At 36.8% G+C, this 72,089-nt stretch overlaps 4 protein-coding genes, 2 long non-coding RNA genes and 1 pseudogene across 19 annotated transcripts; all 7 read left to right on the top strand.

Annotated features, from left to right (window-relative positions):
* Window positions 1-2,998: 2,998 nt before the first annotated feature.
* LOC125421832 (uncharacterized) lies at window positions 2,999-9,572 on the top strand. 8 transcript variants are annotated; one of them, XR_009639760.1, is made up of 6 exons: window positions 2,999-3,304; window positions 3,466-5,336; window positions 5,432-5,545; window positions 7,212-7,478; window positions 7,616-8,857; window positions 9,004-9,572. It is a non-coding gene; the product is annotated as an uncharacterized LOC125421832 (long non-coding RNA). The 8 variants fall into 8 exon arrangements; XR_009639758.1 differs by having other exon boundaries at window positions 3,001-3,304; window positions 3,466-3,725; window positions 3,890-5,545; XR_009639761.1 differs by having other exon boundaries at window positions 3,007-3,304; window positions 3,466-3,937; window positions 4,572-5,545.
* A 15,747-nt stretch (window positions 9,573-25,319) lies between these two features.
* LOC107434778 (probable disease resistance protein At4g27220) lies at window positions 25,320-30,145 on the top strand. Of its 4 annotated transcripts, none has more exons than XM_025067623.3 (3): window positions 25,320-25,887; window positions 26,481-26,650; window positions 27,144-30,145. In XM_025067623.3, the coding sequence occupies exon 3, from the start codon at window positions 27,144-27,146 to the stop codon at window positions 30,075-30,077; it is 2,934 nt and encodes a 977-aa protein (XP_024923391.1). In that variant the 5' UTR covers window positions 25,320-25,887; window positions 26,481-26,650; the 3' UTR covers window positions 30,078-30,145. The 4 variants fall into 4 exon arrangements, with proteins under 4 accessions (XP_024923391.1, XP_024923390.1, XP_024923389.1 ...); XM_025067622.3 differs by having other exon boundaries at window positions 26,421-26,650; XM_025067621.3 differs by having other exon boundaries at window positions 26,374-26,650.
* A 192-nt stretch (window positions 30,146-30,337) lies between these two features.
* Window positions 30,338-34,265, top strand: LOC107434770 (monodehydroascorbate reductase, seedling isozyme). 2 transcript variants are annotated; one of them, XM_048471156.2, is made up of 3 exons: window positions 30,338-31,202; window positions 31,341-31,452; window positions 32,405-34,265. In XM_048471156.2, the coding sequence occupies exons 2-3, from the start codon at window positions 31,442-31,444 to the stop codon at window positions 34,125-34,127; spliced, it is 1,734 nt and encodes a 577-aa protein (XP_048327113.1). In that variant the 5' UTR covers window positions 30,338-31,202; window positions 31,341-31,441; the 3' UTR covers window positions 34,128-34,265. The 2 variants fall into 2 exon arrangements, with proteins under 2 accessions (XP_048327113.1, XP_048327108.1); XM_048471151.2 differs by having other exon boundaries at window positions 31,334-31,452.
* A 1,059-nt stretch (window positions 34,266-35,324) lies between these two features.
* Window positions 35,325-39,282, top strand: LOC125421739 (monodehydroascorbate reductase, seedling isozyme). Of its 2 annotated transcripts, none has more exons than XM_060816892.1 (3): window positions 35,325-35,458; window positions 35,798-35,912; window positions 37,446-39,282. In XM_060816892.1, exons 2-3 carry the CDS (start codon window positions 35,902-35,904, stop codon window positions 39,142-39,144), a joined length of 1,710 nt encoding a protein of 569 aa, XP_060672875.1. In that variant the 5' UTR covers window positions 35,325-35,458; window positions 35,798-35,901; the 3' UTR covers window positions 39,145-39,282. The 2 variants fall into 2 exon arrangements, with proteins under 2 accessions (XP_060672875.1, XP_060672874.1); XM_060816891.1 differs by lacking the exon at window positions 35,325-35,458 and adding an exon at window positions 35,495-35,631.
* Window positions 39,283-40,063: 781 nt separating this feature from the next.
* LOC132799157 (monodehydroascorbate reductase, seedling isozyme-like) lies at window positions 40,064-44,290 on the top strand. Of its 2 annotated transcripts, none has more exons than XM_048471163.2 (3): window positions 40,064-40,474; window positions 40,814-40,928; window positions 42,456-44,290. In XM_048471163.2, exons 2-3 carry the CDS (start codon window positions 40,918-40,920, stop codon window positions 44,152-44,154), a joined length of 1,710 nt encoding a protein of 569 aa, XP_048327120.2. In that variant the 5' UTR covers window positions 40,064-40,474; window positions 40,814-40,917; the 3' UTR covers window positions 44,155-44,290. The 2 variants fall into 2 exon arrangements, with proteins under 2 accessions (XP_048327120.2, XP_048327119.2); XM_048471162.2 differs by lacking the exon at window positions 40,064-40,474 and adding an exon at window positions 40,566-40,647.
* Window positions 44,291-45,063: 773 nt separating this feature from the next.
* LOC125421836 (uncharacterized) lies at window positions 45,064-45,577 on the top strand. Its single transcript, XR_007240199.2, has 2 exons — window positions 45,064-45,296; window positions 45,463-45,577. It is a non-coding gene; the product is annotated as an uncharacterized LOC125421836 (long non-coding RNA).
* Window positions 45,578-46,383: 806 nt separating this feature from the next.
* On the top strand, window positions 46,384-47,730 carry LOC125421813 (monodehydroascorbate reductase, seedling isozyme-like; annotated as a pseudogene).
* The last annotated feature ends 24,359 nt before the right edge of the window (window positions 47,731-72,089 follow it).

Below are 72,089 nucleotides of genomic sequence, written 5' to 3'. Positions count from 1 at the left end.
TATTTTACATTCTAAAATGAGTATAAAAAATATACAAATAATTATATTTTAATTATAATAATTATTTTATATATTTTAATTAATAAAGAATTTTATTAAATATGTAGTTTTTTAATAATATTATATTTTAACTATTAACGCTTATTATAAATAGATTGATTAAGAGAAATATAATATCCATTCAATATTTTTTGCAATTTTAATAGTCAATTTGATAACTAATTATTTAAATAATCTAATATTAAAGTTCATTACAAAAAAACTAATCCTAAAATTTCAATAAAAATTTTCAATTTTTAAAATAAATTTTCATCAATTTTTATTATTTTTTTATAAATTTTTATTAATATTCAATAATTTTTTATACTTTTACATATATTTTCATATTTGGAACCTTTGAAATTCTCATTAATACCGAAATTTTGAACCTTAATTACAAAAAAAAAAAATATTACAATGTATATAATACTATTAGGTCGAATTTAGTGGGTAGAATTAAGATTGGAATTGGGATAAAATAATCTAAGGAGGATGTATTCAATTTAAAGTTTAATAGATTTAAAATGAGTTATAAACTTTAAATGATTTAATGGATTGTTACGGAACTCCGTACATCCCGTAACAAATTTATAAGAATCCAATAAAATCTTTAAGATTAAGATTGGATTTTATATTAATAATTTTCTTTCCAATTTTATTTTTTAAATCCTTTTAAATCCATTAAAATCTATCATTTTTTAAAATCTTTTAAATCAATAATTTTTTAATTATCTATAGATTTTAAAAGAATTTTACAAAGTGTTTTTTGAATACAACTAAATTTTAATAAAATTTGGTATGAAGCATAAGTTTTTTGTAAACATTCTATCACATCTTGTAGGAGTTTTTCCTAGGTAATTCCAAACAAAAATGTCATGGATAAGAGAATTACTATACATATATAAATATATTTATATATATTCGTATTAACTCTAAAAGTCTTTAATTAGATATACCTTTAAATTTTTTTGGGTACTTTTTTATATATGTATTTCCAATTACAACTTCAAGCATAACCTAACATATATATTATAAGTTTAATTTCTTTTTCTTGACATTGCATACATAGTTGGTGTACATTAAGCATTTAGGAATAATGATTATTTAAAACATTTAAACATTGAAGATTTTAAATATGTACTACTATGAATATATATATATATATATATATATATATAGTCAGACTCAAATTAGATCCTTAATATAATGACTAATATTTGGATTTTCTTTTTTAACCAATGGATGATATCAAAAGTTAAAATTTAAAATTATATTAATTAATTATTTTGTTTCAACAGGTTCAATTTTTTTTTTAAATAAACTTTTAGTATGTCATTGAACCAATATTTAATTACTTTTTAAATTTGAAATGCTAGGCTTTATTGTGATTTAAGGACTAATAAAAAAACACTTGATATTAAAACTATCATGTCATTCTAGAGCATGGGGGGAGTATGGGAACTCATTATTTTGCAGGGAGCAGAAGTAGAAGTAGAAGAAACCCATGTTCAAAACACATTGGATGGGACCAAACATAGGACGCGATCTAACAATAATGGAGATCCAACTAGTGATGTTTGTATTGTGAAAAATGTATTTGATAACAACTCCCTCAACTAGTAGTCCAACTTCACTGAACAAGCTTGCACTTAGGTTCTTTGAAGGCCTGAGACTTGGTAGGGACAAAATGTCGATCAAAAAGCTCAACAGTAAAAGATGAGTATCAACATCTACTAGATTTGTTCCATTCTAGCTTTCTTCTAAGCTAAGAAAATCACTCAAAAGTTTCAAAGGAAAAGAAATGGAAATATGACAAAAGACTTCCTGGGAAGGGTTGGATTAGTGGTGCCGCAAAGTTTAATTTTGTAGGCATTGAATTGGAATGCAAATCATCTTATAAGCACCTTCACCTTCTTGATATGGAGTTTCAAGAGAAAGTTTTGAAGAGCCCCGCTATTTACCTTGATGGTAGCACTGGACCTTTGTTAAAAAATTGGATAGCTTTTGAACATATATATCAATCAATATGTTTTACCTTATTTACATGTCTTGCAGTTTTTTGGGACAGTATCGTAGTTACACCAAACGATTTTAGCATTCTTCCCAATGTAGGGATTGTCAAACAGATAAAGGGGGCAACAATGAAATGCTTGCCTTTTTGAAAAGTCTTAGCAAGTTTGAGTTTGCCATGGAAGAGTTTTGCATGGTGTTGCTGCAAATTGATAAAATAAACTACAAACTGCGATCCCCCAGATGCTGTTGAAGAAGCCAAGTTGGTCATGTGCCTCTCACTTAGCTTTTTGTCTTATATTTTAACATACATTCCTATGTCCTATCGATTAATTAGAATACTAAATTTGTGCATTGTGAATGCAATGGGAGAACATTTTTTATTTTTTATTTTTGTTTTTGTTTTTTTGTTTAATTTTTATTTTTTGTGAGCTACATTTTGTCATAGCTGACCTTTTGTTATGTTATTTAATTTATAGGATGATTTGTTTTACCACATACATACCTTTGTTATTTTATTTTATTTTTTTTGTTGTAAATACCTTTGTTTGATTTGCAAGAGGTATAATATGGTTACTAATATGCATGAATTTACAATCTTATCCTATGTTAAGGACATATATAGAGGTATATCAAATAGTATTCTTAGTGGTCAAGTTATGATGCCTAATATGATTAATTGGGCAAAGAGAAATTTCATAAATTCCTAGAAGTACTAGGATACAACGTAAACACAAATTCATTGGAATGGGAAGAGACAATTTAGAAACAAAGGGCAAAATCTTACAACCTGTGCAAAAAGTACCTTAATTTTTTTTTTTTTTTTTTTTATTCTAGTTAAAGATGTTACATGCAACTGTAAAGAAAATCCAAATACTACTATTTTTTTTTTTTCCATTTCATGTATTATACAATTTAACAAAGTTGAATTACAACTTCTTTTAAAAACTTAAATATATTAAGATCTTTCCTTTTTTGGGCTCACTTGGGGGGTATTTGTTTCTTCGAACGAGCAAGATCAGGACTGGCAATAGTCCCGATCTAGTGTTTGGAAGCCGAAATCATGAACGGGACAACTTATCCCGGATACTCACCTTATCCCACTCGAAAGGGACTCAATTGACCCATCTCAACCCTTGGGCCACACCTGTCCCAACACTTTCTCTTTCTCTTAAAGGCAACTCTCTTCCTCTCACTGGAACGTGGTCTCTCACCGGACCGTCATCCTCCGCAGCTTTCCGATTTGAAAACCTCGGTGAGTAATGTTCTTCTTCTTCAATTGGTTTGTTTTCCTTCTTTGGTCTGCCTTCTTCTTTGATCTACCTTCTCTTTTGATTTGCCTTCTTCTTCTTTGATCTTTCTTCTTCTTCTTCTTCTTTTTCGCTTTTCATGTGATTTTTTTATCTGTAAAATTAGGATTTTCATTTGCAAATTAGGGCTTTGATTTGAGGATGAAGAAGGCTTACTGCGAGTTTGGAAAATTAGGAGAAAAGAGTGGAAGAATTTTTCGACTCCATTAGAGAGACTAAGAGAGAGAGAGAGAGAAAGAGAAAAGTGAAAATGTACATAGTAGGGTATAGAGTCCATAGAGTGCTGACATTGGGCGTGACCTTATTGGCCCTAGTATGTGCCATGGTTTCTCTTCCTGACAATCTCAACCTCCCATCAATGTCCAGGTCTCTCTTTATCCTTCTCTGTAAATTTCTCTGTTTTATTTTTTTTTTTCACTTGTACGTGGAGGGTGTAAATGGGTTTGCAATCTCTTATTTGTTTCTTTTAACTGGCTTTAGAATTTAAAGCGTTGGTCATGAAAAATGTTAAGAGTTTTCTAGTTCTGTAGGTTTTAAATGTCAATTGGTTTCAGAAGTAGCCTACTGGAAATGACGAGGTATTCTTTTTTCCTAATTTTGTGTATGTGTGTGTATTTATGTGTTTGTCTTGGAAGAAAAAGTTTGTTGAATTGTGTAAACAAAATGATGGTTCTCTGGGAAAGATGTAAAAGTCTGTATGCATTTTTTGATATACTTGAGAATTTAGAGCGTGGAATTACCAGATGATAATGGGTTTTATTTTGAGATTTTTGGTGTGGTTGTTCTTCATTGTGCTTGACCATGTAACCTCTCTTTTTTTTTATTCCTTTGGGTGGGCTATAGAGTGTGGCTCAAATCCAGACATTGCTTATTGTTGACAAACTTGTTTCACCTATCCGTGAATCCATGTCCTTAAGGATAGAAATACTCCAATCTGATATGGCTAGATTTCTTTATATAGCGAAGTGGGTCTCGTGGAATTGCTCTTGTTATTTGCTACCAAATTTAAATATAGTAGTGGCTAAACTTGCAAATGTATTGCTAGTGATTATAGTTTTTTTTTTTTTTTTTTTTTTTTTTATTTTTTTTTTATTTTTAATTGATTTCTGTGTTAATAATGTCTTCCACCTGTTTGTCTATATGTCCATGAAGGGTTATGATCTATTTTCTTAAGGACTTTCTGGATTACCTTTTAGCTTCTTCTTCATACAGATCAGCTTGCTATTGAATATTTCAGCTGACTTCCAGTCAATGTTAACATAAAATATAAAGGAGGTTTGTCAGTTAACTATCTATATGCTTCATTTCCATGGTCATGTTTGTCCTCGGGTATTCATGTGTCAGTGTATTGTGTCCTCATGTTGTAGGGCTAATTAACTAACTAGTTAATAGTGTTTGCTATCAAATCATCATAAAAATACTTGGTTTCAATCAACAGATAAATTTGAGTTTTACTTGCTCTACGATACAAAATGAGCTTGGATTGTCATATAATATGGTCTGAGGAGTTAAAAAAGTAGCAGTTTCTCACGTTAGGGTTTTGCATGTGATTGTCAATTATTTCCACCCTTATAATCTCCAGATTTACTGCTATTATATATTTCCTCACATGGTTTCTTTTAGTTGGTTGTATACTTTTTTGACCCACTTTATGTTTGAAAATTGATTCTGGTTGGATACTCTTACATAAACTTTTCCTTTAGTTCGAGGGAATACTATAATTTATGTGCTCGATGTATAATATACCTAATTAGTTATTAATTCTTAGAACTAATTACATGTGTCAATCTTCTATGATTTTACATTTTAATAAGAAAAATCAAGTTATTTAAGTTTTCTTTTTTATTTTATGTCATCAAAGTTTCATAGGAGTCAAACATTATATTCTGTTTCCTTATAATATACTATCTTCGACTATCTGCTTGTTCCATCTCCACCAGGAAAGAATTATAGCTATGATGTCAGTACTGTTTAGAGGTTCGTGAAAGCGTTTCTTTTTGAAGGCGATTTTCATTTATTCCTCTCGATTCGATTGAATAAGGCATCTGAGTTGATGGGCTTGTACCTTGCAGAAGTTGCCCCAGATTCTTATCTCTTCAATGTTTTTAGCATTAGTCATGCTTCTCCTGGATCGCGCAAGACAAACTCTTGATAGGCTCTACGAAACCATTGATATGTATTTGGAGGTACACAACTTTGGAAATTAACTAATCAACTATAGAATATTTAATACACATGCACATATTATTAAAGTTTACTAATTTTTGATATCATAATGATAATTAGTTTGCAATGACTTGGTTTTCCATAAGTCAGTGTGAAGAAGAAAAAGTTATTTCAGTTATCAAAGCTCTGAATATGAAAGACAAAAGTTTTCTTCATTGGGCTGTAGAAAGTTTCTTTCATAATATCCTTTTGCTTGCTCTAAACTTTATTTCTGTGTTTTTTGTTTGGGCCCCTAGGTTAGAGAATCGTTTGGCCCATTAAATTAGTCAGTTGGGGGGGGGGGGGGGGGGGGGGGGGGGGGGGGGCGGGGGGGGGCAACTCACTTGATTAGTGGCCCTATACTAGTAGAATCGTTGTCCTCCTCAATTTTGGACTGTATGATTCAGGAAAGTGCACCTTTGGAAGCTTCCTGAATTGAGACTTTGTTTTTCTTAGTCTCTCATTTTGGTTTGAATGAATCCAAGTTTTAGCCAAAAAACAGAAGAAGAAAAAGTTAGTGCCTGTAGTGCATCGGACCATGAGAAGCTCTCAGCAGAAGCATTGAAGCATCTTGCATGAAACTCGATGTTTCGTGTAAGAGAGTGGGGAAAATTGCCTATACTGACTAATTAATTTTTTTTTTTTTTCCTTCTTTGAGCAAGCCACGGTAATGATTGTTCTAGTTATAATTTGTAAAGGTATTCCTTTACGGAAGTGCAAATTTTGGGAGCTAATTTGGATGCAAATGAAGGAATAATACTCTTTGGCACCTAGCATTTTTCCAAATAAAAATGTAAATTGTCTTCCCAAAATATAATTGGATGCTATTCTTCTTTATATCAATCACAGTTGGGAGATACTAAAGTAATTTGGATGACTATTACTAAAAAAAAAGAAAAGTATATTAACATATATTAATATCAAAACAATATATTAACATAATTTGTGGATGCAAAAGAATATTAAAATTTGTTTGTAAATATAAATGTATATTTATAATTTTAGTTTTATATGGTGTTAAGTTTTTTGTTTTAGTTAACTGTTATTTATGATTTACAATTTGATAATCTAACTTTAATTTATTTTTTAAACAATGTATTAATATAATTTATGTGTGAAAAAAAATTAAAATATGTATGTAAATGTAATTAATATAAATTTTTAATTTTTAATTAAATATAATATTTTTTAAAATAGAAATATATAATTTAATTTTTTTATTTTTAAGAATAATTATTTTAAATAATTATAAAATACTCCATTTTAATCCATCTTAATCTGATCATCTATAAATAATTTGTATCCCATTCACAACAACTTTTTTCCTGTCCAATCCAATCGGTCCACTCCAGACCCGCTATGACCAATCATACCAAACGCCTCTTGAATTTAATTATCATTTTTCCTTAAAAGTTAAATTGATAATAAATGGAACCTCATAATTTTATTTTATTTGATTTATTTATTTTTATATATACTTGTCTTTGGCACTGGTCTCTGAACCCAATCATCTGTTGGGCTCATATTAAATTCTTAGATGTGATTTTTTTTTTGTTTGACCAAAGTAAATTGTTTTGGGTTTAAAGGGAAAAATATTCAGCTGAGAGAGTGAAGTTGCTACTTTCCCGTTTGCTTTTGTTTTCGTAGTTTAGTTGTAGAAGATCTAAAGAAGCGGAACGATTGTTCAAGAGAAAATGGGGATTTGGGATTACATTTGGAGCTCAGCGGATTCGCTTAAACGAAACGCGCCGGATCTAACCAACATCGGAAACGCGGCTTATAGAGTGGTCAACCCCGCCAACCTTCAAGGCCTGGAGCAGTATTGGCCGGACCACGAATCACGGCGGAAGATCGTCCAATTCACCACCTGCCTCTCTAAAAACGTTGCTTTTGAAACCATCAAACTCATTCCAGGTTAATTTTAATCAACTAATTATATTGCTCATTTCAAAATACAATATATAATTAATGTTAACGATTCTAGGATAATTTTTCCATGTGGTTGGGTTTTAATTTTAATGGCTATTAATTAAAAATAAATTAATTTGCAGGTGGAGATATAGCTCGTAAGGTTGTTACTAAATCATACAAGGAGGTATACAAGTCTGATGGTCAAGTGAATAAAGAAGATAACAAAAAAGCAATGGATTGTGAGGATTTCATGCACCAAATCCAAACAGCACCCAACTTTGATTTAGCTGGGCACGAGGACCCGGCAGATGTGAGAAGAATCTTTATGATGAAGGGATTCATGGGCAGGCAATTCTTAGATAGTTTAATTGTTCCGGGGGATGCAAATATCTATAATAATAATAAGAAGAAGAAGAAGTAGGCACATTTTTTTTTTTTTCCTTTTTTGGGTCAATTAAGTATAATATGTACGTGGAAATGGTGGCTGATTTGTGTAGTATTTTTATTTGTTTTGGGTGTGTTTTGTATTTACGTTGTGTTCTAATTTTGTTGCAATGTTTAGTGTTAGGATTAATGCTTATGTGGATCCTCATAATATTAACTGTTCGGTAGAACTTTTCCTCTTCTATGGTTTAGATTCTTGAGAAAACATTTATTCAAAAGCTTTCAAAGTTGTTGATTAATAGCAAAGCATCTTCACAATTAATTCAACTAAGAGTATGTGAATCTGATTCCATTCGACATCTTCGTCTTACATTCAGTGCCACAAAAATTGAGAGATGCGATGCCCATTATCAATGAGTCCCCACCCATTGGCCCTTTTAATCTTTGATATATATATATATATATATACACACACTATGTTACGAATAAAGAATATATATATATATATATATATAATCTTGTTCATTGGCATGGAAAGAAAGCATTTAGGAACTGTTGGAAATTTTGCAAACTGTGCAAAAATACTTTATTTGTTTTAGGCTGGTTAACAATATTATATGCAAACGAAAAGAAAATCGATTTTTTTTTTTCTTTTTTCCATTTTATATTCTACAAAATTTGACCAAAGCAAATTGTTTTCGGTAAAAAAGAGCAAGGGTTGAGCTGAGAGAGTAAAAGTTGCTCGCTGCTTTCCCATTTGCTTTTGTTTTCGTAGTTTAGTCGTCGTAGAAGACCTAAAGAAGCAGATTGATTGGGGGAGAGAAAGATGGGGATATGGGATTACATTTGCAGCTGGACCGATTCGCTCAAACGAAACACACCGTACCCTCAAGTCCTGCAGCAGAAGCTGCCGGACGACAAAGCGCGACAGATGATCGCCCAATTCACCACCTGTCTCGCGAAAAACGCCGCTATCGAAGCCATCAAATCCTTTCCAGGTTTATTTTAATTACTCTACTCATTTCAAATTACAATTATATAGAATGTTGTTTAAATATTGAAATTCTATACGCTAGTTATTTCTCCATGTGGTTGGGCTTTTAATATTAATTGATTTTTAATTAATAATAAATTAATTTTGCAGGTGGAGATTCAGTTCGTAAGGTTGTTACTAAATCATACGAGGAGGTGTACAGGTGTGATGGTCAAAGAAAATAAAAAAAGAAAGCACCCAACTTTGCTTCAGCTGGGCATGAAGACCCGGCAGATGTCATAAGAAGCTTCATGATGAAGGGATTCATGGACAGGCAACTCTTAAGATAAATTTGATTGTTTCGAGGGTTGCACATACTTATAATAACAAGAAGAATAAGTAGGAATATTATATTTTATGTTTTTGGTGGTCAAGTATAAGTAGTAACCAGTAAGTGGAGATGAGGTGGCTGATTTGTGAAGTATTTTTATTTTTATTATTATTATATTATGTTTTTGGGTGTGTTTTTACATTATGTTCTAGTTTTGTTGCGATGTTTTTTACAACATATTGCAGGATATTTGTTAGTGTTAAGATCGATGCTTATGTGGATGCTTCTATTGTTGTGTATGAGTTGTGTAGAATCTGGGTACCAGCATGTGATTTTGATATTTTTAAAGGTCTTTTTCAATTTTCAGTTTCACATGTAATTGTAAATAATTTCTTTGCTTTGTTCACAATTTCACATCTGACCTTTAATCTTTCTTATCAGTTTTCTCTCATAAGTAGGACTAATACTCTTTCTTAATTCTGGTCGATATCTTGAATTTATTAAAATGTGGATACACGTATATGGATATGTAGTTAGGCATGTATCCTTATTTAATAAAGCCTTGATATTCCGATGTGAAGAAAATGAGTGTATTCTTCTTTATTATAATTTTTTTTTCCCGCTAAAATTAGTTGATCTTTAGATTTGTGTTCATCTTCTAAGTTACACTGGGCCAATGGATATGACATTGCAAAAATTTATTTATTTGTTTGACATAGTATGAAATTGAAGATGAATGGCCTTTGGTAGGATTTGGGTTTCCATTTGGAGCGAGACCTTTTGATAAGCGCATGCTTTCAAGCATTTACTCCCGTATTGGATGTGTACATGATTAAAATACCATTATTTATATCAAATTCTTGATTTCAGTCCTCGCAACATGTATTGAAGAGCATTCGGCGAAAAAACCCTAAAAAAACCAAGCATGCATTGAAGATCAGCAAGCAGGCTGTGATTATGTCAGGCTGTTCTTTCGTTTCTTTCAAATCAGTTACTGAAAATTTTCTTCTAATATATAACTGATACTTTTTCTTCGAAAAGAAAATCTATAGAAGATCTTTCCTATTAGCTGTAGGAGTATAGAGCAGGACGCATCCGCCTGATTTTTTTGGGTGGCGCGCCACTTACCACTGGTTGTCATCCACCTGATGTACAACCTCTCTTTTCCGAGTACTTCCCCTTTTTTGAGGATGGAAAGTATCTAAGATTTATTATTATTATTGCTAAAGTAACGAGGATTTGTTATTATTAATTACAATGTTGTTTATTGCAATATATATATAGTACTATTAGGTCGGATTTGTTCGGTAGAATTAGGATTGGGATTGGAATAATTTAAAATAAAAAAAAAAAACAAAAGATTGGGATTGGCGTAAAATAATTTATATTTTATGTTTGATATGAGCAGTGTGATGATTAAAAAATTTTGAATTAATCAAATAATTTTTTAAAAATAGAATAATTAATTCCATATAAAGAGCCGGGATAATTTTAACCCATTTAAATTTTATTTTTTGTGATTTCGTTATTTATTTTTTATTTTTTAAAATTTTTGTTTCTTCATTTGTTCTTTTCCAGATTTTTTTATTTTTTAAATTTTTGTTTCTTTTCTTTTTTTCCCAACTATATTATTTTTTTTTCTTTTCTTTTTTCATGATCTTCCCTTTTTTCTTTATTTTTTTTCCTCCTTTTTTGTTTTGTTTTTTTTTTGTTTTTTTTTTTTTGATATTATCTTTCTTTTCCTTTGTTTCTTTCTTACTTTTATTCATCATTTTTCTTAAATCATTATTCTTTTCTTCTTTTTTAATCTTTTTTTTTTCATTTTTATTGCATAAGTTTTAGTATTAATTTTTCTCTTTTTATTTTTCCATTTATTTCTTTTTTATTTTTTATTTTCTTTTTATTTTTGTTTCTCCAGCTTTTTCCCCATTTTTATAGATGTCTAAATTAATAAATATAATTTTATTAGTTGATACTAATGATTTATATATTATATAGATAAACTTTTTAAAAAATAATTAAATAAAAGATTTTTATTTTTTTATATTGAACTTTATTTAATTTAAATCATTTTCTTTTATTAAAAAATCAATTTAATGATAACTATAGATAAAAAAAAAAAAAAAATCATATCCAATTGACACAAATCACAAAACTGGATTATTATTCCCATCAATAGCAATCCTAATCATAATCCTAAACCCAATCCACTCCAATTCTTCATATCATACAGGCCTTTAGAAAATTAAGATCTTTATCTTAATTCCGTTTTTAATTGTTACATGATTATTTACTTCCTTATTATTTGATAAAGGTGGTACATCATCATTCATAATAGGTATTTTAAGATTTTAACATATTTTTATACATTGTGTTGGATGGTTTAAAAAACAAATTCAAAATTATAAATATCAAAATTCATTTAATATATTAAATATAAAGTAATTATTTAAGAAAATTATATTATAATTTTAAATATTATGACAATTATTTTTAATTAATTATAATATAAACTTTAATATTATTAATTTATTATTATTATTTTGTAATGTTTAAACTTTTTGTTCAATTCTTTTAATATTATATAACTTTTGATAGTGTAATTATAATCATGAATAATAATAACAATCAATTTTTTTTTATAAAAATTTACACTAGAATGTTGTACCAAACAATGTACAATATAAGATTAATACAGTATAGTATAATATAATACAACATATAGACTCATATAATTTTATATATATATAGATATATATATATATATATTTAAATTTCAATATTTGATATAACACAAATGCTAAGGACAGAGATCCTCATAGTTTTCTGTCAAAATAGTTTTGATATTAAAATTTATATATATATATATACACACAACTTTCTATTACTTAAGGACCTGTTATATATGAATAAATCCCACCAGTTTGGTGTGATGCATAAATTTTCTATAAAAATCCGATCAAATCTTGTAGGAGTTTTTCCTAAGTAATTCCAAACAAAAATATCATGGATAAAAGAACTACAATATTTATATATATATATATATATAATAAAGACATTAATATGAGAATTAATTTGAAATCTTCCTTTTTTAGCTTTTGAATCATAATAAAGATTGGAATTTAAAATTATATTTGTGATATTTCTCAACTAGAAAAATAAAATTAAAAATGAGGAAATTAACAAAATAAAATAAAAGAAAATGTAGCCACCAACAGCATGATGTAAAGCTTCCAAAATAATCCCAAAAAGGTAGCTGGCTTCAATGGTGTAATCAAAGGATGGCCACAAGCATCAACAATACACACAATATACCAAATTTGATCCTAAATATCCCAACAGAAACATGAGCCATCAACTGACACCTAAAAAACAAAACAGGAAGTTAAATAGAAATCCAACAATTAGTAAATATACCAATCAGAACACTAATTTCCCAAGCACAATCCTAAACAATTAAAGTAAAGAAAAGAAACAAACAAACATATTCTCAAAATTACATCTTCCATAATGCTAGCTTCCAAAGAATCCCAAATAGTTGACATAAAAAAATATAAACATAGGATGGTCATATTCCTTAAGTACAATCCCATACATGAAATAAGTGGAAAGAAAAACAAACAAACACACCTTCCGCATTAACATCCTTCTTTGTAGATTTTGGAGTTAACTTGAAAAAATACATGTATTAAAAAAATTATTTCCAAAACTTAAGATATTTGCATATAGATGCAATTAAGTTTTACCTATAGATGTAAAACTATCATCAGAGAAAGATTGGCAATTTCTTTATTGTTAAAAAAGTTCCTATATGTAAAGAAAATAGTATATGTCTTAAATATTTAACAATAAATTATACATAAATGATTAAACATATGAATAATCATACCCATTGTTGAGCATCAGACAATTTCTTTTATCATGTGATTGTCCAATCTTTCCACATCCATTACAGAGTTTTTCTTTATTTATAACTTTCTCTTTTCCTTCCTTTAATCTTTTTCCACACCCTTTGCCTCCAACTTGGTTCATTATACCTTTGATCACTATGATTACTACTCTTTCGAGAAACTTTTTGCTCAAAAGTTCTTTCACCTTTACTACTTTCAACCATTGGTTTGACATTCAAAAGAACATTCTCCAAACTCTCGGTTAGGATAACACATGCCTCCTCACTTGTTACAATCTTAAATCACATCAGAAGCAAGTTGAAGCACTTTAGTTTGCCTAAAAAATAGCAGGTCATCCTTGAAATTATTTATCTCCATTCCCCCTCCATCTAGGATTGTCTTGGAATTTACTTCTTTAGTCCATCGAGTCAAAATGTATTGATTTGGCTAATAAACAATATTTTTCATCTTTACCAAATATGACAAAATGTATATGCTTCCTTCACTCTCAAATTTCTTGCAACTAAAAGAAACAAAATCTAAACTTTTATCATACATAATTTCTTTTACCTTGCAGCCCTTTTCATTTTTGTTCTCAACTTTATACACAAATTTATTCGCATCTTCTCTTTTAAATTCCACTACATGCAATAAACTACTTCACATTTCTTATTGAAATTTATAGAAAATTTTACAAGTATAAATTTTAGATATTTGCTATTCCATTTCCAATTAGGCTTTTCATTCATATCCTTATGATAGTAAGCGAGTGATCTATTAAATATTGTACAAAATCTACCAATGAATTTTCTTTGCAAATATATTTCTTAAAGAATGCATGAGAACTTTCAACACGTTGACTACTAGACATTCTAGTTGAAAATACATGGTTAACATACGTCGGCACCCATTTCAAACGCAATTCAAACATCATTGGCAACAATGTCTTATCATGTAACTTTTCTTTTTCAATAATCTCCATCTATTTGATATTAAGGTTTACATAGGTTTTTGATTTTTAAAGGCACTCTTGAAATTCTTTATAGTAATCTGTATGTTTAACTACACCTAACCTCTTAGAAAATTTGTTTATTATGTGCCCAATGCAATATATATGAAACATTTATGGAAAAGAATAAGAAATAGCTTTTGACATAGATAGATCTTGATCAATAACAATCATTTTTAAATGATTTCCAATATAACTTTTTTAAAATGCTAAAACAACTAAACAAAGCAATCAGTAGTCTCATCATTCAATAATGCATAAGCAAAAATAATAGTCTGACCATGATTATTAACTTCTAAAGTAGGTGCAAATATCATTTTATATAGATTTTGTTATATGTGTTATCAAATATAATAACATCACCATAAGATACACAAGTACACCTAGAAGTAACATCAACTCAAAAACAATGAATTAAATTATTCTTATCATCTATCACCATTTGAAAAGAAAATGCAGGATTTTTTTCTTGTTCGAATTGAAAATGCTCATTAAGCATCTCTGCATCATGTCCCTCAAATTCATTATGCACATTTCTCTTATGGTTATAAATATCTTTTTTTGTGCATCTAATATTTTCTAGGCTTCTTGCTTGTAGTCCAAGTAAACTAACTTATTGATGCACTGGTATGTTTACTACAGATAGCTTTTAAGTGAGAATTTTTTACTTCTAAAATATTTCAATGTGATTTTAACAAATGTACTCTTCTAGGGTTGCCAACGGATGGTTGTAACCCTTAACAAACTGTATAGCTGACAATTTAATTCCCAACTTTGATTTTACAATTGAAAGTTTTTCTTTATAACCTTCTTATGTTACCCATACTGGCCTTTCTTCTCACTACTTTTATCTTTACGCATTCTTTCTTTAAAGACATATATTCATTTCTTACGATCTCATTAATATCCTTACATTTTTCACTAGAATTAATTCAAATGTTGAATCCCCCTTCTTTTGCATGCTTACTGTAGAATTCTAGCACATCAATAAGTGACTCAAATTTTTGTTTTATCCTTAGCTTGCAATCCTCTGCTACTTGTGGGATGTATACATTGTCATGGTCATGTCCTTTGCATCCATAACAAATATTAATGAGTGAACACAAAAAAGCGTAAAAAATTAATAAGAAAAACCAAACAATCATTACCAAATTCACAAAGAAAAAAAAAAAAAAACTATTTGGAGGTGCTCATTTAAACCAATGAAACCATTATAATGCATTTAAACTATCATAAATATATTAAGGACTTATTCTGCTATTAGACATAGGCCAGAAAAACAAAGAATAAAAAAACCAAAAAGAAAAAAAAAACTAAAAAAAAATACAAACAGAAAAAACCTCCACTTTTGGTTCTTCATTATTTTAGAATTTATAGAATTGATATGCTACACACGTATACTGGGAGAAAAAAATTATATTTGATTATTCAATAATCTAAATAAACTTGCTTTGATGCACACATACAGTAGGAAAAGGAAAAAAATGTCCTATCAAGCATATAGATTAAAGCATTATTGTTTGCAATAGGTGTTTTTTGCTTTTCTTGATTATTTCTAGCATATTGATTAAGTAGGCAAAGATGAAGCTATTTTCTAAAGCATATTCACCCAATACCATACCAAAATAGGAAATATTGGGTGAATATCCATATTAACCATATAGATTAAGTATTATTACTTGTTGTAGTAACTTGCTCAGTTACACAATACACTGGGACCAAAAAACTCATAATCTTTAATTATTAAATATTCCAAATGACCTTGCTCGATCATACACATACACCAGGAATTTCTAAATATATGGACTTGTTCAATCCAAATAGCAACTAGACTTGGATAAGAAAGGTGAATATTTTATCAATTAAATCTTTGCAGAGATTATAATTATAACTAGATTTAATATAAACTAAACCTTTAAACATAAACACTTAGCCAAATTTAAAATCCTAATTGTCTGACCTAGTTCTCCAAGAGATTGAATGCCTTCTTTCAATTTTCCATCTGCACATTTATTTAGAGAAAGAGGTAAATTAATTGAAACATAAAGCAAAGCAAATCACAAAAAATAATTAAAAAAAAATAAACTGAAATAACAATATTCAACAGTAAAAAAATAAAACTTGGTTAAGTGAATGATTAATAAATAAAAAATAGAAAAGAAAACACAGATATCTTCGACTGTGAAAGCCAAAGCCAAATTGCAAAACTCCAATTTCTTGTTGTGATCCTTTGATCACCAAAAACACACAAAACTAATACAGAAAAATAAAGAGAGATAAAAGGCATGAAAATTGAGAAGAAAAAGATGTATTATAACAAACAAATTTATACAACAAAAAACTTCTCTCGGCCTCTCTAAAAAAACCTGTATTTTCTATACTGTGTGTTCTGTGTTACAAGACTGAAAATGAGCATCTATTTATAATGCTCTCTCTAGGGTTTCTAGGGTTGAAATCCTAATAAGCTTGGGCTTTAGGAGATAAAAAGCTGGACCCCCACAATTCTCCCCCTCCAGCCACATTTCAAAAACTTGATGGTCACCTACCATCTAAACCAGCAATGTCTATACACAGCTTCAACTTCTTTGGTGTGACAACCTTTGTAAACATATCTGCTGAATTTTTCTTTGTGTGAATCTTCACCAACCTAAACAATTTATGCTTAGTCACATTGTGTATCCAATGATAGCGGATATCAATATGCTTTTTTCCGATAATGATACATTGAGTTCTTGCTTAAATCCATAGCACTCTAGCTGTCATAATGTATCTTGTAGTCATTCTGCTTGATGCCCAGTTCATGGAGTAAACGCTTTAACTACATCATCTCCTTATTGGCTTCCGTTGTGGTAATGTACTCTGCTTCTATCGTGGGTAAAACTATACACTTTTACAATCTTGACTAGCATGACATAGCTCCTCCAGCAAAAGTGTAAATATAACCCGCAGTAGATTTCCTACTATCAAGATCTCCGGCCATATCTACATCTGTATAGCCATATAGAACTAGATCACTTTTCCCGGAACATAAGCATACTTGATACATGAGAATCCATTTGACTGCTTCCCAGTGTTCTTTTCCAGGATTTGAAAGAAATCTGCTCACAGTACCAACTGCATGAGCAATGTCCGGTCTAGTACACACTATTGTATACATTAAACTTCCCACCACTGAAGAATAAGGCTCTGAAGCCATTTCCTCAATCTCAACTTTGGATAAAGGGCACGATTTCTTGCTCAACTTGAAATGGTTGGCCAATGGAATGCTGACTGGTTTGGCCTTCTCCATGCCAAATCTCTTTATCACTCTTTCGACATACTTCTCTTGAGATAGGCACAACTTGTGATTCTTCCTATCTCGGGCTATTTGCATTCCTGAAATCTGTTGAGCTGGTCCCAAGTCCTTCATATCAAATGACTTGGAAAGTTCCTCCTTCAGCTGACTAATTTTCATTGTATCTTGGCCGATGATCAATATGTCGTCGACATACAGCAAAAGTGCAATGAAATTTCCATCTGGAAATCTTTGAATATAAACACACTGGTCTGTGTCTATCTTCTTGTATCCTTGACTCATCATAAAAGAGTTAAACTTCTTATACCATTGTCTAGGTGCTTGCTTGAGGTCATAAGAGCTCTTCGTTAGCTTGCAAATGAGGTTCTCCTTCCCTGAAACCTCAAAACCTTCTGACTACTCCATATAAATCTCTTCATGTAGATCACCATGAAGGAATATTGTTTTCACATCCATTTGTTCAAGCACTAGGTCTAGATAGGCTACTAGACCAAGAATAACATGTATCGAAGTCATCTTCACTACTAGTGAGAAAATCTCATCAAAGTCAATTCCTTTCTTCTAAAGGAAACCTTTGATGACCAATCGGGCTTTATGCTTCACCACCTGTCCATTGCCATCTTTCTTGAGCTTGAATACTCATTTGTTCTTCAGTACCTTATTTTCCTTTGGAAGCTGAACCAACTCATAAGTATGGTTCTTCTGCAAAGACTCCATCTCATCTTGCATTGCATGCAGCTATTTTTTCTTATCTTGATGAGAATTAACTTCTTGAAAATTCTTTGGCTAATCGTCTTTGGTAAGCAGAATATATTGAGATTCTGGATATCTCTTTAATGGAATACGACCTCGTTCAGATCTTCGAAGAGGTGTACCATCATTTGACTGTTGTGATGGTCTTGTAGCTTCTGGTGTTTGAGCATCTCCCTGCTCAATATCCTCTTCTCTCTCTTGTTCTGCTTCTGATAATTCTCTATGCACCTCGTCATCATTTGTGGCAGGTTATGTTGGTGTTGGATCAGGAACAAAATCATGGGCACTGGTACTAGAAGACTTCATTAGCTTCTCAATGTCTTTTATAGTCTGGTTTTCATGGAATACTACATCCCTACTTTTGACAACCTTCTTTGCTTTTGGATCCCATAATCTGTATCTGAATTCTTCATCTCCATATCCAATAAAGATGCATGGAGTAGTTCTTGCATCGAGTTTCTGTCTAAGCTCCTTGGATACATGTGCAAAGGCGAAATATCCAAATACTCTTAAATGAGAGTATGAGGGATTCTGACTAGACCGTAATTTTTTTGGAATTTCAAAATTCAGTGGTACTGATGGTGATCTGTTAATTAGAAAGCAGGTGGTATGAACAGCTTCTCCCCAAATTGACTTTGTCAGCTTAGTCATATTGATCATACTTCTGACCTTCTGCATAATTATCCGATTCATTCTCTCGACTACGCTATTATGTTGTGGGGTGTGAGGGATCATTTTCTCATGCCGAATGCCCTATTCTTTGCAATAGGCATTAAACTCTTGGGAAGTATACTCACTCCCATGTTTGAGCGAAAACATTTCAACTTCTTTCCGATCTCACGCTCTACTATGGCATGAAACTCTTTGAAGTGACTTAAAACTTGATCCTTCGTCTTCAGGAAATAAACCCACACCTTCCAAGAAGCATCATCTATAAAAGGTCAGGAAATATTTACTACCACCTAAAGATTCATCTTCCAAAGGTCCACAAACATCAAAATGCACCAGACTAAACAATTTTGATCTTCTCGTTGAAGAGGTCTTAAATGAGATTCTATGTTGATTATTATATAAATAATGATTACAAGGATCTAGCACGGCATCCTTGGAAATAGTGATAAGCTTCTTATATGTCAAGGTAGACAATCCTTTCTCACTCATGTGAGCAAGTCTCTGGTGCCACATATTTTGAGATACCTCTCCTTTTGTAATATTGAGGTTATCTGCATAAATCTTCACATGAGTTTTATAAAGTATTCCACAAATATACCCTCGAGCAACAACCATAGCACCTTTTGTTATTTTCCATTTACTATTGTAAAAATGGTTGCTGAAGCCTTCCTTGTCAAAGGCTATTCTTGAAAACAGAATGACCCGAAGGTCTGGAACATGTCGGATATCCTTCAAAGTAATTATATGTCCGACATTGGTTTTTATCTGAATATCACCAATTCCAGGGATCTTAGCGAAGCTATTATTTTCCATCTTCACTATGCCAAAGTCTCCTGGTTTATTTGTTTGAAAAACTCTATATGCAGAGTAACATGGTAGGATGCTGCAGTATCTACTATCCATTCAACTTATTGACTTAAAGTGTGAAGGTATGATTCTTCATGTGTGGAACAATATGCCACTTTTCCTCTGACAGTGACTAAAGTTTCACCATCATTCTTCAGCTGATTGCTTTTTTGCCCTTGGTCTCGCAACATCTTCCTATAGTAATTCTTCAAGTGTTATTCTTGGCCACAATAATTACACTTGTATGTTGGCTTCCTTCCATCTGTGGATCTGCCTCTACTTTGGCTCCTGCCTCTCCCCCTGTCATGAGTACCTTCTTGCTGTCTTCCCCGTTTTTCTGTGACAAGGGCATGTGTTTGATCATTGCCAATGTCCTTCCTCCTGGCATCCTCGTTAAATAGGGCATCAGTTACCATAGTCATGGTAAGTTTGCCGTTAGGAGTCGAATTACTGAGAGAGACTACTAGTGTCTCCCAGCTGTTTAGAAGAGAGCTAAGAAGTAAAAGTGGCTGTTCTTTATCCCCTAGTTGTAACTCCACTGTAGACAATTGGTTGACCAAGTTCTGAAATATACTAGTGTGCTCGGCTACAGAAGTTGCATTCTTCAACTTTAAATTGACCAAACACCTCATCAACAATGCTTTATTCCGAGCAGTCTTGGCTTGGTACATGTCATCCAGCTTCTTCCAGAGGGTGTATGCATCTGTCTCTTGTACAATATGATGGAAGACACTATGGTTGATCCATTGGCAGATTTGACCGATCATTTTCCTGTTCATCTTCTTCCACTCTGCTTCTTTGGTGGGATCGAGATTCTTTCTTTTGGCATCTAAGGGGTCAAACAAGTCCTTACAGTTTAGAAGATCTTCCATTCGAGGTCTCCAAAGTGCATAGTTGGTGACAATAAGCTTGATCATCGCTCCTGAATATAACTCGTCCATTGACACTAATGCGTCCGGAACGGTAAAAAATATTAGTTTTGACTCTTCTCGAGTCAAAATCTGAATCTCCAAAATTTTGAGGTCAAAGTGCAATTTCCAAAAAATTCTGAGCCAATCTGCAAATATCAAAACTTCTGGAAAAACCTGCAAATACAAAAAAAATAAGGATATTTTTACAATTTCAGAAAAGTCTTAACCGGTGTTGACATGGCTGATGACATGGCTGATCGGATGATGTGGCAGAGAGTTGGCAGATGATGTGGCAGGGTGACATCGCACGGCTCGGCTTCGAACTCAGCTCAATGGCTCGTTTCTTGGCTCAGCTCAGCTGGCGGCTCGGCTTGGTTCGCGGCTTAAGGCTCGGTGCGTCTCGCAGCTTGGCTTGGCTAGGGCGCGTGGATGGCACGTGTTGGTTGACCGACGCGTGAAAACCTGCACAGAAAATTTGACTGGCTCGTAGGGGCGCTTTTAGCTTTGGATGGAGGTCCGGTTAGGCTCGTTCTCTTTTTCTAGATGAGATCTACCTTCTGGTATGCTCAAATACTTTGTTTGATCATTTTGACGGTGAACCCTATACCTAAACCTGGCTCTGATACTACTTGTTGTGATCCTTTGATCACAAAAAACAAACAAAACTAATACATAAAAGTAAAGAGAGACAAAAGACACGAAAATTGAAAAGAAAAAGATGTATTATAACTAAAAAATTTATACAACAAAAAACTTCTCTTAGCCTTTCTCAAAAAACCTGTATTTTCTATACTGTGTGTTCTATGATACAAGACTAAAAATGAGCATCTATTTATAATGCTCTCTTTAGGGTTTTTAGGGTTGGAACCCTAATGGACTTGGGCTTTAGAAGATAAAAGGCTGGGCCCCCACATTTCTTTAACAAAAAAACAAATGGAAGCAAAATCAACTTCTTCTTAGGCTTTGGGCGTTTTACTTCCACTTCCCATCAACTTTCAGGTTTACCTTCTTTAAATCATATATCATTTCAGATAAAAAAAAGAAAATTATAATAGTGATGTGTTTAAGAAAAAGTGCTTACTAAATTTTGTTTCAGGCCAAGTTGATCCTTCAGATCTTACATGGTTTTCTTCTGCCATTAAGGAAAAAAAAAAGAATTTATGTTTGTGCAAAATAGGGAAGACTGAGAATTTGTTTTTGGATTTCATTTACAATCCAAATCTATGGAGCTTTTGATTCCATATACAATTCATATCTATGAAGTTTTAACTAAAGGAGATAGCCATCGGATACTTTCATGCGGGCATCGGGAGAAGAAGACAAATCTTAAGTGAGAGGAAGAAAAAACAAATCTTGCTTGATATTTTAAAACCCTGTTGATCAAAATCAACGGCTAATATTGTAATTTATATATAAATATTAGTACAAATAAATTAAAAGTAATAAAATAGATTGATTAAAATATTAAATATGCAAAATAATGGTTAAACATTTAAACAAATAAATATAAATACAATTAATATAATTTCTTTAAATGCATTTGACAAATAAACAAAAATAAGTAGTTATTAAATCAGTTTTTAAAATTAAAATTATGTATTATGTTTAAAAATTATAACAGTGTTATAACTATACGATTTTATTGACATGTTTTTATTAACATTAATATAATTACACTATTTTATAAGATATATTTATGCTATACTTAATTAATATTATTATGCTTCATTAACATTAACTTGTCATTTATGCTATATTTAATCGATATTATTATTTCAATTGATGCATGATTGCTTTGTGTTACCATTCTGAATTTTTTATATGTAAAATTATATGTTTTTGATGAAAAAAGTGTAGTTTCAGTTTCTTTTTCTTTTTTTTTATTTCTTTTTTATTTTTTAATTGACATCGATATCATTATTTTCATAAAGTTACTCCTTTACCATTTTGATCAATATCAACATTTTCATTCTTTGAGTATGCGACGTTATTTTTGTAAATATTTTTTAAAACAAGTTGATATTTGTAGGTCGTTATATATAAATAAAATATAATAAAAAAGTAATACCGATCCAGATTAGTCAAGAGGGAAGATATGTGGAAAAGTACTATCATTAATCTTCCTTTTCTAAAAGTAGATTTGTTTCATTTTTTTCCTGGATAAGACTCATCCACTTGACCACAGGACTAGAACCTGTAACATGGTGGACACACTCATCCACTTGACCACAGAACTAGAAGGTTGGGCGGCTAATGAATCGTCATGAACCATAAAAAGGGCCAAAAAAAAAAAAAAAAAAAGAAAAAAAATAAAACTTTATACACATCAAGAAGAAGAGAAAAAACCACTAACTGCCACCTGCCGGCGACCTAAATTGCTCAATTCGGAACTCTTTTCTTTGGTTTAAAAAAATCTCTTCTGGTGTCAAAAAACCATCAGTCTGCCATCCCATGGTTGACACTTTTAACGTTTGCTTGCTTATTGAATATTCTTTTGCTCTTAAATTACTACGCATGGAATTGATTGGCCACATTCATTGTTGGGTTTGCTTTACTTTTTATATTCAAAGTCCTCTTTTGTTTGCCTTACGTTTTTCGTTTTTTAAAATTGTTTGACTTAGACGAAGGGAAGCTTAAATGTCTATAATAAAAAATAAATGAGTTTTAAATAGTTTATAAAATAGGTAATTTATTAAAAAAATTATTTGTCTTAAATTCTGAAATGCAGCTTTTTAGTAATTTTATGGAAGTGTTTGGACACAGTTGGTTTTTTTTTTTTAATTTTTATTTTTAAAAATAGCTTTTAAATTTCCCAAAGATAAACACTTATAGCTTTTAAAAAAAAATTTATTTATAAAAGAAGTTATAAATAACAATATTATTAGAGTGATTAAATTGTTTATAAAATTTATTTGCCAAATCATTTTTTGAAATCTAAAAAAAATTACTTGATAAATCATTTTGTGAAATCTTAAAAAATGAAATATATGTGGCATTGTTCAATTAATTTATTTTTTAATTTATTTATATATAATTTATTCATTTATATTTAAATTATATAAATATTTCAACTAATAAAATATGAATATATTAATATAATAAGATATTTTGTAGGTGATTTTTTTATGAAGAGTTTAGTACATATAATATTATTATATAGAAACTCGAATAGAATTTTAATAATAATATTATGGTTATTAAAATAATTTATCACACAATATAATAAATCATATATAATATTTTATTAATTTATTAAATTTTATAAATACTAAATCATATAAACATGTCAATTAATATTATTTGGTACATTTATTTTGGGCGGTCAGCGTTTTGAAAAATAAACCAGATAAAACGGAAGGCAAGATTAGGGGTGGGCATGGATTGGGTTGGTTCGGTTTTGGACCGAAATACAATCCAATCCATACATATCGGTTTTTCTAATTTACAATCCAAACCAAACCATTAAAGTATTAAATCCAAACCAAACCAAACCATTTATGATCGGTTTGGTTTGGATTGGTTGATCGGTTTAAAATTTACTAATTTATAAATATATAATACAAATAAAAAAATTTTCAAATTTAAAATATAAATAATAAATTATAATTATCCAAACATATAATACAATTAAAATAATACAACATAGTCTACAATGGAAAATAAAAAAGAAAATGTAGCAAATGATACACATCATGTACTTTTTAAATAGCAAACATTAATGTCACCATCTCACTCCTATAAAATCAAATTAAAATTGTTAAAACAAATAATGTAAAATAATACATTCGTCAAAATTCATTCACTCAAGAATCAATGCATAATTCCTTTTTTTTTTTTAACCTTAAAATTTTGGTAAATCATAAGTCAATCAACGTTGACAGATTCACTAATTTTAGTTGATTCTGTAAGCTCTACAAAGATCAAAATAATAAAATTAGTAATAAATTATATTTAAACATTTATATATGTATATATAAGTAACAATTGGATACAATATATGTAGATATATATATATATATATATGATGGGAATGTAAATATATATATATATATATATATATATATATATTATGGTGATAGTGATGGACTGGTGGCAGGCGGTAACAAAGGTAAATGTCTAGTTTAAGATTATAATTTACAATTTGATTTGGGATTTGGGATATGGGGATGTAAAAGAAAAAAATATATATATATATATATTAAAAATCAATATATAAAAATGGAAAAAATTTAAAAATTAATATATAAAAATGAAAAAAATAAAAAAATATATAATTTTTTAGTTATATAATATATTATTTGGATTGGATTGGATTGGATTGGATTTATATTTCCAATCCATAACCAATCCAATCCATACAATTTATAATATTTTGAACCCAATCCAATCCAATTGATGTAAAAATCTAATCCAAACCATTAAAAATGGATTGGATTGGGCGGATTGAACGAATTGGAGTGGATTTTGCCCATCCCTAGGCAAGATGTGGAAAAGGACAATCGGTGATCGAATCTTGCCCTTTCCCAAAGTAGTTATTTATTTATTTTTTCTTGATAAGATATTTTTTAAAAGTACTTAATGAATCACCATGCACTCTTAGCCAAAAAGCGAAAAAAGAAATAATAAATAAATAAATAAAATCAATCACAATCTATAACGTAATTTCCCAAAGACCAGACGGAACCTCAAGAACAAGACAAAAACAACTGACTATCAGCTGGCAACGACCAAGACTGTTCAATTCAACAGATTTTTTTTTTTTTTTTTTTAAAGAAAAAGGGAAGGAAAATCTCTTTTTTGACCCCAGAAAGCCATCAGCCTCCCGTCGCATGTGGCATGAACAGATAAAATGGGCAGCCTCCCTTTGGTTTACACCTCAATGTTTTGCTTATGTGTTGAATATTCTCTTGTTCTTGAATTATTCTGCATGGAATTATTTGGCCACATATTTTTTTTTTTTTGGGTGAAAGAATTAATTGGTCACATTGATTGCTGGGTTTGCTTTACTTTTATATTCAAAGTCCTCTTTTTATTTTTATTTTATTTTATTAACCAACATAAAGTTTGTCATAAATTATTCAAAAGTCCTCCTTAGAAAACTGACTGTTATCTTTAGATTTTTTTTTTTTTTTTTTTAATTTATAATTTCTTCTGTTAAGTATTTTTGACTTCCAAGTACAACCGCAGCTTAGTGCTTGATTGCTCTAGCGAAACCTTTTTACTTTTCTCATCCTACTTCTTTGAAGATTTTTCCCCATCAAGCATTCATTTCTTGTGATCCTAAGGAATTTACAAGTTGGGTCTTCACTGTTCATCATCTTCTTGGCCAATGCTTTGAATCACCCAAGGTACCAGATTCCTAATTTCCTTTCTTTTCCAGATTCATAGATGTTTTCCTTTTAGCTCTCTTAGTGTACTTCTATGTGTTTTGCTTTATATTTCATACACATGTTTTTTTTTTTTTTGGCATGCTAAATTTAAATGTTCAAGGAAATTTTAATCAGAACTAAGAATAATAAATACAAAATCTGAGGCTGTTTGTTTGCCCTCTTGCTTTTTTTGTTGTATGATGAACCCGAGTTAGTCACATGTTGAGATACATGTACATGTTGTTGCCCTCGAAGTTCCCCCAAAAAAAAAAAAAAGGATCCCTATGATTTTTTGCTTTTTGGGAATGGTAGCCTTTGGAAGTGGTAATCATTGATAAATCCAAAACCTTTTTGATTTAATTCCTGTATATGCAATGGGAGAAGTGGAAGATTTAGGAGAAATGTCCTAGTTAATAGTGATGATCTTGTGAATTTGGGTCTTATTGATCAAATGGCTTCGTACAGAGACATCTGCTTTCTCAGGCCCTGATTATAACTCTAATATCATATAGTTGGTCTAACAACATGAGAGTTATCAATCACGCCTACTACATTGCATTTCGTGAGTACAGAACCATAACTTATGGTCTTTTGCTGGGCAAACCAATCAAAGCAAAAGAGTGACAAATCTTTTGGCACCTGGCCGTGGTATTGCTGATTCCATTTTTGAATCCTTTATTGCAATCTATTGAAGTTGGAAAACTCCAATCCCTTAAATGTTTACAAGAGAGTGTAGGAACAGGTAATACTGTCTCTAGAAGCCCTTCCAAAACTTGGACTTAAATTTATATTGTAATGTTGCTTCCATATGCATTCAATATAGCATTTTTTTTTCCGTGGTATTTGTTATAGTTAATCATTACTACGCCTTTCATGCACATTAGTTTTGGGTAAATTCCTAAATTTTTCTCGTTCTATGTTCTATATGTAAAATACATATCCAAGAACAGAATACCTACAAAACAAATTTAGTTTTAAGCTCCCTTGGGAATAGTGACAAAAAGGAATGAATGGTTACACCCTGATTTGCACTTCCCTTTGCTTTTAAACATCACACGGTTCCAATTTCCATGGAGTCTCAACCTCTGTTTTGCTTGAAAAGGTCAAATCTTGTGCTTTGTTTTCTTTTAAGAAGCAGAGGAAGGTCAAATTTGTATGCTTTGTTTTTTGTATCATGAATGAAAAGGGAAAGAATAAATTGGCTTACTTTATTTCCTTTTGTTTCTGTTGTACAGATGGAATACTTGGGGAAATTAATTGAGGTTGGGCAATGGATAAGCAACTGCTGCAGCCTTAATAAGAAGATGCATAAATTGAAGAGAAAATTAGAAGATCTAAACGGCAGGGAAGTTGACATAGTTCAAGAATTGGAATATGCAGAATCACTGTCTTTAAAGAAACGGAAAAAAGAGGTAGATAATTGGTTGGCAAGTGTTGCAAGGAAAAAAGATGAAGTTCGGGTAATAGAGAAAGCAGTGGAACAAGACAGGCTATTGTTCACTCGTGTACAGTTAGTTAAATGTGTGGAGGACTTGACAGGAGAAGTGACAGAACTTCTAGAGAGAGGTAAATTTTCTGAAGGGCTTTCACTGGACACGCTTGAGATGAGAGAAGATGCATTGTTGACAACAAAATTAGTGGGTCAGACGTTTCATGAAAATATGGATAAGATAAGGAAATGGTTAATGAAGGATGAGTTCTTAACCATTGGCATTTTTGGAATGGGGGGAGTGGGGAAGACAACCTTGGTAATGCATATCCATAACCAACTTCTAAAAGAGTCAAGCACCTTCGGTAATGTTTATTGGGTCACTGTCTCAAAAGATTTTAGCATTCATAAATTGCAGAGTGACATTGCAAAAATGGTGTGTCTAGATCTCTCAAATGAGGATGATGAAAAGAAAAGAGCAGCAAAATTAGCACAGGCTTTGATGAGAAGAAAGAAATATGTGCTTATCTTAGATGATGTGTGGAACCATTTTCTTTGGGATAAGGTGGGAATTCCTTTTAGAGCAACTGGTTGTAAACTGATTCTGACAACGAGATCTTTAGATGTGTGTCGAAGGTTGGGCTGTGAAGTGAATATGAAATTGGAGCCCCTTTCCGAGGAAGAAGCTTGGAGATTATTTAAGGAGACTCTTGGGCACAGCATCACACTTCCTTGTGAAGTGGAATATGTTGCAAGATCAATTGCAAAGGAATGTGCAGGTTTGCCACTTGGTATAATAACAATGGCTGGAAGCATGAAGGGAGTGGATGACATATGTGAATGGAGGAATGCATTAGAAAGACTGAAACAATCAAAATCAGGGCAAAATGACATGGAATCTGATGTGTATCAGGTACTGCAAGTTAGTTACAGAAACTTGAATGATTCAAATGTTCAACAATGTTTCTTGTATTGTGCGTTGTACCCTGAAGATTATAAAATTGAAAGAGAGGAGTTGATAGAGCGTTTTATTGATGAGGGACTGATTGAAAGAATGAACGACAGGCAAACAGAGTTTGATAGAGGTCAGACTATTTTAAATAAACTTGAAAATGCCTGTTTATTGGAAGGTGTGATGAACAATTTCCCTCATGATAATAAGTGTGTGAAAATGCATGATTTGGTAAGAGACATGGCACTTCAGATTGCAAACTCAAATTCTCGGTTCATGGTAAGAGCTGGTGTGGGATTGAAAGGCTTACCAGATGAAGAAAAATGGACACCAAATCTTGAGAAGGTTTCTTTGATGTGCAATAAAATTTCAGAGATTCCTCCAAGTGCATCACCAAATTGTCCTAGACTTTCAACTCTGATGTTTCAGTATAATGGTCTGAAAAGGATCCCAGATTGTTTTTTTGTGCATATGCGTGAGCTAAAGGTGCTTGAGCTATCTTATACTGGCATTGAAAAATTGCCAAACTCAATCTCTAACTTGGAGAACCTATCTGCGTTGTTGCTGAGAGAATGTAGTATGTTGCAGTATGTGCCTTCATTGACTAAGCTTACTGCCTTGAGGAGGCTGGACCTGAGAAACTCTGGAATTAAAGAGGTACCTCAAGGTATGGAAATGTTGGTTAACCTCAGATACTTGGATCTCCGTGTTCCCACCCTAAATATGTTGCCTGTTGGGGTTCTACCCAAACTATCCAATCTCCAATATCTAATAATTTATGGATTATCCAAGACACTAAAAGTCAAAGGAGACGAAGTTGCAAGCTTGACAAAGTTGGAAACATTTTCAGGCCAATTTTATGACATTTACAACTTTAATACATATGTCAAATCCCTTGAGGAAGGAGGACCTAGCAAATATCTACTTCAAGTGGGCCTAGACAACCCATATTTCTCGCCGGTTGAAAGTGGTAGCTTTGATAAAAGTGTGATTTTGAAAAGCTGCAGTATAAGTAAAAGCAATGAAGGAGAGGAATGCCTTGTGCTTCCCACTGATGTCCAGTACCTCTATATTCAAGAGTGCCATGATTTTCGAAGTTTGTGTGATATTTCATCGGGGAAAGCTGCAACTGACTTGAAAACTCTTGTTATCAATAATTGTGAGGGTATGCATAGTGTCCTTTCTTCTTCATCCTCTTGTTGCATTCCTCTGCAATGCCTACGGTCACTGCGCCTTGCATTTTTGCAGAATTTACATGTCTTGATAGCGAGAGGGTTAGCTGAGTCACCACCTGTACAACCAGACACCTTTTCCAGGCTTAAAGAATTTAGAATATATAACTGTCCTAATATAAAGACATTGTTCTTCCCTCAGTTGTTGAAACACTTCCGAAACCTGGAAGAGCTTCATATAGAAGATTGTGGACAAATGGTGGAAATTATAGCAGCACCGTCTGATGAAGATGAAGAAGATATCTACAGAGAAATAGAAAATGGTGTCATCATGAACTGTCTTCCAAGATTAAGGGTTTTGCAACTGTGGAACTTGTCAGAATTGAGGAGCATCTGTACAAATGGTGTAATAGTTTGTGATTCTCTTCGAGATCTTGCAGTCCGATACTGCAGTAAGCTGAAAAGGATTCCTCTCCTTGACAGACAACCATCTCCTCCCCCATCTCTTCAAATAATCAAAGCATTTCCAAAAGAATGGTGGGATTCACTGGAGTGGGAGCATCCAAATGCTAAGAATGTCCTTCAACCTTTTTGTCAGTTTTCACGATATCTGTAAGCTGTTTTATGAAATTCCCGACCACTAGTGTAGCCTCTTAATATCACTAAATGAACGGTAATTTAACAGCAGCATGGTTATGATATATATATATATATATATTTTTCCCCCCTATTCGTGAAAACTACATTTTTACTTTTCTTGTACATATAAATACATTTTGTACTGTGTGTAATATGTAGAATATACTTATACATATATTTGTATATGAATCAACGTTTTGCAGTCTTCCTAGGAAAAGACTGCAAAGATTATAATGTTCCTATATTCCATCCCATCTGCATTCATGCTGAAAGACTGCCAAGGTATTGGATTCGAACCAATAATCTAGAGAAAAATATTTGTACCAGTAATTATACAACAAAAGTGATCAACTAAGTAGGAAAATATTGTTTTAAGTTGTAAAAAATTTACAATTTGATCATGTTGTTTCTAATTTATATTTTCTTCTCGTGTATTATTTTTACTTTAGTATTCTTTTTGCTAGAATCTGTACGGCAATTTTTACCAAGGTTGAGATTTTTTATAACTTGAATTTCCCAAAACCGTGGAATACAATTTGAGTTAAATTCTGTTTAACAGAAAATATATATATATATACACACACACATATATATAAGAACATTTGTCAATTATATGCAGAAAAAAGAAAGAACAGATGAGATATAATAGTTGCAGTAAACTTCTATGGTTGTAGCATTATTGCCTTTAAGCCTAATGGCCCTGGACTTAACCTAGGTACTAGTAACTTGTAAGTTTCAAGGGGTTACTTGGATTCTGGTTGGTATGAGCCAAGAACATAAGAAAATATTAGTACTGAGAAGAAAACCACCTGCTCAAGAAAATCTTATGGTGGAGTACTCCAGCTGCTAATTGATTTTTGTTCTTTCCCCCTTGTTTAAGGAAAGTCTTGGACAAAGACATCCCTTCCTTGGTTTTGTAATCTCGTACTTTACTTCCCCAAGAGTATGATTCCTCTTGTTTCTATAATTCCCAGCTTTCTGATTCTATTCTTTTTATACAGAGGAGAAAAGCTTTTAGCGTTATCTTTCACATTGGTTCTCACTTTCTCTTCTAACATAAGGGTTTGGCATTTTGAAAAAAACCATTTTGCTGCTTGTTCAGGTACACTTTTCTAATCATAACAAAAGTTTAGCAGTAATTTCTAAATATATGCTTGGAAATTCATTCTTCTGCTATTTGGCAATGATTTCTCTAACATTATTAGCTCTGGATTTCATTTCTTTTCTACAAAGTATTTAGTGTAGGGCAATTAAGAAGTTTTGCTTGGCAAGATCTTCCAGGCACCTAATTCCTGATCAAAGCAAGAAATACGAGATAAAAAACAACGCATCTGATCAAAAATGGACTTAAGGTATGCGTTTGCTAACAATTCATGTTTATGCATCTTTGAATGTGCTTTCTGAAATGCATTAGTTCTTTAATTATGATTATAAATAAAAATTAGATCATATATCATGTAGTGGAACCACATCTGTAAGCGTGTTGATAAATGTTTTTAATTATACTCTGAAAGACAAATACTTTGCTCATAGTTAAGAATTTATTTCTCTAAGCTGCATATAGAAGAAATAGCTCTTCATGCTGCTAAATAATGGTTGAATATTATTTGGAGGCTAAATGATTCCTTCCATCTTCTCCCACATTCTCAACCTTACTATGAGACCACATGAATTTCCAGATACTCAGAACCAAATTTTATGTATTAAAATATCTATGTTTATAGGAGCAAAAAACTAAACACTTTCACCCTAAGCTCTAGGCTAATTAGTGCTAAGGTTTCCAAGGCCATTTGCTAGCCACTGCCCCATTCCGGCACTATATATACATAGTTGGGCCCACTTCCTAATAGCTTTAAATTTTTGGAATAGATGTTACTTCAAAAATATACAAGAGACCCTCAATCACTAAGACAATTATTCCTGTAACTTCTTTCAGTTTCATGAAAAGGATATTGGAAAGAACTCCCATAATACTCTGGGTTAAACCAACCTTATACCTTTTTAAGTTTTTTCTTTCTATCATGCTCCAAGTTTTAACTAAAGTACTTAGCTGTTCCCTAAATTTCATGCCAAAAACAGTAAGCAATTTCCTCCAACTATCTAGGATATATTGACCTACCAGGCAACAGCTACTGCAGCGTAATGAGGACCAAATTTCTTTCTTCCGACCCTGCTATATTCTTATGTTTCACATCTATGTAACACTAGTAATCAATTTCCAATTCTTTATTGAGGATCGCATCCTCAATCATTAACAAATTCAAGTATCTTTCTCATTAGCATTATAATGTTTCCTGTATGCAGGAACTTTCTTTCGGAGCTTGTTGCTAAAATAATAGACATAATATCGACCCTGATTGCCAGATATTCAAAGTATGACAAAAAAACTGAAGAGAATATGAAAATTCTCAAGGGAATTTTGGGAGAGCTAAATAACCGAAAGGAAGAAATAGATCAGAAAATTTATGCTGAGCATCTTTCAGGAACACAAGAAAAAGAGGAAGTCAGAAACTGGTTAAACAATGTTCAATCAATCAACAGTGACATACGAAGTATTGAGGAAGAACTTGGAAGAAAGAAATATCTTTCATGTGAAGCGGTTGGAAAACTTGTGGATGAAAAGATTATACAAGCTCAGGAACTCCTCGAGAAAGGTAGCTCCCACACTAGAATTTTCGATAAAAAACATTTCAAGTACGTCATCCTTGGTGGTGGTGTTGCAGCTGGATATGCTGCAAGGGAGTTTAATAGACAAGGGCTCCTGCCAGGGGAGCTAGCAATTATTTCTAAAGAAGCTGTAGCACCTTATGAGCGTCCTGCACTTAGTAAGGCATATCTATTCCCAAATGAACCTGCAAGACTTCCAGGTTTCCATGTCTGTGTTGGAAGTGGAGGAGAGAGACTGCTTCCGGAGTGGTACAAGGAAAAAGGGATTGAATTGATCCTTGGAACAGAAATAGTAAAAGCAGATCTTGCTTCAAAGACTCTCACTAGTGCATCTGGAAAAATCTATACGTACCAATTTTTGATCATTGCAACTGGTTCCACAGCAGTTAAGTTGACAGATTTTGGTGTACAAGGAGCGGATGCCAAAAATATCTTTTACTTGAGAGAAATAAGTGATGCTGATAAGCTTGTAGAAACAATTAAAACAAAGCAGAAAGGAAAGGCAGTAGTGATTGGAGGTGGATACATCGGTCTTGAAGTTGGAGCAGCTATGAGAATCAACGAGTTCGATGTTAGCATGGTATACCCTGAACCATGGTGCATGGCTCGGCTTTTCACTCCGGCCATTGCTTCTTTCTATGAGGGCTACTATGCTAACAAAGGAGTTAAAATTATCAAAGGTACAGTTGCAGTTGGATTTGAGGCTGACTCTAATGGACAAGTAAAGACGGTGAAACTGAAGAATGGTGAGGTGCTACAAGCCGACATTGTTGTTGTAGGTGTTGGGGGAAGTCCGGTAACTGCATTATTCAAAGGACAGGTTGAGGAAGAAAAAGGTGGTATCAAAACTGATGGTTTCTTCAGAACAAGCGTCCAAGAAGTGTATGCTGTTGGAGATGTAGCTACTTTCCCTATGAAATTGTACAGTGACATGAGAAGAGTTGAACATGTTGATCATGCTCGTAAATCAGCACAGCAAGCTGTGAAGGCTATCAAGGCAAGTGAAGGTGGTAAATCCATTCAGGAGTATGACTACCTTCCTTTCTTCTATTCGCGTTTCTTTGATCTTTCATGGGTTTTTTATGGAGACAATGTTGGAGAACCAGTGTTATTTCAGGATATTCAAGATAATTCCACCACCAGGCCATCATCTACAAAGCCCAAGTTTGGAACTTATTGGATCCACAATGGAAAGGTGGTTGGAGCTTTCTTGGAAGGAGGAACTGCTGAAGAAAACAAAGGAATTGCCAAAATTGCTAGGCTCCAACCTGAGGCTAAGAAAGATCAACTTGAGAAAATTGGGATGCTAATTGCTGGTTTGTATGGCTCAGATAGGCCTCTATCTTGCAGTATAATTTGAGAGTAGTAGTAATTAATGTTTATTCTACTTTTCAGAATTGCTGATTACTCTCCAATATATTTATGAACGTATATTGTACCTATAAAGTCTGTACTCGTATGCTAAAATGTCCAATAAAATACAATTGTTTTATTTTAAGTGCTACTCTCTTACCAACTGTAAGGCCAAAATTTGAGTACTTTTAAAATTTTAAAAATACTATAAGAAAGAAAGAAAAAAAAAAAAAGGGATATTATATATAATATTAATATTAAGATACATTTTAAGTAGAAAGTGAAAACAATCTACCAAATATGTACTATAGCAAAATGCAACAAATTAAAATTTACATGTTTAAATTGAAATATTTTAAACTTAAAGACTGAAAGTGTAATTTCCCCCAAACTAGAGGGAACTAAATTGTAATTATTCCTACATATTATATAGGTATTGGTGCTTCTCTTGCTGCTCTCTTTTTTATGAATGTAAGCTACATTTTGGCTACCAATCTTTGGCCACCCCAGTTTTTATCCTACCAATCTTGGCTATATAAAATATAGCTGAATATAAATAATAAGAATATTCTAAATATATGCTGTACTACATAATATGTAGAATACTCTTTATCTGTATTTACATGGAAATCAACTTTTACATGATACTAGTTTAGCATTTTCCAGGAAAAGTCTGAAAAATATTTAATAATGTTCTTCCTAAATTTGATTCGATCCGCGTACATGCTAAAAGAGTTCGGTATTGGCTTCAAACCGATAATCTAGAGAAAACATTTGTACCACTAAATATGACAAAAGTGAGCAAATAAGTATGAAAATATTGTACAATTTGATCATGGTCCATGTAATTTATAATTTCTTCTTTCTCCTGTATTTCTTTTACTTTAGAAATCTTTTTGTGAGTTTCTTTCTGGGCAAATTAAATAAACGTAGAGATTTTGTATAACTTGAATTTCCCAAAACCTTGGAACGCAATTCACGTTAATTTCTGCTTAGCTCAAAATATCTATATTTCTCAATTACATGAAGAAAAAATAAAGAGATGAGAAATAATAATTGCAGTAAACTTCTATGGCTGTAGCAGCATTGTTGTTTTAGGCCCAATGGCCTGGACCTAACCTAGGTACTAGTAAGTTTCGAGGGGTTACTTGGTATGAGCCAAGAACACTATAAAGGAAGATTGTACCACCGAGAAGAAAACCTACCTGTTCAAGAAAACCATACTTTTGATTAATTTTTGTTCTTGTCCCCTTGTTTAAGGAAAGTCTCGGACAAAAGTGGTTTCAGGATGTCAATCTCTTCTTTGGTTTTGCAATCGCATACTTTGCTTCCCCAAGAGTATGACTCCTTATGATACCTTGCTTCAATCATTCCCAGCTTTCTGTTTCAATTCTTTTTATAATACAGAGGAGAAAAAACTTTTAGCATCATCTTTGGCATTGGTTTTCAATTTTTCTTCTAACATAAAGGTTTTGGGGGAAAAAACAAAAACGGGTTTGCTGTTTGTTTAGGTAAACTTTTTCCATCCATAACAGAAGTTTAGCAGTGATTTCTCACCAATGTTTATATCCTCATATCATGCTTGGAATATGGAAATTCATTTTTCTGCTATTTGACTATAATTCCTCTAATATTATGAGCTCTAGATTTCTTTAATTTCTTTTCTACAAACTGTAGGGTAATTAAGATTTAGAAGGTTTGCTTGGCAAGATCTTCAAAGGCACTCTGTTCCTGGTCAAAGCAAGCAATACAAGATAAAAGGACAACCAGTTGATCAAGAAATGGACTTACAGTATGTGTTTGCTAACTAATCATGTTTTTGAATCCTTGAATATGCTTTTTGAAATGCATTAATTCATTAATTAAGGTTATAGTTTTAACTCGATCATATACAATGTATTGGAACCACAACTGTAAGAGTATTGATAAATATTTTTAATTAAAATCCAAAAGAAAGAATAATTTGGTCAGGGTTAAGAATTTATTGCTCTAAGCTAAAGAATAATTTGGTCATGGTTAAGTATTTATTTCTCTAAGCTATATGCAGAAGAAACAGCTGTGCACGCTGCTAAATCACGGTTCAATATTACTTGGAGGCTAAACGATTCCTTACGTCTTCTCCCACATTCTCAGTACCTTACCAACATGAATTTCCTGCTGTCCAAAACCAAACTTTAAGAACTATACACTTTCACCCCATGATCTAGGCTAATTATTGCTTAGGTTCCCAACGCCATTTGCGGGCCACTTCCCTATTACAGCACATTGTATATATATATGTTGACAATAAATTATGCATCGGCATGATACACATGATTAGACCCTTCTTCTAATAGCTTAAGGTTTTGGAACAATTGGTAACTCAACAATGCATGTAAGAAAACAAGAGATCCCAATCCCTAAGACAATTATTTCCGCAACTTCCCTCCATTTCATGAAAAGGATATTGGAAAGAACTCCCTTAACACTCAGGCTTAAAGCACCCTGCAAAGCCATTTTAGCTTTTTTTTTTTTTTTTTTTTTTTTTTTTTTTTTTCCTCCCTAGTTTGCTCCATGTTTTAGCCGTAGTACTTAGCTGTCAACCAAGTTTCATGAAAAGCCCAGCCATCAATTTCCTTAAACTCTTTAGGATCTACAACACCACCCTCTATATTCTTTTGATCAGGCCTGCTATATTATGTTTTGTATCTATGTAACTCCAATGATCAATTTCCAATTCTTTATTTGAGGATGCAATCCTTAATAATTAACTGTATGAAAAATAATGATTCTACTGCATAATAATTCTTATTTTTATAAACATATAAACATTAAAACACATAAAACAACATATCATTTATATAGGAATTAAAAGATAATAGAAAGACCAATATAAGTCGAGACAAGAATTTAATTCTCTGACCTTAAGAAAACAATTTTTGCCCCTCATTGGTGCGGAACGGTCTTCTCAATGACAAATGTTTCCCAGGCGATAACGACTTTCTTCAGAGAATAGCAGAACTTTAAATCCTTAGAAACAGCAAACAAATTTTGTGCACACTCTCTCTTTATGAAAATGAATGAAACCCAATAATTTTTCCTACCTGTCTATATATCTTTTAACTGTAGAAAATCAATAATATAAATAGATAAGGTTTGCATCTATTGGTGAATAACACTTTACGTTCCAAATGTAAGTAAACTTTTCATCCTAAAGTTGTCTTTTTCCATAGAAACATTGTATCCCACTTTAAATAAATAACCCAATTAATTTGTGATCAAATAATTAATTAAACATAATAATTTCGATTCACATAAAATTCATTATTAAATTTCCTGTATACAGGAACTTCCTTTTGGAGCTTGAAACCCTGATTGACAAACATTTAAAGTGTAACACAAACACCAAAGAGAATATGAAATTTCTCGAGAGAAGTTTACAAGAGCTAAATAACCAAAAGGAAGGTATAGATCAGAAAATTTATGCCGAGTATCTTTCAGGAACACAAGAAAAAGAAGAAGTCAGAAACTGGTTAAACAATGTTCAATCAATCAACAGTGAAATACAAAGTATTAAGGAAGAGCTTGGAAGAAAGAAATATCTATCGTGTGAAGATCTTGGAAAACTTGTTGACAAAAAGATAGTAGAAGCTCAGGAACTCCTGCAGAAAGGTAGTTACCACAGAGGGATCATCGATAAGAAGAATTTTAAGTACATCATCCTTGGTGGTGGTGTTGCAGCTGGATATGCAGCAATGGAGTTTACCAGACAAGGACTCCAGCCAGGGGAGCTAGCAATTATTTCCAAAGAAGCTGTAGCACCTTATGAACGTCCTGCACTTAGTAAGTCATATCTATTCCCAAATGAACCTGCAAGACTTCCAAGTTTCCATGTCTGTGCTGGAAGTGGAGGAGAGAGACTACTTCCGAAGTGGTACGAGGAAAAAGGGATTGAATTGATCCTTGGAACAGAAATAGTAAAAGCAAATCTTGCATCAAAGACTCTCATCAGTGCATCTGGAAAAATCTATGCATATCAAATTTTGATCATTGCAACTGGTTCCACAGCAGTTAAGTTGACAGATTTCGGTGTACAAGGAGCGGATGCCAAAAATATCTGTTACTTGAGAGAAATAAGTGATGCTGATAAGCTTGTAGAAACAATTAAAACAAAGCAGAAAGGAAAGGCAGTAGTGATTGGAGGTGGATACATCGGTCTTGAAGTTGGAGCAGCTATGAGAATCAACGAGTTCGATGTTAGCATGGTATACCCTGAACCATGGTGCATGGCTGGGCTTTTCACTCCGGCCATTGCTTCTTTCTATGAGGGCTACTACGCTAACAAAGGAGTTAAAATTATCAAAGGCACAGTAGCAGTTGGATTTGAGGCTGACTCTAATGGACAAGTAAAGACGGTGAAACTGAAGAATGGTGAGGTGCTACAAGCCGACATTGTTGTTGTAGGTGTTGGGGGAAGTCCGGTAACTGCATTATTCAAAGGACAGGTTGAGGAGGAAAAAGGTGGTATCAAAACTGATGGTTTCTTCAGAACAAGCGTCCAAGAAGTGTATGCTGTTGGAGATGTAGCTACTTTCCCTATGAAATTGTACAGTGACATGAGAAGAGTTGAACATGTTGATCATGCTCGTAAATCAGCACAGCAAGCTGTGAAGGCTATCAAGGCAAGTGAAGATGGTAAATCCATTCAGGAGTATGACTACCTTCCTTTCTTCTATTCGCGTTTCTTCGATCTTTCATGGGTTTTTTATGGAGACAATGTTGGAGAACCGGTGTTGTTTCAGGATATTCAAGATAATTCCACCACCAGGCCATCATCTACAAAACCCAAGTTTGGAACATATTGGATCCACAATGGAAAGGTGGTTGGAGCTTTCTTGGAAGGAGGAACTGCTGAAGAAAACAAAGGAATTGCCAAAATTGCTTGGCTCCAACCTGAGGCTAAGACAGATCTACTTGAGAAAATTGGGATGCTAATTGCTGGTTTGTATGGCTCAGATAAGCCTCTGTCTTGCAGTATAATTTGAGAGTAGTAGTAATTAATATTTATTCTACTTTTCAGAATTGCTGATTACTCTCCAATATATTTATGAACATATATTGTACCTATAAAGTCTGTACTCGTATGCTAAAATGTCCAATAAAATACAATTGTTTTATTTTAAGTGCTACTCTCTTACCAACTGTAAGGCCAAAATTTGAGTACTTTTAAAATTTTAAAAATACTATAAGAAAGAAAGAAAAAAAAAAAAAAGGGATATTATATATAATATTAATATTAAGATACATTTTAAGTAGAAAGTGAAAACAATCTACCAAATATGTACTATAGCAAAATGCAACAAATTAAAATTTACATGTTTAAATTGAAATATTTTAAACTTAAAGACTGAAAGTGTAATTTCCCCCAAACTAGAGGGAACTAAATTGTAATTATTCCTACATATTATATAGGTATTGGTGCTTCTCTTGCTGCTCTCTTTTTCATCAATGTAAGCTACATTTTTGTTACAATCTTTGGCCACCCGAGTTTTTATCCTACCAATCTTGGCTATATAAAATATAGCCGAATATAAATAATAAGAATATTCTAAATATATGCTGTACTACATAATATGTAGAATACTCTTATCTGTATTTACATGGAAATCAACTTTTACATGATACTAGTTTAGCATTTTCCAGGAAAAGTCTGAAAAATATTTAATAATGTTCTTCCTAAATTTGATGCGATCCGCGTACATGCTAAAAGAGTTCGGTATTGGCTTCAAACCGATAATCTAGAGAAAACATTTGTACCACTAAATATGACAAAAGTGAGCAAATAAGTATGAAAATATTGTACAATTTGATCATGGTCCATGTAATTTATAATTTCTTGTTTCTCCTGTATTTCTTTTACTTTAGAAATCTTTTTGTGAGTTTCTTTCTGGGCAAATTAAATAAACGTAGAGATTTTGTATAACTTGAATTTCCCAAAACCTTGGAACGCAATTCACGTTAATTTCTGCTTAGCTCAAAATATCTATATTTCTCAATTACATGAAGAAAAAATAAAGAGATGAGAAATAATAATTGCAGTAAACTTCTATGGCTGTAGCAGCATTGTTGTTTTAGGCCCAATGGCCTGGACCTAACCTAGGTACTAGTAAGTTTCGAGGGGTTACTTGGTATGAGCCAAGAACACTATAAAGGAAGATTGTACCACCGAGAAGAAAACCTACCTGTTCAAGAAAACCATACTTTTGATTAATTTTTGTTCTTGTCCCCTTGTTTAAGGAAAGTCTCGGACAAAAGTGGTTTCAGGATGTCAATCTCTTCTTTGGTTTTGCAATCGCATACTTTGCTTCCCCAAGAGTATGACTCCTTATGATACCTTGCTTCAATCATTCCCAGCTTTCTGTTTCAATTCTTTTTATAATACAGAGGAGAAAAAACTTTTAGCATCATCTTTGGCATTGGTTTTCAGTTTTTCTTCTAACATAAAGGTTTTGGGGGAAAAAACAAAAACGGGTTTGCTGTTTGTTTAGGTAAACTTTTTCCATCCATAACAGAAGTTTAGCAGTGATTTCTCACCAATGTTTATATCCTCATATCATGCTTGGAATATGGAAATTCATTTTTCTGCTATTTGACTATAATTCCTCTAATATTATGAGCTCTAGATTTCTTTAATTTCTTTTCTACAAACTGTAGGGTAATTAAGATTTAGAAGGTTTGCTTGGCAAGATCTTCAAAGGCACTCTGTTCCTGGTCAAAGCAAGCAATACAAGATAAAAGGACAACCAGTTGATCAAGAAATGGACTTACAGTATGTGTTTGCTAACTAATCATGTTTTTGAATCCTTGAATATGCTTTTTGAAATGCATTAATTCATTAATTAAGGTTATAGTTTTAACTCGATCATATACAATGTATTGGAACCACAACTGTAAGAGTATTGATAAATATTTTTAATTAAAATCCAAAAGAAAGAATAATTTGGTCAGGGTTAAGAATTTATTGCTCTAAGCTAAAGAATAATTTGGTCATGGTTAAGTATTTATTTCTCTAAGCTATATGCAGAAGAAACAGCTGTGCACGCTGCTAAATCACGGTTCAATATTACTTGGAGGCTAAACGATTCCTTACGTCTTCTCCCACATTCTCAGTACCTTACCAACATGAATTTCCTGCTGTCCAAAACCAAACTTTAAGAACTATACACTTTCACCCCATGATCTAGGCTAATTATTGCTTAGGTTCCCAACGCCATTTGTGGGCCACTTCCCTATTACAGCACATTGTATATATATATGTTGACAATAAATTATGCATCGGCATGATACACATGATTAGACCCTTCTTCTAATAGCTTAAGGTTTTGGAACAATTGGTAACTCAACAATGCATGTAAGAAAACAAGAGATCCCAATCCCTAAGACAATTATTTCCGCAACTTCCCTCCATTTCATGAAAAGGATATTGGAAAGAACTCCCTTAACACTCAGGCTTAAAGCACCCTGCAAAGCCATTTTAGCTTTTTTTTTTTTTTTTTTTTTTTTTTTTCCTCCCTAGTTTGCTCCATGTTTTAGCCGTAGTACTTAGCTGTCAACCAAGTTTCATGAAAAGCCCAGCCATCAATTTCCTTAAACTCTTTAGGATCTACAACACCACCCTCTATATTCTTTTGATCAGGCCTGCTATATTTTGTTTTGTATCTATGTAACTCCAATGATCAATTTCCAATTCTTTATTTGAGGATGCAATCCTTAATAATTAACTGTATGAAAAATAAGGATTCTACTGCATAATAATTCTCATTTTTATAAACATATAAACATTAAAACACATAAAACAACATATCATTTATATAGGAATTAAAAGATAATAGAAAGACCAATATAAGTCGAGACAAGAATTTAATTCTCTGACTTTAAGAAAACAATTTTTGCCCCTCATTGGTGCGGAACGGTCTTCTCAATGACAAATGTTTCCCAGGCGATAACGACTTTCTTCAGAGAATAGCAGAACTTTAAATCCTTAGAAACAGCAAACAAATTTTGTGCACACTCTCTCTTTATGAAAATGAATGAAAGCCAATTATTTTTCCTACCTGTCTATATATCTTTTAACTGTAGAAAATCAATAATATAAATAGATAAGGTTTGCATCTATTGGTGAATAACACTTTACGTTCCAAATGTAAGTAAACTTTTCATCCTAAAGTTGTCTTTTTCCATAGAAACATTGTATCCCACTTTAAATAAATAACCCAATTAATTTGTGATCAAATAATTAATTAAACATAATAATTTCGATTCACATAAAATTCATTATTAAATTTCCTGTATACAGGAACTTCCTTTTGGAGCTTGAAACCCTGATTGACAAATATTTAAAGTGTAACACAAACACCAAAGAGAATATGAAATTTCTCGAGAGAAGTTTACAAGAGCTAAATAACCAAAAGGAAGGTATAGATCAGAAAATTTATGCCGAGTATCTTTCAGGAACACAAGAAAAAGAAGAAGTCAGAAACTGGTTAAACAATGTTCAATCAATCAACAGTGAAATACAAAGTATTAAGGAAGAGCTTGGAAGAAAGAAATATCTATCGTGTGAAGATCTTGGAAAACTTGTTGACAAAAAGATAGTAGAAGCTCAGGAACTCCTGCAGAAAGGTAGTTACCACAGAGGGATCATCGATAAGAAGAATTTTAAGTACATCATCCTTGGTGGTGGTGTTGCAGCTGGATATGCAGCAATGGAGTTTACCAGACAAGGACTCCAGCCAGGGGAGCTAGCAATTATTTCCAAAGAAGCTGTAGCACCTTATGAACGTCCTGCACTTAGTAAGTCATATCTATTCCCAAATGAACCTGCAAGACTTCCAAGTTTCCATGTCTGTGCTGGAAGTGGAGGAGAGAGACTACTTCCGAAGTGGTACGAGGAAAAAGGGATTGAATTGATCCTTGGAACAGAAATAGTAAAAGCAAATCTTGCATCAAAGACTCTCATCAGTGCATCTGGAAAAATCTATGCATATCAAATTTTGATCATTGCAACTGGTTCCACAGCAGTTAAGTTGACAGATTTCGGTGTACAAGGAGCGGATGCCAAAAATATCTGTTACTTGAGAGAAATAAGTGATGCTGATAAGCTTGTAGAAACAATTAAAACAAAGCAGAAAGGAAAGGCAGTAGTGATTGGAGCTGGATACATCGGCCTTGAAGTTGGAGCAGCTATGACAATCAACGAGTTCGATGTTAGCATGGTATACCCTGAACCATGGTGCATGGCTGGGCTTTTCACTCCGGCCATTGCTTCTTTCTATGAGGGCTACTACGCTAACAAAGGAGTTAAAATTATCAAAGGTACAGTTGCAGTTGGATTTGAGGCTGACTCTAATGGACAAGTAAAGACGGTGAAACTGAAGAATGGTGAGGTGCTACAAGCCGACATTGTTGTTGTAGGTGTTGGGGGAAGTCCGGTAACTGCATTATTCAAAGGACAGGTTGAGGAGGAAAAAGGTGGTATCAAAACTGATGGTTTCTTCAGAACAAGCGTCCAAGAAGTGTATGCTGTTGGAGATGTAGCTACTTTCCCTATGAAATTGTACAGTGACATGAGAAGAGTTGAACATGTTGATCATGCTCGTAAATCAGCACAGCAAGCTGTGAAGGCTATCAAGGCAAGTGAAGATGGTAAATCCATTCAGGAGTATGACTACCTTCCTTTCTTCTATTCGCGTTTCTTCGATCTTTCATGGGTTTTTTATGGAGACAATGTTGGAGAACCAGTGTTGTTTCAGGATATTCAAGATAATTCCACCACCAGGCCATCATCTACAAAACCCAAGTTTGGAACATATTGGATCCACAATGGAAAGGTGGTTGGAGCTTTCTTGGAAGGAGGAACTGCTGAAGAAAACAAAGGAATTGCCAATATTGCATGGCTCCAACCTGAGGCTAAGGAAGATCTACTTGAGAAAATTGGGATGCTAATTGCTGGTTTGTATGGCTCAGATAAGCCTCTGTCTTGCAGTATAATTTGAGAGTAGTAGTAATTAATATTTATTCTACTTTTCAGAATTGCTGATTACTCTCCAATGTATTTATGAAGATATATTGTACCTATAAAGTCTGTACTCGTATGCTAAAATGTCCAATAAAATACAATTGTTTTATTTTAAGTGCTACTCTCTTACCAACTGTAAGGCCAAAATTTGAGTACTTTTAAAATTTTAAAAATACTATAAGAAAGAAAGAAAAAAAAAAAAAAGGGATATTATATATAATATTAATATTAAGATACATTTTAAGTAGAAAGTGAAAACAATCTACCAAATATGTACCATAGCAAAATGCAACAAATTAAAATTTACATGTTTAAATTGAAATATTTTAAACTTAAAGACTGAAAGTGTAATTTCCCCCAAACTAGAGGGAACTAAATTGTAATTATTCCTACATATTATATAGGTATTGGTGCTTCTCTTGCTGCTCTCTTTTTTATTAATGTAAGCTACATTTTTGCTACCAATCTTTGGCCACCCCAGTTTTTATCCTACCAATCTTGGCTATATAAAATATAGCTGAATATAAATAATAAGAATATTCTAAATATATGCTGTACTACATAATATGTAGAATACTCTTATCTGTATTTACATGGAAATCAACTTTTACATGATACTAGTTTAGCATTTTCCAGGAAAAGTCTGAAAAATATTTAATAATGTTCTTCCTAAATTTGATTCGATCCGCGTACATGCTAAAAGAGTTCGGTATTGGCTTCAAACCGATAATCTAGAGAAAACATTTGTACCACTAAATATGACAAAAGTGAGCAAATAAGTATGAAAATTGTAGCACCGAGAAGAAAACCTAACTGTTCAAGAAAACCATACTTTTGATTAATTTTTGTTCTTGTCCCCTTGTTTAAGGAAAGTCTATGACAAAAGTGGTTTCAGGATGTCAATCTCTTCTTTGGTTTTGCAATCGCATACTTTGCTTCCCCAAGAGTATGACTCCTTATGATACCTTGCTTCAATCATTCCCAGCTTTCTGTTTCAATTCTTTTTATAATACAGAGGAGAAAAAACTTTTAGCATCATCTTTGGCATTGGTTTTCAATTTTTCTTCTAACATAAAGGTTTTGGGGGAAAAAACAAAAACGGGTTTGCTGTTTGTTTAGGTAAACTTTTTCCATCCATAACAGAAGTTTAGCAGTGATTTCTCACCAACGTTTATATCCTCATATCATGCTTGGAATATGGAAATTCATTTTTCTGCTATTTGACTATAATTCCTCTAATATTATGAGCTCTAGATTTCTTTAATTTCTTTTCTACAAACTGTAGGGTAATTAAGATTTAGAAGGTTTGCTTGGCAAGATCTTCAAAGGCACTCTGTTCCTGGTCAAAGCAAGCAATACAAGATAAAAGGACAACCAGTTGATCAAGAAATGGACTTACAGTATGTGTTTGCTAACTAATCATGTTTTTGCATCCTTGAATATGCTTTTTGAAATGCATTAATTCATTAATTAAGGTTATAGTTTTAACACGATCATATACAATGTATTGGAACCACAACTGTAAGAGTATTGATAAATATTTTTAATTAAAATCCAAAAGAAAGAATAATTTGGTCACGGTTAAGAATTTATTGCTCTAAGCTAAAGAATAATTTGGTAATGGTTAAGTATTTATTTCTCTAAGCTATATGCAGAAGAAACAGCTGTGGACGCTGCTAAATCACGGTTCAATATTACTTGGACGCTAAACGATTCCGTACATCTTCTCCCACATTCTCAGTACCTTACCAACATGAATTTCCTGATGTCCAAAACCAAACTGTAAGAACTATACACTTTCACCCCATGATCTAGGCTAATTAATGCTTAGGTTCCCAACGCCACTTGCGAGCCACTTCCCCATTACAGCACATTGTATATATATATATATGTTGACAATAAATTATGCATCGACATGATACACATGATTAGACCCTTCTTCTAATAGCTTAAGGTTTTGGAACAATTGGTAACTCAACAATGCCTGTAAGAAAACAAGAGATCCTAATCCCTAAGACAATTATTTCCGCAACTTCCCTCCATTTCATGAAAAGGATGTTGGAAAGAACTCCCTTAACACTTAGGCTTAAAGCACCCTGAAAAGCCATTTTAGCTTTTTTTTTTTTTTTTTTTTTCTCCCCCTAGTTTGCTCCATGTTTTAGCCGTAGTAATTAGCTGTCAACCAAGTTTCATGAACTTCCTTTTGAAGCTTGAAACCCTGATTGACAAATATTTAAAGTGTGACACAAACACCAAAGAGAATATGAAATTTCTCCAGAGAATTTTACAAGAGCTAAATAACCAAAAGGAAGGTATAGATCAGAAAATTTATGCCGAGTATCTTTCAGGAACACAAGAAAAAGAAGAATTCAGAAACTGGTTAAACAATGTTCAATCAATCAACAGTGAAATACAAAGTATTAAGGAAGAGCTTGGAAGAACGAAATATCTATCGTGTGAAGATCTTGGAAAACTTGTTGACAAAAAGATAGTAGAAGCTCAGGAACTCCTGCAGAAAGGTAGTTACCACAGAGGGATCATCGATAAGAAGAATTTTAAGTACATCATCCTTGGTGGTGGTGTTGCAGCTGGATATACAGCAATGGAGTTTACCAGACAAGGACTCCAGCCAGGGGAGGTAGCAATTATTTCCAAAGAAGCTGTAGCACCTTATGAACGTCCTGCACTTAGTAAGTCATATCTATTCCCAAATGAACCTGCAAGACTTCCAAGTTTCCATGTCTGTGTTGGAATTGGAGGAGAGAGACTACTTCCGAAGTGGTACGAGGAAAAAAGGATTGAATTGATCCTTGGAACAGAAATAGTAAAAGCAAATCTTGCATCAAAGACTCTCATCAGTGCATCTGGAAAAATCTATGCATATCAACCTTTGATCATTTCAACTGGTTCCACAGCAGTTAAGTTGACAGATGTTGGTATTCAAGTAGCGGATGCCAAAAATATCTTTTAACTTGAGAGAAATAAGTGATGCTGATAAGCTTGTAGAAACAATGAATATAAAGGAGAAAGGAAAAGTAGTTGTGATTGGAGGCGGATACATTGGTCTTGAAGTTGGAGCAGCTATGAGAATCAACGAGTTCGATGTTAGCATGGTCTACCCTGAACCATGGTGCATTGCTCGGCTTTTCACTCCAGCCATTGCCTCTTTCTATGAAAGCTACTATGCTAACAAAGGAGTTAAACTTATCAAAGGTACAGTTGCAGTTGGATTTGAGGCTGACTCTAATAAACAGGTAAAGACGGTGAAACTGAAGAATCATGGGGTGCTACAAGCCGACATTGTTGTTGTTGGTGTTGGGGGAAGGCCGCTAACTGCATTATTCAAAGGACAGGTTGAGGAGGAAAAAGGTGGTATCAAAACTGATGGTTTCTTTCGAACAAGCATCCAGAAAGTGTATGCTGTTGGAGATGTAGTGATGTAAGATGGAAACAACATCTGAAAACTTATTAGAGAAGAGGAAAAACAGATTCTAAGGCTCAAACATTAATTTGGCATGATCTAGGACAAGATGGGCTTATTTGGGATCTTCAAGGATTTTAGTAGATTAATTTAGTTTCCTATTTTTAATTAGAGTATTTTATTATTTAATTAGGTTTCCTATTATTTTTAATTTTTTAATGTTATTAGTTTCCTTATTTAAATAGGTTTCCTATTATTTTAGTTTCCTAATGTTATTAGATGATTTTTAATATAAATAGGGTTCTTTGTAATTCTTGGAGAAGTTAATCAATATTACAAGAATTTTATGAGATTATTTTCTCTGGTTTTGTGTGATGCAAAACAAACTTACTTAGGTGTGATGCCTAGGGTTTTGGGAGTGATTCCTAATATCAATCTAGTGTGATACTAGAATCCTATCTATTTCTTTTCTATTTTCTTTGTTTCCCTATCTATCCTACATCAGTTTGGTATCAGAGACTGGTTCCAACCCTAGCCGCATAAGCAGTTCCGTCAATAGTAATTCTTTGGCGTGAACAGTAACCCGTAGCGTAAACAGTAACCCTTCGGCGTGAACGGTAATCCGACATGAACAGTGTCCAGTGATCAGATTGTTTATTTGAATTAAGGAATCATGACTACGAGATCTGGAAAGAGTTTTAGAGGTAGAATAATTGACAATCAATTTGAAGAATTATTTATTCGTATGGTCAAACAAGTGGAGTCTTTTAATGTTCAAGTTAGTAATATTGAAGCCCATATATCTCAACCTAGCAGTTCTTCAACTAACAATAAGCGAGATGAGAATCCTGAAGCCAATGATGATAAAAGTCAAGAGAAGCTTCCAGCAAAGACAATTGCTCCAGTGCCTTTCCCTACAGCCCAACAGACACCTAATTGGGTGAGATTGCAATCAACACAAGTGATACGAACCTAGGACGACCTACTCCTAAACCCGTATTATATTAGCCCGGATCTTTAATTAAGTTCAAGTTCTAATAGAATGGACCTCAACCCCTAACCAACCTGTGGTTAGAAACCTTGGTATAATGTAGACGCCACAATAGGGGATGGAAAACCTATTGATAAGTCAAGCTAAAACAATCAATTCTCTAATGATGTTTTAGGTGTTCTCAAAGAACAAAGAGATAATTAATCTCACAAGTATTTTCTTTATCAAATCAAAGTTTAAAGTTATCTTATTAATGAAAAATAAACCTTTAAATAGGCTTTGAAAGAAACAACATAAACCCTAAAAACCCTAGGAAAAACCGGCCACACAATGGAGAATCCTACCTTGGCCGAAACTTTCCTATTCCTAAACTAATTTGGATTAATTAATTCCTTTATTTTGAATTTAGGAATTAATTAATTTACAATGAAAATAATAAAAATAAAAACTTTCCTAAACTTATTTATCCAGAAAATAAATAAATAAAACTTAAAAAGTAAAGGTAGTTTCCTAAAACAAAAAGTAGAATAAAATTAGGAAACTATAATACTAGCTTTTTTGACCAATTTGACTTTGACTATTCTTTGACCAAATTGATCTCCAAATCAGCTTCAATATGTTTTGTAGGATGCCAAATAAGCTTATTGTGAAGTTCCCCACGTTGCCCTTGCTTGGAAGTATGAGAAAAGGTTAATACAGTAAAATACAGTAAAACCCGCGGAGAATACAGCAAATCCGGCCCTTTCCTTCTCCTTGTGCGCAAACCACCTTGTTGGTCGGCTTTGAAGCTGCTTTGGCTGGTTTCTATGACTCATCCTCCATATGAATTGAACCCATAAAGATGGGGTTCCAATTCATACAACCCGGCCTCCTTATTAGCACCAAAAACGTCACCCGACCCTGTTTTGGCTTCTATTGCTTGTATGAGTAAAACAGGCCTTGGTTCTTTAGATGTGGCCAACCCCTCTTGGCTATGACTTATTCCTTGTATGAAGACAGCAAGATTGTCCTTGAACCTCTTGGCTTGGGCCCTAGTGATCGGTCCCACTGTAACATCCCACATCGGTTGGAGAGGGGCACGAAGCGGTCTTTATAAGGCTGTGGATACCTCTCCCTTCAGGACGCGTTTTGTGAGCAAAACCTTGAGGCCAGGGGGGAGAGAGGGTGTGAACCCTGGGCCAAAGAGGACAATATCCTGATGCGGGTGGTCTGGGCTGTTACAGTGGTATCAGAGCCAGGACCCGGATCGGTGTGCCAGCGAGGACGCTGGGCCCCAAGGGGGGAGGATTGTAACATCCCACATCGGTTGGAGAGGGGCACGAAGCGGTCTTTATAAGGCTGTGGATACCTCTCCCTTCAGGACGCGTTTTGTGAGCAAAACCTTGAGGCCAGGGGGGAGAGAGGGTGTGAACCCTGGGCCAAAGAGGACAATATCCTGATGCGGGTGGTCTGGGCTGTTACAGGACTGTCAGGACCCGTCCAAAGTTCCCCACCGGAACCCTAGACAAGCCCTGATCCCAGGGAAACCCTACCGGACCCTTCTGTGGAAGATCCGGCAGAACCTCCCCTAAGGGATGGACTTACCACAAAAGTTCCTGCACTGAAAACACACTTCTATAATTGTTCCCTTATTCCTCCCACAGTACTACGAACTGGTTCCACAAATTTCAGCACTCCAAAATAAAAATACAGTAATCCAGTGCAATACAAATACTTAAGTGTCCCATACAGTATACAGAGCTTTATGAAGTACTACAAAATACAGAATACAGCAAAAGTGAACGAAATATTACAACTGCAGTAAAAGAAGAACAAGGTACTGCGCGAACAAATACAGCGAGGAAGATCAAGTCCGCTCCGAGTGAACACCGACAACCTGGTACCTAGAGGAACGGAATTTAAGAGTGTGAGATGCTAATCATCTCAGTGAGCGACCCTACTACTCTACACTATCATACCACGGTAATAGGTATATAAATAATAATTATTTGGAAATAATAATTTCTCTCAAAGCCCTTACAATTCTCTCAGTTGAAAAGGTTCCCCTTTTAAAACATTTTCACAAAACCCTTTATTCATATTTCCCGAAAACCAAGACATCAATTAAATACCAGAAGCGGTAACAATTATATTTTTCATTAACATTTTATTTTTAAAACACAGTTCTGAAAATCATTTGATGCACCCACTATATACCAGTGGCGCCAACAGTACCCAGCGTCCCAAGGTACCGCCAGACATGAGGTTATAGAAAGAAACCGGCATACGGTCGCGTGGCGTCCCACTGCGCCGCTGCTAACCTGGTGTCCCGGCCAATGGGGGGTGGCCGCCCTCTCCGATGGCATCCACAGGACACCCTCATAATATCAACCGCGCGCTACTCACACCCACCTGCGCGCTAATCACAACCGTGTGCACACTAACCATATCACATATACCATATCACATAATCAGAACACCAGTACGTGCACGGTGCATCTAAAAATCATAAAATCCATAATTTAAATCATAAAACAAATTTCACATTTTTCATAAGCATAGCGGGCATAATCCATCCGCTTGAACCGGGAAATTCTCCACAATTTCCTTATAATTAATACCATAAATCCCATGATTTTCAAATCCACCAACTCCCAAATCCATCAATTCAAATATCCACATTTTTTCCAAGCATAAATAATTCTCAAAATCTCATAATCAAATCTCATAATATTTCATGGGCATATTTTATAAAAATTGAAATCACCAACATAACCAAATATTTTCCTTGAAATATTTGAAATTCAAATCGTGCCCAATTTACCATTAAAACCACACCAATTTCAAAATCCTCAAAACCATAAAATAATTCCACACGGCATAAATTTGTAGAATTCGCATTTTCTTAAATCCAATAAATTCATAAATAATTCTACAATAAATCCAATAAATATTTGGCACATAGAAATTAAATTCCAAATATTTAATTCACACATAATATATTCATCAATTAAATTCCCCAAAATTAATTTGAAGGTGGGTCACTCACCTTGTGCACGTATCTCAATCAAGATCCTCCGCAGGATCGACTCCGCTACTTGCACGTGCACCTAAAACATCCACAGTACCAAAACCACAAATATTAATATTTTATTCGGGTAATCCCCAAATGGGTACCCGAGGAGCGAACACCAAACGATAACTAAAATTTACGAATTATATACCGAATCGAAGCTCGAGTGATGCTAATCACAGATCCGGTCTTAATTTCCGATGATCGTACCCGACGGGGTCGGAATTTTATCGGGAAGCTTTTCGGGTTTCGGCTCTGCAATTCTCCCAAACCGTCGCGAATTGGTGGAAACGGAAGTCGGATTTGGGTTCAGGAGGTCGAACACTGCGGACTGGAGCTGGCCGGAATTTTCGGGGTACTCGCCGGAACAGTGATTTCCGGCGGGCCGCCACGTCATCGGCAACCGTCGCCGGAACAGTAATTTCCGACGGTGGCCGTTTGCTGTGAAATTTTGCAGATTTGTAGATCGTGAGGAGAGCAATCCAACGAGACCGACGGTGAGCAAAACGGAGGTCGGACGGCGGAGAAATCACCGTTTGAAGATTTTTGACCCCTCGCCGGAAAACGCTCCGATCCCGGCGCGTCGGTGGTCCGATGGTCGTGATTTTTGGTGGGTAGGCCGGACTTGAGGAGAGGATCAAGGCTGTCAGGCGCGTGTACTGTTTATCGGCTGGAATAGTGCCGATTCGCGGTGGCCGGCGGTGGAGGGGAAAAATCGCCGCCAAACTTCGGACGTCCGATCCGGGCTCGTCCGGCGGCCGTTCGCCGTGAAATTTGGAGGTTTTGCCGGAAATGAGGTGGGCAAGCTTTCTGTCCGGCGCGTGTACAGTAACTCGGCCGGAACAGTGACAAAATCCGGTGGCCGGCGGTGGCTCTTTCTCTCTCCTCTCTCTCTTTCTCTCTCCTCTCTCTCTTTCTCTCTCTTCTCTCTCTTTCTCTCTCTTCCCCGAGTGTTTTAACAAATAAAACCCCTGCATGACACTGTTCATGCCACGTGGACCAATCAGAAACTGACACGTGGCGTTTCACTGTTCACCGACCCAAAAAAATATTAAAATAATACGGTATCCGGTAAACTTCAAACGTCCATAACTTTTTAACCGGATGTCCGTTTTGAGCGTGCCGCTAGTCTGTGAACTCGTATCGACGAGCACTTCACAACCATGCATGAGTCAAAGCTCAATTCCCCATAAACAAAAAGTCAACTCCGGCACCCCTTGGACAGTTTGGACCGCAACTTGTTTCGTCCATAACTTTCAAACCGTAGCTCCGTTTTCGACGTGCTACCAGTCTACGAACTCGTGGCATCGTGCACTTCGCCACGGTGCCCTAGTCATCTCGAAATTCCCACCGAGTCAAAAAGTCAACTTTGACCCCTTCGGTCAATGGTCAACGGTCAACCTCGGTCAACGTGCACGGATTCCGGTGCGATCCGGGACGGGGTGTTACAGCCTTCCCCCCTTACAAAAATTTCGTCCTCGAAATTTCCGCACGTCACTGGAACAGATACGGGTACTGCTCACGCATCTGTGCTTCGGGTTCCCACGTTGCTTCCTCGACCAAGTGGTTCCGCCATAAGACCTTAACTAGAGGAATAGTCTTGTTGCGTAGCGTGCGTTCCTCGCGATCCAAAATCTGTACTGGCTGCTCCACATACGAAAGATCTTCCCTTATCTCTATATCCGGACTCTCGAGTACGTGCGAAGGGTCTGCAATATACTTCCGTAGCATCGACACATGAAACACGTTGTGTACTCGAGCTAGCTCTTCCGGTAACGCCAACCTATACGCCACCGGGCCAATCCTCTCCGTAACCTCATAAGGCCCAATATAACGAGGACCCAACTTACCTCGTCGTCCAAAACGTACTACTCCTTTCCATGGAGATAGTTTTAGGAATACCCAATCTCCTACCTCGAATTCCAAATCCTTTCTACGCACATCGGCGTAACTCTTCTGTCTATCTTGGGCAACCTTCAATCGATCCCTAACGATCTTCACCTTGTCCAAGGTCATCCTTAAATACTCAGATCCGACCGCATTAGTTGTTGCAAGGAGCCTCTCTTCTCCTACCTCACTCCAACACAAAGGTGTCCGACACTGCCTCCCATATAAAGCTTCATACGGGGACATTCCGGTACTCGCTTGATAACTGTTGTTGTAGACAAACTCTATCAGTGGCAGTTGTTCATCCCAGCTACCGCTAAATTGCATAATGCAAGACCTTAGCATGTCTTCTAATGTCTGGATTGTGCGCTCTGCTTGTCCATCAGATTGTGGGTGAAAAGCGGTGCTGTAGTTAAGTCTTGCTCCTAGTGCATCAGCCAACTTCCGCCATAGTCGTGAAGTAAAGCGCGGATCTCGATCTGAGACGATGGCTAACGGTACTCCATGAAGACTTACAATGCGTTGCACGAACAACTGGGCTAACTTCTCGGGCGAAAAACGTTCTCGTACCGGTAGGAAATGTGCCGACTTGGTGAGACGATCAATGATTACCCAAATGCCGTCGTACCTTCTAGGTGTGGAAGGAAGCTTGAATACGAAGTCCATGTTGAGTTCTTCCCACTTCCACACGGGAATCGGTAAAGGTTGGAGTAGTCCCGAAGGCTTCTGTCTTTCTGCTTTCACTTGTTGACAAATCAAACACTTTGATACAAAGTCTGCCACTTCTCTCTTCATACCAATCCACCAATAATACTTAACAAGCGTCCGATACATCTTGGTACTCCCAGGATGCATCGCATACATCGAGCTATGCGCCTCCTCCAAAATCTCCTTCTTGAGTCCTGGGATATCCGGAACGCAAAGTCGTCCTTTATACACGAGGGCTCCATCCCTCCTTATGGAAAATTCCGGATCAAGACCTTCTTGTACCTTGCCCTTAATTGTCCTCAACTTAGGATCTTCCATTTGGGTCTCTACTATACGATCCACCAACACCGGTCGTACCTGGAAGCTAGCCATGAGAACTCCTGAAGGATGCATATGCATTAACACCCCCATCTTCTTCAACTCCACCATGAGAGGTAGTTGGATGACTTGGATGTGAGCAAGGGATCCAGTAGCCTTCCTACTCAAAGCATCTGCCACTACATTCGCCTTACCCGGGTGATAGTCAATCACACAGTCATAATCCTTTAACAACTCCATCCATCGCCTTTGCCTCATATTTAACTCCTTCTGAGTGAAAATATACTTGAGGCTCTTGTGGTCGGTATAGATTTGGCACGTGGCCCCATACAAGTAGTGCCTCCACTTCTTTAGAGCAAAGACTACCGCCGCCAATTCTAAGTCGTGCGTAGGGTAATTCTGTTCGTGCTGCTTCAGTTGCCGAGATGCATACGCTACCACCCTTTGATTCTGCATTAGCACGCAACCCAACCCTTGATGGGATGCATCACAATAAACTTCAAAACCTTCATTCCCATCAGGTAAAGTTAAAACAGGTGCGGATGTCAACTTTTGCTTCAACTCCTGAAAACTCTGTTCACACCTGTCCCTCCAACTAAATTCAACATTCTTTCGGGTCAATCTATGAAGCGGCCCGGCAATCCTTGAAAACCCTTCAATAAAACGACGGTAGTAACCCGCTAATCCAAGAAAACTTCGTACCTCCCTCACAGTGGTAGGGCGCTCCCAACTCAACACTGCCTTTACCTTATCAGGGTCCACATAGATACCTTCTGCCGACACGATATGTCCGAGAAAACCCACTTGATTCAACCAGAATTCACACTTGTCGAATTTAGCATATAGCTGATGCTGCCTTAGAGTTTGGAGCACTCTCTTCAAATGCCTCACGTGCTCTTCTTGGCTCCTTGAATAGATCAGAATGTCATCGATAAATACAATGACAAAATGATCCAAGTACGGACGAAACACCCTATTCATCAAGTCCATGAAAGCTGCTGGGGCATTGGTGAGTCCGAACGACATCACTAGGAATTCATAATGTCCGTACCTCGTCCTAAAGGCAGTCTTAGGAATGTCCGACTCTCGGATCCTTAACTGATGGTATCCCGACCTCAAGTCGATCTTGGAGAACACCTTGGCACCTTGGAGTTGGTCGAATAGATCATCTATCCTTGGCAACGGATAGCGATTAGGAATGGTGACCTTATTAAGTTGTCGGTAGTCTATACACAGCCTTAGACTACCATCCTTTTTCTTTACAAACAAAACTGGGGCTCCCCACGGCGATATACTTGGTCTAATAAACCCCTTATCTACCAAATCTTGCAACTGGACCTTTAGCTCCCTTAACTCCGCTGGAGCCATCCGATACGGTGGTAGAGAAATAGGCACGGTGCCTGGAATCAATTCAATGGGAAAGTCAACTTCCCTTTCCGGAGGCAATCCTGGTAACTCCTCAGGAAACACGTCCGGGAAATCCCTCACAACGGGCATGTCTTCCAACCTGACCCCACTTACTCGGGTATCTATCACATGAGCCAAATACCCCTGGCAACCTTTATTCAGTAGCTTCTTGGCGGTAAGGGTAGATATCAACCTCGGTAAGGGCCTTCCAACTCCTCCACGGAATACTACTTCTGGCAACCCTGGCCTCCTGAATGTAACTTCCTTGCTGAAACAGTCTACAGATGCATGGTTCCTTGCCAACCAACCCATGCCCAAAATTACATCAAGTCCGGACAGATCCAACAGGATCAAGTCCGCCTCCATCACTTGATCTTCGATGCAGAAGAAACATTCCTTGATTAACTGACTAGGCCACAAGGATTCTCCTGCAGGAGTGGCTATCTCTACTAGACATTCTAAAGGAGTAGGGGTCATACCAACCCGAGTGACGAATTCCTTGGAGATAAATGAATGTGTTGCTCCCGGGTCTATAAGTACTAATGCATCATTACCAAATATATTCAACGTACCTGCCACGACGTCCGGTGTAGCTAGGGCCTCCTGCTGCGTCATCGCAAACACTCGACCCTGCCCTGTCTGCTGGGGCCTCCGTCCTCTACCCCTGCTCGGTCCAACAGGCTGTGGGACTGATCCCGATGAACCTCCTACTGCATAACTCCCTCGGGAACTCTGACCCCGCGATCCACTGGCCTGATGTGATGGTGGGCTCGCCCCTAACACTCCCGCCTCTCCATAAGGGCAATTTCTCTTAATATGTCCCGCCTGTCCACACTGAAAGCACACACCCTCAAACTGGCAAATCCCATGGTGTGCTCTATTGCAACGTCTGCAGAATGGCTTGGGGCTAAACCCAGAGTGCTGATATGAGCTCGTGCCGCCGCTGATGGAATGGCGCGCTGGTTGGGGCATATTATAGCCGCCTCTCCTCTGAAATCTGCCTCGACGGCTGAACCCAGCACTGTCTGAGCCTGAACTATGACTCTTCTTAGATGCCCCCTGTCGAGGTACCCCGCTGTACGAACCTTCGAACGGTCTGCGCCTCGAGGGTCTGTGTATCTCCGCCTGTCTCTCTAGCTCGAGCGCTGCATCCCTGGCGGACTGATAGGTGGGGTGTACTGACCCAGAAAGGGTGTAGCCGATGCTCTCGTTCAACCCGTCTATGAACCTCACCTTTTTCGCGTGATCGTCGGGAATCAAGTGCATGCAGAACTCTGACAGCTCCCGGAACCTCCTCTCGTACTCTGTCACCGTCATGTTTCCCTGGCGCAGTCCCTCGAACTCTCTCCTTCTCGCCTCACGGTAGGCAGGAGGACAGAACTCAGTAGAGAAGGCAATCTTGAACTGGTCCCACGTATGCCTTCTGCGGGTCTTCTCCATTTGCCACCACTTCCGGGCGTCTCCCTCTAACATGAACCCAGAAATCCTCACCATATCCTCATCGGGGCACTGCATCCCCTCTTCCAAGATTTTCTCCATGCTGGATAGCCACTTCAAGGCTGCAGCTGGGCCTTGGCTTCCATCGAACTCCACGGCTCCTAAACGTCGAGCCTGATCCACGGATCGGTTACTAGAGCTTGAACCTCCTAAGGCTCTAGTTAGCTGAGAGACCAGATCTCTAAGGCTTGATCGACTCCCGGAACTCTCAGCCGAGCGTTCCCGAGTTCTACGTGTGTCCCGCCGACTCATCGTAGTCGATTAAACTGAAGAACAAACAAGAGTTTAGAAACAGGGACACTTAAGCACGATTACAAAAGGAAGGAATTTACGGATGGGCTGTACAGCAATGCACAGTCCCTTAGGATTACAAGAACCTATGCTCTGATACCAACTGTCAGGACCCGTCCAAAGTTCCCCACCGGAACCCTAGACAAGCCCTGATCCCAGGGAAACCCTACCGGACCCTTCTGTGGAAGATCCGGCAGAACCTCCCCTAAGGGATGGACTTACCACAAAAGTTCCTGCACTGAAAACACACTTCTATAATTGTTCCCTTATTCCTCCCACAGTACTACGAACTGGTTCCACAAATTTCAGCACTCCAAAATAAAAATACAGTAATCCAGTGCAATACAAATACTTAAGTGTCCCATACAGTATACAGAGCTTTATGAAGTACTACAAAATACAGAATACAGCAAAAGTGAACGAAATATTACAACTGCAGTAAAAGAAGAACAAGGTACTGCGCGAACAAATACAGCGAGGAAGATCAAGTCCGCTCCGAGTGAACACCGACAACCTGGTACCTAGAGGAACGGAATTTAAGAGTGTGAGATGCTAATCATCTCAGTGAGCGACCCTACTACTCTACACTATCATACCACGGTAATAGGTATATAAATAATAATTATTTGGAAATAATAATTTCTCTCAAAGCCCTTACAATTCTCTCAGTTGAAAAGGTTCCCCTTTTAAAACATTTTCACAAAACCCTTTATTCATATTTCCCGAAAACCAAGACATCAATTAAATACCAGAAGCGGTAACAATTATATTTTTCATTAACATTTTATTTTTAAAACACAGTTCTGAAAATCATTTGATGCACCCACTATATACCAGTGGCGCCAACAGTACCCAGCGTCCCAAGGTACCGCCAGACATGAGGTTATAGAAAGAAACCGGCATACGGTCGCGTGGCGTCCCACTGCGCCGCTGCTAACCTGGTGTCCCGGCCAATGGGGGGTGGCCGCCCTCTCCGATGGCATCCACAGGACACCCTCATAATATCAACCGCGCGCTACTCACACCCACCTGCGCGCTAATCACAACCGTGTGCACACTAACCATATCACATATACCATATCACATAATCAGAACACCAGTACGTGCACGGTGCATCTAAAAATCATAAAATCCATAATTTAAATCATAAAACAAATTTCACATTTTTCATAAGCATAGCGGGCATAATCCATCCGCTTGAACCGGGAAATTCTCCACAATTTCCTTATAATTAATACCATAAATCCCATGATTTTCAAATCCACCAACTCCCAAATCCATCAATTCAAATATCCACATTTTTTCCAAGCATAAATAATTCTCAAAATCTCATAATCAAATCTCATAATATTTCATGGGCATATTTTATAAAAATTGAAATCACCAACATAACCAAATATTTTCCTTGAAATATTTGAAATTCAAATCGTGCCCAATTTACCATTAAAACCACACCAATTTCAAAATCCTCAAAACCATAAAATAATTCCACACGGCATAAATTTGTAGAATTCGCATTTTCTTAAATCCAATAAATTCATAAATAATTCTACAATAAATCCAATAAATATTTGGCACATAGAAATTAAATTCCAAATATTTAATTCACACATAATATATTCATCAATTAAATTCCCCAAAATTAATTTGAAGGTGGGTCACTCACCTTGTGCACGTATCTCAATCAAGATCCTCCGCAGGATCGACTCCGCTACTTGCACGTGCACCTAAAACATCCACAGTACCAAAACCACAAATATTAATATTTTATTCGGGTAATCCCCAAATGGGTACCCGAGGAGCGAACACCAAACGATAACTAAAATTTACGAATTATATACCGAATCGAAGCTCGAGTGATGCTAATCACAGATCCGGTCTTAATTTCCGATGATCGTACCCGACGGGGTCGGAATTTTATCGGGAAGCTTTTCGGGTTTCGGCTCTGCAATTCTCCCAAACCGTCGCGAATTGGTGGAAACGGAAGTCGGATTTGGGTTCAGGAGGTCGAACACTGCGGACTGGAGCTGGCCGGAATTTTCGGGGTACTCGCCGGAACAGTGATTTCCGGCGGGCCGCCACGTCATCGGCAACCGTCGCCGGAACAGTAATTTCCGACGGTGGCCGTTTGCTGTGAAATTTTGCAGATTTGTAGATCGTGAGGAGAGCAATCCAACGAGACCGACGGTGAGCAAAACGGAGGTCGGACGGCGGAGAAATCACCGTTTGAAGATTTTTGACCCCTCGCCGGAAAACGCTCCGATCCCGGCGCGTCGGTGGTCCGATGGTCGTGATTTTTGGTGGGTAGGCCGGACTTGAGGAGAGGATCAAGGCTGTCAGGCGCGTGTACTGTTTATCGGCTGGAATAGTGCCGATTCGCGGTGGCCGGCGGTGGAGGGGAAAAATCGCCGCCAAACTTCGGACGTCCGATCCGGGCTCGTCCGGCGGCCGTTCGCCGTGAAATTTGGAGGTTTTGCCGGAAATGAGGTGGGCAAGCTTTCTGTCCGGCGCGTGTACAGTAACTCGGCCGGAACAGTGACAAAATCCGGTGGCCGGCGGTGGCTCTTTCTCTCTCCTCTCTCTCTTTCTCTCTCCTCTCTCTCTTTCTCTCTCTTCTCTCTCTTTCTCTCTCTTCCCCGAGTGTTTTAACAAATAAAACCCCTGCATGACACTGTTCATGCCACGTGGACCAATCAGAAACTGACACGTGGCGTTTCACTGTTCACCGACCCAAAAAAATATTAAAATAATACGGTATCCGGTAAACTTCAAACGTCCATAACTTTTTAACCGGATGTCCGTTTTGAGCGTGCCGCTAGTCTGTGAACTCGTATCGACGAGCACTTCACAACCATGCATGAGTCAAAGCTCAATTCCCCATAAACAAAAAGTCAACTCCGGCACCCCTTGGACAGTTTGGACCGCAACTTGTTTCGTCCATAACTTTCAAACCGTAGCTCCGTTTTCGACGTGCTACCAGTCTACGAACTCGTGGCATCGTGCACTTCGCCACGGTGCCCTAGTCATCTCGAAATTCCCACCGAGTCAAAAAGTCAACTTTGACCCCTTCGGTCAATGGTCAACGGTCAACCTCGGTCAACGTGCACGGATTCCGGTGCGATCCGGGACGGGGTGTTACAGCCTTCCCCCCTTACAAAAATTTCGTCCTCGAAATTTCCGCACGTCACTGGAACAGATACGGGTACTGCTCACGCATCTGTGCTTCGGGTTCCCACGTTGCTTCCTCGACCAAGTGGTTCCGCCATAAGACCTTAACTAGAGGAATAGTCTTGTTGCGTAGCGTGCGTTCCTCGCGATCCAAAATCTGTACTGGCTGCTCCACATACGAAAGATCTTCCCTTATCTCTATATCCGGACTCTCGAGTACGTGCGAAGGGTCTGCAATATACTTCCGTAGCATCGACACATGAAACACGTTGTGTACTCGAGCTAGCTCTTCCGGTAACGCCAACCTATACGCCACCGGGCCAATCCTCTCCGTAACCTCATAAGGCCCAATATAACGAGGACCCAACTTACCTCGTCGTCCAAAACGTACTACTCCTTTCCATGGAGATAGTTTTAGGAATACCCAATCTCCTACCTCGAATTCCAAATCCTTTCTACGCACATCGGCGTAACTCTTCTGTCTATCTTGGGCAACCTTCAATCGATCCCTAACGATCTTCACCTTGTCCAAGGTCATCCTTAAATACTCAGATCCGACCGCATTAGTTGTTGCAAGGAGCCTCTCTTCTCCTACCTCACTCCAACACAAAGGTGTCCGACACTGCCTCCCATATAAAGCTTCATACGGGGACATTCCGGTACTCGCTTGATAACTGTTGTTGTAGACAAACTCTATCAGTGGCAGTTGTTCATCCCAGCTACCGCTAAATTGCATAATGCAAGACCTTAGCATGTCTTCTAATGTCTGGATTGTGCGCTCTGCTTGTCCATCAGATTGTGGGTGAAAAGCGGTGCTGTAGTTAAGTCTTGCTCCTAGTGCATCAGCCAACTTCCGCCATAGTCGTGAAGTAAAGCGCGGATCTCGATCTGAGACGATGGCTAACGGTACTCCATGAAGACTTACAATGCGTTGCACGAACAACTGGGCTAACTTCTCGGGCGAAAAACGTTCTCGTACCGGTAGGAAATGTGCCGACTTGGTGAGACGATCAATGATTACCCAAATGCCGTCGTACCTTCTAGGTGTGGAAGGAAGCTTGAATACGAAGTCCATGTTGAGTTCTTCCCACTTCCACACGGGAATCGGTAAAGGTTGGAGTAGTCCCGAAGGCTTCTGTCTTTCTGCTTTCACTTGTTGACAAATCAAACACTTTGATACAAAGTCTGCCACTTCTCTCTTCATACCAATCCACCAATAATACTTAACAAGCGTCCGATACATCTTGGTACTCCCAGGATGCATCGCATACATCGAGCTATGCGCCTCCTCCAAAATCTCCTTCTTGAGTCCTGGGATATCCGGAACGCAAAGTCGTCCTTTATACACGAGGGCTCCATCCCTCCTTATGGAAAATTCCGGATCAAGACCTTCTTGTACCTTGCCCTTAATTGTCCTCAACTTAGGATCTTCCATTTGGGTCTCTACTATACGATCCACCAACACCGGTCGTACCTGGAAGCTAGCCATGAGAACTCCTGAAGGATGCATATGCATTAACACCCCCATCTTCTTCAACTCCACCATGAGAGGTAGTTGGATGACTTGGATGTGAGCAAGGGATCCAGTAGCCTTCCTACTCAAAGCATCTGCCACTACATTCGCCTTACCCGGGTGATAGTCAATCACACAGTCATAATCCTTTAACAACTCCATCCATCGCCTTTGCCTCATATTTAACTCCTTCTGAGTGAAAATATACTTGAGGCTCTTGTGGTCGGTATAGATTTGGCACGTGGCCCCATACAAGTAGTGCCTCCACTTCTTTAGAGCAAAGACTACCGCCGCCAATTCTAAGTCGTGCGTAGGGTAATTCTGTTCGTGCTGCTTCAGTTGCCGAGATGCATACGCTACCACCCTTTGATTCTGCATTAGCACGCAACCCAACCCTTGATGGGATGCATCACAATAAACTTCAAAACCTTCATTCCCATCAGGTAAAGTTAAAACAGGTGCGGATGTCAACTTTTGCTTCAACTCCTGAAAACTCTGTTCACACCTGTCCCTCCAACTAAATTCAACATTCTTTCGGGTCAATCTATGAAGCGGCCCGGCAATCCTTGAAAACCCTTCAATAAAACGACGGTAGTAACCCGCTAATCCAAGAAAACTTCGTACCTCCCTCACAGTGGTAGGGCGCTCCCAACTCAACACTGCCTTTACCTTATCAGGGTCCACATAGATACCTTCTGCCGACACGATATGTCCGAGAAAACCCACTTGATTCAACCAGAATTCACACTTGTCGAATTTAGCATATAGCTGATGCTGCCTTAGAGTTTGGAGCACTCTCTTCAAATGCCTCACGTGCTCTTCTTGGCTCCTTGAATAGATCAGAATGTCATCGATAAATACAATGACAAAATGATCCAAGTACGGACGAAACACCCTATTCATCAAGTCCATGAAAGCTGCTGGGGCATTGGTGAGTCCGAACGACATCACTAGGAATTCATAATGTCCGTACCTCGTCCTAAAGGCAGTCTTAGGAATGTCCGACTCTCGGATCCTTAACTGATGGTATCCCGACCTCAAGTCGATCTTGGAGAACACCTTGGCACCTTGGAGTTGGTCGAATAGATCATCTATCCTTGGCAACGGATAGCGATTAGGAATGGTGACCTTATTAAGTTGTCGGTAGTCTATACACAGCCTTAGACTACCATCCTTTTTCTTTACAAACAAAACTGGGGCTCCCCACGGCGATATACTTGGTCTAATAAACCCCTTATCTACCAAATCTTGCAACTGGACCTTTAGCTCCCTTAACTCCACTGGAGCCATCCGATACGGTGGTAGAGAAATAGGCACGGTGCCTGGAATCAATTCAATGGGAAAGTCAACTTCCCTTTCCGGAGGCAATCCTGGTAACTCCTCAGGAAACACGTCCGGGAAATCCCTCACAACGGGCATGTCTTCCAACCTGACCCCACTTACTCGGGTATCTATCACATGAGCCAAATACCCCTGGCAACCTTTATTCAGTAGCTTCTTGGCGGTAAGGGTAGATATCAACCTCGGTAAGGGCCTTCCAACTCCTCCACGGAATACTACTTCTGGCAACCCTGGCCTCCTGAATGTAACTTCCTTGCTGAAACAGTCTACAGATGCATGGTTCCTTGCCAACCAACCCATGCCCAAAATTACATCAAGTCCGGACAGATCCAACAGGATCAAGTCCGCCTCCATCACTTGATCTTCGATGCAGAAGAAACATTCCTTGATTAACTGACTAGGCCACAAGGATTCTCCTGCAGGAGTGGCTATCTCTACTAGACATTCTAAAGGAGTAGGGGTCATACCAACCCGAGTGACGAATTCCTTGGAGATAAATGAATGTGTTGCTCCCGGGTCTATAAGTACTAATGCATCATTACCAAATATATTCAACGTACCTGCCACGACGTCCGGTGTAGCTAGGGCCTCCTGCTGCGTCATCGCAAACACTCGACCCTGCCCTGTCTGCTGGGGCCTCCGTCCTCTACCCCTGCTCGGTCCAACAGGCTGTGGGACTGATCCCGATGAACCTCCTACTGCATAACTCCCTCGGGAACTCTGACCCCGCGATCCACTGGCCTGATGTGATGGTGGGCTCGCCCCTAACACTCCCGCCTCTCCATAAGGGCAATTTCTCTTAATATGTCCCGCCTGTCCACACTGAAAGCACACACCCTCAAACTGGCAAATCCCATGGTGTGCTCTATTGCAACGTCTGCAGAATGGCTTGGGGCTAAACCCAGAGTGCTGATATGAGCTCGTGCCGCCGCTGATGGAATGGCGCGCTGGTTGGGGCATATTATAGCCGCCTCTCCTCTGAAATCTGCCTCGACGGCTGAACCCAGCACTGTCTGAGCCTGAACTATGACTCTTCTTAGATGCCCCCTGTCGAGGTACCCCGCTGTACGAACCTTCGAACGGTCTGCGCCTCGAGGGTCTGTGTATCTCCGCCTGTCTCTCTAGCTCGAGCGCTGCATCCCTGGCGGACTGATAGGTGGGGTGTACTGACCCAGAAAGGGTGTAGCCGATGCTCTCGTTCAACCCGTCTATGAACCTCACCTTTTTCGCGTGATCGTCGGGAATCAAGTGCATGCAGAACTCTGACAGCTCCCGGAACCTCCTCTCGTACTCTGTCACCGTCATGTTTCCCTGGCGCAGTCCCTCGAACTCTCTCCTTCTCGCCTCACGGTAGGCAGGAGGACAGAACTCAGTAGAGAAGGCAATCTTGAACTGGTCCCACGTATGCCTTCTGCGGGTCTTCTCCATTTGCCACCACTTCCGGGCGTCTCCCTCTAACATGAACCCAGAAATCCTCACCATATCCTCATCGGGGCACTGCATCCCCTCTTCCAAGATTTTCTCCATGCTGGATAGCCACTTCAAGGCTGCAGCTGGGCCTTGGCTTCCATCGAACTCCACGGCTCCTAAACGTCGAGCCTGATCCACGGATCGGTTACTAGAGCTTGAACCTCCTAAGGCTCTAGTTAGCTGAGAGACCAGATCTCTAAGGCTTGATCGACTCCCGGAACTCTCAGCCGAGCGTTCCCGAGTTCTACGTGTGTCCCGCCGACTCATCGTAGTCGATTAAACTGAAGAACAAACAAGAGTTTAGAAACAGGGACACTTAAGCACGATTACAAAAGGAAGGAATTTACGGATGGGCTGTACAGCAATGCACAGTCCCTTAGGATTACAAGAACCTATGCTCTGATACCAACTGTCAGGACCCGTCCAAAGTTCCCCACCGGAACCCTAGACAAGCCCTGATCCCAGGGAAACCCTACCGGACCCTTCTGTGGAAGATCCGGCAGAACCTCCCCTAAGGGATGGACTTACCACAAAAGTTCCTGCACTGAAAACACACTTCTATAATTGTTCCCTTATTCCTCCCACAGTACTACGAACTGGTTCCACAAATTTCAGCACTCCAAAATAAAAATACAGTAATCCAGTGCAATACAAATACTTAAGTGTCCCATACAGTATACAGAGCTTTATGAAGTACTACAAAATACAGAATACAGCAAAAGTGAACGAAATATTACAACTGCAGTAAAAGAAGAACAAGGTACTGCGCGAACAAATACAGCGAGGAAGATCAAGTCCGCTCCGAGTGAACACCGACAACCTGGTACCTAGAGGAACGGAATTTAAGAGTGTGAGATGCTAATCATCTCAGTGAGCGACCCTACTACTCTACACTATCATACCACGGTAATAGGTATATAAATAATAATTATTTGGAAATAATAATTTCTCTCAAAGCCCTTACAATTCTCTCAGTTGAAAAGGTTCCCCTTTTAAAACATTTTCACAAAACCCTTTATTCATATTTCCCGAAAACCAAGACATCAATTAAATACCAGAAGCGGTAACAATTATATTTTTCATTAACATTTTATTTTTAAAACACAGTTCTGAAAATCATTTGATGCACCCACTATATACCAGTGGCGCCAACAGTACCCAGCGTCCCAAGGTACCGCCAGACATGAGGTTATAGAAAGAAACCGGCATACGGTCGCGTGGCGTCCCACTGCGCCGCTGCTAACCTGGTGTCCCGGCCAATGGGGGGTGGCCGCCCTCTCCGATGGCATCCACAGGACACCCTCATAATATCAACCGCGCGCTACTCACACCCACCTGCGCGCTAATCACAACCGTGTGCACACTAACCATATCACATATACCATATCACATAATCAGAACACCAGTACGTGCACGGTGCATCTAAAAATCATAAAATCCATAATTTAAATCATAAAACAAATTTCACATTTTTCATAAGCATAGCGGGCATAATCCATCCGCTTGAACCGGGAAATTCTCCACAATTTCCTTATAATTAATACCATAAATCCCATGATTTTCAAATCCACCAACTCCCAAATCCATCAATTCAAATATCCACATTTTTTCCAAGCATAAATAATTCTCAAAATCTCATAATCAAATCTCATAATATTTCATGGGCATATTTTATAAAAATTGAAATCACCAACATAACCAAATATTTTCCTTGAAATATTTGAAATTCAAATCGTGCCCAATTTACCATTAAAACCACACCAATTTCAAAATCCTCAAAACCATAAAATAATTCCACACGGCATAAATTTGTAGAATTCGCATTTTCTTAAATCCAATAAATTCATAAATAATTCTACAATAAATCCAATAAATATTTGGCACATAGAAATTAAATTCCAAATATTTAATTCACACATAATATATTCATCAATTAAATTCCCCAAAATTAATTTGAAGGTGGGTCACTCACCTTGTGCACGTATCTCAATCAAGATCCTCCGCAGGATCGACTCCGCTACTTGCACGTGCACCTAAAACATCCACAGTACCAAAACCACAAATATTAATATTTTATTCGGGTAATCCCCAAATGGGTACCCGAGGAGCGAACACCAAACGATAACTAAAATTTACGAATTATATACCGAATCGAAGCTCGAGTGATGCTAATCACAGATCCGGTCTTAATTTCCGATGATCGTACCCGACGGGGTCGGAATTTTATCGGGAAGCTTTTCGGGTTTCGGCTCTGCAATTCTCCCAAACCGTCGCGAATTGGTGGAAACGGAAGTCGGATTTGGGTTCAGGAGGTCGAACACTGCGGACTGGAGCTGGCCGGAATTTTCGGGGTACTCGCCGGAACAGTGATTTCCGGCGGGCCGCCACGTCATCGGCAACCGTCGCCGGAACAGTAATTTCCGACGGTGGCCGTTTGCTGTGAAATTTTGCAGATTTGTAGATCGTGAGGAGAGCAATCCAACGAGACCGACGGTGAGCAAAACGGAGGTCGGACGGCGGAGAAATCACCGTTTGAAGATTTTTGACCCCTCGCCGGAAAACGCTCCGATCCCGGCGCGTCGGTGGTCCGATGGTCGTGATTTTTGGTGGGTAGGCCGGACTTGAGGAGAGGATCAAGGCTGTCAGGCGCGTGTACTGTTTATCGGCTGGAATAGTGCCGATTCGCGGTGGCCGGCGGTGGAGGGGAAAAATCGCCGCCAAACTTCGGACGTCCGATCCGGGCGCGTCCGGCGGCCGTTCGCCGTGAAATTTGGAGGTTTTGCCGGAAATGAGGTGGGCAAGCTTTCTGTCCGGCGCGTGTACAGTAACTCGGCCGGAACAGTGACAAAATCCGGTGGCCGGCGGTGGCTCTTTCTCTCTCCTCTCTCTCTTTCTCTCTCCTCTCTCTCTTTCTCTCTCTTCTCTCTCTTTCTCTCTCTTCCCCGAGTGTTTTAACAAATAAAACCCCTGCATGACACTGTTCATGCCACGTGGACCAATCAGAAACTGACACGTGGCGTTTCACTGTTCACCGACCCAAAAAAATATTAAAATAATACGGTATCCGGTAAACTTCAAACGTCCATAACTTTTTAACCGGATGTCCGTTTTGAGCGTGCCGCTAGTCTGTGAACTCGTATCGACGAGCACTTCACAACCATGCATGAGTCAAAGCTCAATTCCCCATAAACAAAAAGTCAACTCCGGCACCCCTTGGACAGTTTGGACCGCAACTTGTTTCGTCCATAACTTTCAAACCGTAGCTCCGTTTTCGACGTGCTACCAGTCTACGAACTCGTGGCATCGTGCACTTCGCCACGGTGCCCTAGTCATCTCGAAATTCCCACCGAGTCAAAAAGTCAACTTTGACCCCTTCGGTCAATGGTCAACGGTCAACCTCGGTCAACGTGCACGGATTCCGGTGCGATCCGGGACGGGGTGTTACACCCACCTTCATTTGTATTGGGTCAGCACCCCAACGGGTTGTTGGTCGAGCAGTCTCGGGTGGATTCGCATCAACAAGGGCGTCACAATACTTTTGATGACATCACAAAGAGGGTAAAGATTGAAGTACCAGATTTTGAAGGTAAAGTAACTCCAACTGAGTTTGCTGATTGGCTTTCTTCCATTGAAGAATATTTTGATTGGTATGATATGGATGATGATCGGAGAGTAAGGTTCGCTAAGATGAAGCTAGTAGGTCTTGCCAAAATTTGGTGGATGGGTGTTGAAGGAGATTTAAGGAGAATGGATTACCACCCATTGGTACTTGGCAAGAGATGAAAGCTAAGCTCAGGGAAAAATACATACCTACCAATTACTATGATAAATTATGTGAGCAAGCAATTAACTTGAAGCAAAGTAAATTGTCAGTTGCTGAGTATATGCAGAAGTTTGATGAGTTGAAGACTCGAAGCCAACTACTTGAATATCCAAGGCAAACATTAGCAAGATTTAAATCTGGTTTGAGGTCTGACATTAGGAGGGAGCTACTAAGACAACCTATTTACGGCTTAGAGCAAGCTTTTCAAGTTTCTTTGGATTTGGAGGAGTATCTTGAAAGTTTCAAAAGACCTGATATAAATCGCAGCAACAGAGATATAGCAAATCAACCTTCAAAACAACCTGTGAAGGCCAAGGTACCTTTTCCTAATGCTTCTGAACTTAGAGGAAAAGGCAACCAATGTTTCAAATGTGGATGGCCTGGTCGTATGGCATATAATTGTCCTAAAAGAAACCTACATCTTGATGTAGAACATCATGAAGAACCTGATCAACAAAGAGAGGAAGATGAAGACAATTTCAACTATGGAGTTTATAATCCTGATGACTTGGAAGAAGATGAAGTTGATACTTCATTAAATGTTGTTGTTAGATGTATCCTTTCAATTCCGAAAGATGAGAAGGAAGATTGGAAACACACCTTTATTTTTTAAATGTTGGTTCGTTGTGAAAATCAAGCACAAAAACTTATCATTGATGGTGGTAGTAGTATGAATTTTGTTTCGGCATCTATGGTAGGACGATTAAAACTTTCTATTGAACTGCATCCACATCCATATAAAGTAGCATGGATTGACAATACTTTAATTTCGGTAACCCAACGCTGTCTAGTTCTTTTTCATGTGGGGTTTACAATGACTCAATTTGGTGTGATGTGATTCCGATGAAAGTAACACATATTCTTCTTGGTCGTCCTTGGCTTTATGATAAGGATGTGTTTCACTGTGGGAGAGAAAATACCTACTCTTTCATGTTCAAAGATAGGAAGGTTGTGTTGAAGCCTATGACGATAGCTGAGATGGATAAATATAAGGTGGAGAAACCAAGTAAGGTTTCAACAATCCACAAAAGTCTCTACATATTCTTACTAAGAAGAATTTTGAGCGAGAAAGTAAGAAAAGTGGAGTTATATATGCTGTTCTAGCAAAGGAAACAAAGAAAGAAACAGCAACCAGTAAGCAAACGTTTCCAATAGAGATTCAGAAGTTGCTGTCTGATTTTTCAAATTTGGTTCTGGAAGAGTTTCCAAGTGAATTACCTCCTTTACGTAACATTCAGCACGCCATAGACCTTATACCAGGAGCTCAATTACCTAATCTTCCAGCATATCGTATGAATCTTAGCGAGCATGCGGAGCTTAAGAGGCAAGTGGAGGAGTTGCTGTCCAAGGGATTCATCCGTGAGAGTTTAAGTCCTTGTGCTATTCCTGCTTTGTTTACACCCAAGAAAGATGGGAGTTGGCGAATGTGTGTTGATAGTCGTGCGATTAACAAGATTACAATCCAATATCGCTTCCCTATCCCTCGATTTGATGACATGTTGGACATGATGGCTGGTTCATGTATATTTTCAAAATTGGATCTAAAAAGTGGATATCACCAAATTCGTCTAAGGCCCGGAGATGACTGGAAAACAGCTTTCAAAACAAAGGATGGTCTTTATGAATGGCTGGTAATGCCATTTGGTCTTTCAAATGCTCCAAGTACATTTATGAGGTTTATGAATCAAATTCTACAGCCATTCTTTGGTAAATTTTTGGTAGTATATTTTGATGATGTATTGATATATAGCAAGAGCAAGGAAGACCATCTGTCACATTTGCAGCAAGTTATGAGAGTTCTTCGACAAGAGAAGCTCTACATAAATTTGAAGAAATACTGTTTTATGACATCATCAGTGGTATTCTTGGGTTATGTTGTTTCGTCAAGAGGACTGGAAATGGATCCTTTGAAGACTAAAGCTATCCTAGAGTGGCCAATTCCTAGTTCATTGTAAGAGGTACGAAGCTTTCATGGATTAGCTACATTTTATCGTAGATTTATTCAAAATTTCAGCTCGATTATGGCTCCAATAACTGATTGTATGAAGAAAAACCAATTTCTTTGGACCAAGACAGCAACAAAAGCTTTGGAATAGGTTAAGAAAAGATTGACTGAATCATCGATTCTTCGACTACCAGATTTTTCAAAGGTTTTAGAGGTAGCATGTGATGCATCTAATTGGGATTTGGTGGCACACTTAGTCAAGAAGGGTATCCTATTGCATTTTTCGGTGAAAAATTCAATGAAGCTACGCAAAAGTATTCTACTTATGACAAATAATTTTATGTGGTGGTTCAAGCTTTGTGATATTGGTATCATTATCTCATATCAAAGGAGTTTATTCTATTTTCAAATAATGAAGCCCTCAAGTACATCAACTCACAAAAGAAGATGAATTATCGGCATGGGAAATGGATTTCTTTCTTGCAAGAATACTCATTCCTTATCAAACACAAATCTGGTGCAGAAAACAAGGTTGCTGATGCATTGAGTAGAGTTGTGTATATCTTAGCTTCTATGGCAATTCAAGTTGTGGGGTTTGAATCTCTTAAAGGGGATTATCCTTCTTGTAAGGATTTTAGCCTTATACATGCAGCTTTAACAAGAGGACAGCTAGGTGAATATCCTAATTTTTCACTACATGATGGTTATCTTTTTAAGGAAACCAAACTTTGTTTGCCTAATACATCTTTACATGAGCAAATGATCTGGGAATTACATGGTGGAGGGCAGCTGGTCATTTTGGAAGAGATAAAACCATAGCCATGGTTGAAGATCAGTTCTATTGGCCAACTTTGAAGAGGGATGTTATCAAAACAATCTCTCGATGTCGAATATGTAAATTATCAAAAGGAAGAAAGAAGAATATAGGTTTGTATATGCCTCTTCCCATACCTCATGAGCCATGGAAAGAGTTAAGTATGGATTTTGTTTTAGGATTACCTAAAACAATAAGGGGGCATGATTGCATAATGGTTGTGATTGATAGATTTTCAAAAATGGCACACTTTATTGCCTGTTCAA

Source organism: Ziziphus jujuba, chromosome 1 (assembly GCF_031755915.1).
Source record: "Ziziphus jujuba cultivar Dongzao chromosome 1, ASM3175591v1".
Classification (NCBI taxonomy): domain Eukaryota; kingdom Viridiplantae; phylum Streptophyta; class Magnoliopsida; order Rosales; family Rhamnaceae; genus Ziziphus; species Ziziphus jujuba.
Note: the sequence above shows the minus strand (reverse complement) of the source record. Positions and strands in the feature narration are given on the sequence as shown.

Bases quoted from the DNA above. Each gene is read 5' to 3' on its own strand.
- LOC107434778 (XM_025067620.3), top strand. From the start codon at position 27,144: ATGGAATACTTGGGGAAATTAATTGAGGTTGGGCAATGGATAAGCAAC.